This window comes from Pipra filicauda, unplaced genomic scaffold (genome assembly GCF_003945595.2).
Source record: "Pipra filicauda isolate LSUMZ 115617 unplaced genomic scaffold, ASM394559v2 scaffold26_size5592650_pilon, whole genome shotgun sequence".
NCBI classification, from domain to species: Eukaryota; Metazoa; Chordata; class Aves; order Passeriformes; family Pipridae; genus Pipra; species Pipra filicauda.
Window position 1 is genome coordinate 3,036,566 of NW_024104387.1, and position 61,332 is coordinate 3,097,897.

At 40.2% G+C, this 61,332-nt stretch overlaps 2 protein-coding genes across 2 annotated transcripts; both read left to right on the forward strand.

The window, feature by feature from the left end:
- Nucleotides 1–736: 736 nt before the first annotated feature.
- PSMA1 (proteasome 20S subunit alpha 1) lies at nucleotides 737–9,428 on the forward strand. Its single transcript, XM_027737773.2, has 10 exons — nucleotides 737–819; nucleotides 1,789–1,833; nucleotides 4,115–4,216; nucleotides 4,720–4,823; nucleotides 5,646–5,734; nucleotides 5,984–6,054; nucleotides 6,894–7,023; nucleotides 7,686–7,765; nucleotides 8,483–8,587; nucleotides 9,082–9,428. The coding sequence occupies exons 1-10, from the start codon at nucleotides 817–819 to the stop codon at nucleotides 9,136–9,138; spliced, it is 786 nt and encodes a 261-aa protein (XP_027593574.1). The 5' UTR covers nucleotides 737–816; the 3' UTR covers nucleotides 9,139–9,428.
- Nucleotides 9,429–11,412: 1,984 nt separating this feature from the next.
- COPB1 (COPI coat complex subunit beta 1) lies at nucleotides 11,413–32,117 on the forward strand. Its single transcript, XM_027737663.2, has 22 exons — nucleotides 11,413–11,483; nucleotides 14,601–14,752; nucleotides 15,462–15,691; nucleotides 16,397–16,566; nucleotides 17,216–17,330; nucleotides 18,062–18,154; nucleotides 18,659–18,796; nucleotides 19,771–19,890; nucleotides 20,345–20,452; nucleotides 20,544–20,690; nucleotides 21,113–21,258; nucleotides 22,254–22,350; nucleotides 22,920–23,080; nucleotides 23,755–23,875; nucleotides 24,243–24,470; nucleotides 24,648–24,827; nucleotides 25,888–26,032; nucleotides 27,512–27,631; nucleotides 28,067–28,212; nucleotides 29,487–29,576; nucleotides 30,338–30,493; nucleotides 31,782–32,117. Exons 2-22 carry the CDS (start codon nucleotides 14,662–14,664, stop codon nucleotides 31,839–31,841), a joined length of 2,862 nt encoding a protein of 953 aa, XP_027593464.1. The 5' UTR covers nucleotides 11,413–11,483; nucleotides 14,601–14,661; the 3' UTR covers nucleotides 31,842–32,117.
- The last annotated feature ends 29,215 nt before the right edge of the window (nucleotides 32,118–61,332 follow it).

Genomic DNA, 61,332 nt, shown 5'->3' on the forward strand with positions numbered 1-61,332 from the left:
AACACTGTAGCCCTTTCCAGGGAAAAGAAAGGAGAAAATTCTCCACTGACAGGAGAATTTTGCCTGCAGTAATCAAAAGGTTATATATACCAGTTATATATATATATATAGTGTATATATTGTATATGTGTATATATATGTGTATTACTAGTTATATATATGTAAATAGTATATAAATAGTATATAAATTAGTATATAGTTTTACATATATTTACTAGTTATACTAGTTATACACTATTTATATAGTGTATAACTATATACATACATTATATATATGTATATATATAAAACTACTACAGAACTAATTATATATACATGAAACTACTACAGAACTAGTTATATATATATACACATATAGTAGTTTTACCAATGATATGCCAGTTCGACTTTACTGTGACTTCACCAGCTGGACACTTGTTTTAAAGAAATAAAAACACACCAGTACAGTATTAAATTCATTCTCTTTTATCTTAATGCTTGGCTCTCTTGATCCCGCGGAGGGGTTCCCGTAGTGCTTTTTAACTCACTTTCCAGTTACAACTATCCAAAAACACTTCACATCGTCCAGAGCGAGAGCTAAAGTACACAACTAATTTTCGCCGAGCACTTGTAGCACTTCATCCTTTACGGCAAAACGACCCATTTAGAAATTTAATTAAGAAACACACGGCAGCACTTTCATAACTCACCGGTCGGGGCGCCACTGCGCATGCGCTCGCCATCGATGACTCGGAGGAGCGGCTGGCGCTGCCTGCGCGCTCCCGCCCCGCTGCCCCGTCGCTTCCAGGAGCCGCCGGTGCCGGGAGAAGCGGGAGGATGGTGAGGGACGGCGCGGTGGGGCGGGATAGCGGCATAGCGGGATAGCGGGGTGGGGAGAGGGGTAGGGACCCCCTCGGCCGGGCTGCGGGGCCGGCGCGGGGGAGGCGGGAGGGCGGGCGGGAGGAGCAGTGAGTAAGCAGTTCCCGGGCCACGCGGGGCCGCGGGCGCGGCCGGGCCTGGAAAGGAGTGTGGCTGGAGAGCGGGGCCTGCTGCGGTCCGGGGACAGCTGCAGCAAGGGCCCTGTGGGGATGCGTGCGGATATCTCTGCAGGGGGCTGGAGCACCTCTCCTACGAGGAGGGACTGCGGGAGCTGGGCCTGTGCAGTCTGGAGAAGGCTGAGAGGGGATGTCAGCAATACACACAAGTATCTCAAAGGCCGGTGCCAAGAGAATGGTGCCACACTCTTCAGTGGTACCCAGAGGCAGGGCGAGGAGCACTAACCGTAAACTAAAACACAAGAAGCTGCACGTCACCACAAGGAAGAACTTCTCTGCGCTGAGGGTGACAGAGCACTGGAATAGGCTGCCCAGGGAGGTCATGGAATCTCCCTCTCTGGAGACGTTCAGAATCCACCAGGACACGTTCCTGTATCACCTGCTCTAGGTGAGCCTGCCGTGGCAGGGGAGGCTGGTCTGGATGATCTCCAGAGGTCCCTTCCAACCCTAACAATTTGGCAAAAGGAATTGAACAGAAGGAAGAATTTTTTCGCCAGAAGGGTGATTAGATGTTGGAATGGGCTGCCCAGGGAGGTGGTGGAGTTACTGATCCTGGAGGTGCTTAAGGGAAGACTGGATGTGGTACTTTGTTGACACGGTGGTGTTTGGTCATAGATTTGACTGAATGATCTCAGAGGTCTTATCCAAACTAATTGGTGCTGTGATTCTGTGAAAACAACCAGGACTCCCCTCAGGAACGCTCCTCCTGCCCGCTCATTAGTGGCACTAATGAGTTTTGTTTTCTCCATTCCAGTTTCGCAACCAGTATGACAATGATGTCACCGTGTGGAGCCCGCAGGTAAAGCCTTTATGTGCTTTGTCACTGGGTTTTTAACTCGCTTCTTGGGTTTTCGCCACCTCACAGCAGCAGTATCACGGCTGTGTAGGTTGTTGTCAGCTGCCTGAAGTTCCTGCAGGCTGCTCCAGTCTCCCTTTGTAGGCTGTGGGTGTCTGGAAAGCCACTGGCACATCTCAGGACTTCTGGTGTATAAACCTGAGTGGTGCTGAAGTGGGCCCTTTCACCTCAAAGTGCTTAAGGCAGTTGCTTTCTGTGAGGTACAAAATAGATGCTGTCACCTTGGGAGTTGGACTAGATGATCCTTAAAGGTCCCTTCCAACCCAAACCATTCCATGGTTCTATGATCCATTTACAGATCTGTAATAAGAAGTTGGTAAGTGAGGTACCAAAAGCATGAAAGTAAGCTTAAATCTTCCCACTGTTAGGCCACTGCTAGGTCATTCTCTCTTTTGTCCATTGGATAATATTGGAAAGGAACTATTTAGTTTATAATTGGGAATAATTTTTTTTCCGTTAATCACTTCATTCAAATTGTTCAGGAAAAAAAAATCAAATTGTTAAGAGTTGGTATTTTGTGCTTGAGTGAGAATATACCACTTCTTCAAGTGGGATATAAAGCAGCTGTTTTTCTTTCTGTGCACAATTTTAACTGCCTTGTAAGCCCCTGTTTGAATGCCTGTGTCCACAGGGTAATCTGGAGCATGGAACCTGGGGTACTGACTTTTGTGGTACAAATTCACAGATCTTCGTTTTCTGTAGTGAAGTGGTCACAAACATTCACGTTGAATAAATTCCACGTGTAAAGCTTATAACCTTGAGAGCTAGAACTTGAAAGTGGCTAAATGCCATATCATTTTGTGCTGCAGTTTGTACTTCAATTCTGAAGTCTATGCAGATGTGTGTCCCTAGTTTCCCGTGTTGTGGACTATCAGGGAGGCTTCTTGCTGTCTCTGTAGTTAAGATTATATTGACTTTGCACTTGAATTTGACATTTTCTTACCTCTGAGTCAGTTCCCCACTGTGTATTGTTACTAGAAAGGTACACTCGGTGTTCTGAAACTTACATAGGTTGTGTTGACTTGAAAATAAACATTCTGGAATTCTAAAAGCAAGTGTCAGCTCAGGTGTTTAATGTTGCCTCTTCTCTCAGTATGGACATTTTAAGAAGGGATACTTGTGGAAAATCAGAGCCTTGGAAAATGACTCATTTCTGTATTTAGCAAAACTAGAGATTTTGAATCCAAATAACAGATTTTGTTCCTATAAAGCTAGTGTATCGTTAGTTTGTGGGTTTGTACTGCTACTGAAAATCTTCATCATGTACTACTTTTGTATTATTTTCCCTACATTGCAATGGAGAGTGTTCCATGTTTTCAATCCTATATGAGGACAATATTGAATATTTGCCTGTTTTTTTTAGTCAATAGCATGATAGGTGTAGATGCCTTTGAACTGTTTTCATCCTTAATGATTGTGTTTCTCTGGCAGGTTCTGTATCAGAAACTTTAGTTTTAATGTTTTTCATCTTATCTGTTACTTAAAAAATTACTTTTAAAACTATAGCATTCTCTTGAGACTTTTAATAGATGTGGCAAAATTATCCAGCTGTGGGCTGTGCTTGCAGGGCAGCTCTGCCCTGTCTGTCGTGGGCTGGAGGGCAGAAAATGAGACACTTTGCCCTCAGTGGTGCCATTAAATGGACATTGTCACATTTTCCTACAAAGCGTCTGGACACCTCTGCAGAACTGTGGGGACTTGATTTCCTTTGAGACCTCTACTCCTCTTTCAGACTTCACTGCAGTTGGCCAATAACTTGTTCAGAAGTTATTGGGGAATGGATGGTGAGACACAACAATTGCGTAAGACTCGTTTCTTCAGGAAACTCGATTAAAAGTTAAGTGTCCAACTTCAGCTGGAAGTTCTGTCTTTGAATCACATCGGGTCAAATACTGATTCCTCTAAAGACAGTGACAAAAGTCTCGTGATTCTTATGTCAAGATTAGTGTCAAGATTCTAGTGTCAAGGTTATTCACCCTTTCTTTTTAGTTTTCCCGTTCCTTTGTGTGCAGTAGTGAGTGACTTAGAGATGGCCCAGTTTCTGTGGGTTAGTGGTGAGGCGTTGCAGAAGATAATGGTGGAGATCTGTTGGCTGTAGGTTTAAACTGTGATGCAGAAAGTGCCCCTGTTGGGGTGGGGAATCAAAGGTCTGAGAGTCCAAACCCGTTGAAAGTTGATTCAGAGGATTAACTTGAGAATGATCACCTTTGATTTGTTTTTGTAGGGCCGAATTCATCAAATAGAATATGCCATGGAAGCCGTGAAACAAGGCTCAGCTACGGTGGGGCTGAAGTCCAAAACACACGCTGTTCTGGTAGCTCTCAAGGTAACTTCAAAACTGTGTTCTTGGGACAGTAATGTTCGTAGAAAAGTTTTGGGTTGGCAGATTAGCTTTGTGCAGTCGGAACTTCTATGTGTAATGTAAATACAATCCCAGTTTCCTTTTGCTTGAGTACCGGTATAGAACTGAAATATTTTCAATACTCATGCAAAGCAGATTTTCACAAGTTGGTGAAGGAAATGAATGGAAGATTTTTTTTCCCTTTAAAAGATGGTATCCTCTTTTTCTTTTCATTAGTTATTAAGTAGTAAATATATTCCTTTCTTTTCCCAAAGCTTGAGTGAGTGTCTGTTTTTTCTTCCATTCTGACAGGTTCCTACTGAAGTGAAATTAGGTTTTTCTTGTCTTTTGTTGCAAGTTTATAAATTTAATTTTTTTTTCATTGTTTTGTGATCATATTCAGTTCTTGCTATAAATGTTAGCAGATTTCTCCACAGTGCTTGACAGAGTGTTCAGTTTGCCACATAGCTTTCTCCTTTTATGCATAGAGAGCACAGTCTGAGCTGGCAGCTCATCAGAAAAAAATCCTGTACGTTGACAACCATATTGGTATCTCAATTGCGGGACTTACTGCCGATGCAAGACTCTTGTGGTGAGTATCCTGGTTGTTGACATAACACAGTTCTGCAATAACGAGTGAAAGTTCATTCAGACTATTGCAAATGAGATTTTCTGCTTGGCTAAGGATTAGTCTTGAGCTGCTGCTTTGTTGTACCATGCCAAAGACCTCACTGTGAAATTCTGGCAGATTTTTAACTGGTTGGCAGAAATCTCATTTGTTTGGCCCAAAATTTTGCTCCTTGGTTTTATTGCTAGTGAGACAGTCCTGTCTGGTTTCCTCAGCGTGATGGGGTTGCCAAGCAGTCTGAGAAAGTGCATCATTTCTTTCCCTCTGGCAGCTGCTTCTGTGTACACACACTTTAAAAAGTTACTGAACACACAGAGTGCTGTATGTGTGGGCTTCAGAGGGGCTTGCTTTTACCTGCTGGCCACAGAGTTTGATCAGGTGAGGTAAATGTACACGGAAGGAGGAGTGTTCCTCGGTTTGAAAGGACAAAGAAGGGGTAGGAAGACTTTCTAAAATAAATTTTAATTGCTGTAATGTTACAAAGCAATGTTACCATTTGACTGTGGCTCTTTTCCATCTGTTGTCTGCGTGAACTTCTACCTTCTTTGCATTTGTCTGGCTGAAATACTTTTATACTCTTTTCAAACCTGTGGTCAACTTTCTAAATAACAATTATAGGTCATGGTGAAATGAAATTATGTAAAGCCCTTGACCCTTTTTCTCAACAAGCAGAGCTGAAACAAAAATGTTTACCTTAACAGACAAGTATTAAGACAAAACTTCATTGTGTCTTTGATCTATGCATTGGTTTAATTTTTTTGTTTTTTTTTATTTTTTGCTTTCTAGCAATTTCATGCGTCAGGAGTGTTTGGATTCTAGGTTTGTGTTTGATAGACCTCTTCCAGTTTCTCGCCTAGTGTCACTAATTGGAAGCAGTATCCTTTTTTTTACACTTGCAATACTTTTGTAGCTTTTTACTTGTTCATGAAGTGATTTTCATATGTCACAGCTTAAAACTCAAGTTGGAAAATCTGATTGGAAAATTTTTCTTCATTCACACTGCTCATGTATTCATTCAGAGAATATCCCATAAGGAGGCACTTTGGTGCATCTCTGTTTGTCTTAGGAAAATGTTCTGGGTAATGAACGTGTAATTTTGAGACTGTTTCCTTAGCTTACTTCAGAAACCCAGATCCCGACGCAGCGTTACGGCAGGAGGCCGTATGGTGTGGGACTGCTCATCGCAGGCTACGATGTGAGTAAGCTGCTCTGGTCCCCAGTGAGCTGCAAGAAAATGTGATTAGTGAAACTTTGTACAACAAGTAGATGTTAAGAGGGAAAGACGGAAGAGGCAAACTCATGAAAATTCTCGGAATAAGGAAGTAATTTTCTGTATCTTAGCCTAAAACATAGCTTTTAGAAGTGTTAATTAATACCTACACTTATTAGGTATTTTAAGATGCAGTATGAGATACTGCAAAAATCAGGTTTTTTTTCTGTAAATGTTTTGCTGTTGATTTGGGATGTTTACAAACTATTATTCTGAACACTTTCTATTAAAAAATGGATGTGGAAATCATCACTGGCCTCTCTCTTACTTGTTCAGCAGCAAGAGTTTGCACACGCAGGATCTCTGCCCTCAAGATTCTTGAAATTTTGAATGGCATGGTTTAGTCTACAGTCAGTTTTTACTTTTGTGCAGATAAGACAGAATGTGTTTAAAAAACCTGCTGCAAGCCATGAAGTAGGGAGCTTATATACATAAGCACAGTATAGAAGAGAGAAAGAAATGTTTTTTGTGCCAGCCATCCTGTCCGCATAAAAGCTCCATCTTAATGAACGAAGTATGGAGAAAGAGTTGGTTTTGGTTTTTTTTATTTATTGGTGGGGGGTTTTTTAGAATAAGTTTTGAAGGAATTGTATAAGAACAGCGATATGATCAGCAATATAAAATATGTTTCTGTGCGTACATGCAGGCTGTGCGATATACCTGAAGCAAAACTCTTTCAGAAAATCTCATGTTCAAGCAGCAGACTTGGTATGAATTTATACATTTGTTTCACATTCTGTTGGGTTTTTTCTCTCTCTTTGTAGGATATGGGCCCTCACATCTTCCAGACTTGTCCCTCTGCAAACTATTTTGACTGCAAAGCAATGTCCATTGGTGCTCGTTCACAATCGGCACGGACTTACTTGGAGAGGCACATGACTGAGTTCACTGACTGTGAGTAGTGGAACCCTCTCTAGCTAATGGCTTCCATCAGCTCTGCAGTTTATTTTCTGCTACTGCTCCATTCTTTTGCATTTAGTGAGATGAAGATAAATTTTGGGAGACAAGTCCGGCATAACAGTAGATCTGCGTGAGAATGTTACAGATTTTCATGGTTAACACGTGGATGCTTTTATTGCATCTAGTGAAAAGAGAAGCTGTGCTCAGGAAGGCAGGGAAAAAAGTGAAAGGCCTCTGACCTGTTTAACTCAGGGGAAGTGTAATTCTTTCCATAGCAGTGTATGTCAGTGCAAGTATTTAGGTGGTGCATTTAAAGTGTTGAATTTATTTTTGTATGGAATGATGAGGAGGAGCCTATTGAGTAGCTTCTTGGGGGAAAAAAAATCAAAGCTGGAATATCAATGCAGTGGAGGCACTGGAGGCAAGGCAAGTGTCAAAACCAGATGCACTTGACCTCAAATATAGGGGAGGGATGGTTTCTCAAGGAATGCTATTATAACCACCTCTGTGCTCAGTACCACAAGGGAGAGGAGCTTTGGAAGACAAGTTAGCCCAGCTGATTTTGTAGTTCTCAAATAAGAATAGGAAGAAGGTGAAATGAATGTCCAGAGATAATACCATATAGTCCATAACTGTCTTTCTGATTCCATTTTAAGGCAATCTAAATGAGCTAGTTAAACATGGACTGCGTGCTCTGAGAGAGACTCTTCCTGCTGAACAGGATCTGACCACCAAGGTAAGTTCTAGGTTTTAGGTTTTCTTAAGGAATTTTACTGCCATTGTTACTAGAAATTACTGTGACAAAATTCTTGTGAAGTTTGTCTGACAAAGCACTGAAACTTGAAAGCTGAATAGTGGTAGATAAACTAGTGACATTAAATGGAGATTATATTATCTACCGTTTCTTAATTATCTCAGATTTAAGTTTCTTAACAAAAATGATGCTTTCACTAAATAAGACATTATTTCTCTGGATGCTTCATTCTATTTTAAGCTTTGATCAGTGTTAATAAACATTGCATGCAACTAGAATCACAGCCCTGCTTTGTGAACACAGTCAGTCATTCACTGGGAGGTGAGGAAAGGTAGTGCACCAACAGTCGATTGAGTATCCAGCATCAGAAAGGTGTACAAATTTCTGACAGTGAATTGAGGAACTGTTGAACGAGACAATTCTAAGGATATCCATTAGTTGGTGTTCTGCTTGTGGCCCTTTTCCATCACCTTGTTTTTTAGAACTCTTAAACTATTGAAAATGCAAAATGAGATTAAAATAAGGGGTTTTGAGAAATTGTGTGTATTCAAAGGAAAACTAAATGAAAGAAGTTGAAACCCTTGAATGATTTTTTACTTGCACGATTTTGAAACATGATAGCTTTTGTAAATGAAAGCTTACAAAAAAGGTTAATTGCAGAAAAACACTTCTCCCTGCTTTCAAAACTTTGTTTGACAGAATGTTTCCATTGGAATTGTGGGCAAAGACATGGAGTTTACCATCTATGACGATGACGACGTAGCGCCATTCCTGGAAGGTCTTGAGGAGAGACCACAGAGAAAGGTGTGTGCCTTGGATATAAATGAATAGGCTTTGTTGAAGGATGACGTTTAGATATGATCTATTATATTTAAAATAAATTTAACTCTACTACTCTAGTGGAGTTTTAGAAAGGCAGTTTTTAAAATTTGAAGTTACCATATGAACACTGTATAATCTCAGCTGGAAACTTGGAGGCTTTTTAAATCAGTTTATGCTGAATTTATGCCAGGCTGTTCCAATGTCATCTTCTTTCCTCAACTTTGATGAAGTACAAGTTTTCCCTGTTTTGCAACAGAAGTGGCTGCTTATGTTTCTCATGCCTTTCACATGATGCCTCCATAGTCTCCTAATTACCAACTCTGTCCTGCTCATGCTTAATTTGGGTAACACTGCTTTTTAAGCTGTTTGCTGACATGAGCAGCATTTGGCACTTGTGATGCTCAAATCAGGATAAAGCTGGTTTGTCAAGTGTTGTCTTCTGCCTTCCTAAAATATTTGTTTTTTCTCTCTTTTAGCCGGTTCCGCCTGTAGAAGAAACTGTGGAAAAGGCTGAGGAGCCAATGGAGCACTAGTTGGTGGATGAGTTCCTCTGTGTTAATGTATAACAATACAGGAACATTTATCCATTTGCTGGTAACTTTATCCTCACCTGTATACATTTTCTGAAGCTACATTCTGAAGATTGCTCTTAAAGACACCAACCCACCCATCCTTAAAAGGTAGACAGGAGGTCATACTTGGGTGTAACTGCTTGGACAAGAAAGGTGTAATCATTTTCTAAATAGTACATGATACTGTTTTTTAAAGAAAAGATACTGTCTTTAACTCATAAGGACAAGTGGAAATAAATCACTTTCTTGGACTCTGCTGTGGGTTTGTTTTTATTTTAATCTGAACAAACAGCAATTAAAATACTTGTGTCATATCAAGATGCCATCAGGTGTCTGACCACTTATCAGAGTGAGTGTTTACTTGCTGTACAGAGATGTGGTGCTCTTGGAAACTGTTGAAGTGAGAGGACCTTAAAATGCCTAAAAAACTGTAAAATAGTTGTGGAACAAACAGGAGATGGCGTGTTTCCCTGTGTCAGCTTGTCTCAAACTGAACATGAAAAGACATTTGTGATTGTGAATGTTAACCAGGAACGTTGCAGGCTGAAGAAGTGTGAAGCTGCCAACCAGGTTTTGTTTGGTTTTTTCTGGGGGGGGGGCTGACTTAGTCAACCCCAGCTCATTTGGAACTGTTCCTTTAGATCCATCAGCCAGCCAAGGGCAGCAAAGGGCTTTTAGCTCACTAAGGGCTGAAGCTGAAGTAACAAGAAAGCACAAGAAATTCCCATTTCAGGTCCCCCGAGCTGTGGAATCTCTGCATTCCTGCTGAATGAACAGGTTCTCTGGGGTTTTGTCCCTTCACCTTGTTCTGCACCTGGTGCTGTTTGGATTTAAGCTGAGTGCCACAAAATTTGGGTCTAACAGTGTCTTCCTCAGAGAATCCCAGAGAGTTGGTGCTTCCTAGGTACAAAATAGGTACAATGCCATATTTTAAGCAAAATGAGCTCAGTGTTATTTTTTTCATTTTCCATGTCAGAAATATAATTATTCTCACTAATGATTGCACTGAAAATTACAAGAAACGTCTTTTTGGGGTGGACCCACATAGGGACCTTATAGCCTGCTCACTGTGTTTTAAAAAAAAAAGTTGCATCTTGTTTAATTAATAAATATAAATTAATAAAAATTAATAAAGCATGGTGCTGTTTTGAAGAGGCTTTAAATACTGTCTTGAATCCATGTAAATAGTTCAGTCACGAAAACAGCTAAATAACAATATCGGGGCTGTGTGTTTGGTTTTTAAGCACTGGATAAAACTGCTTTTATTTTTTCTAAATTTATTTTTATTCTAGTTTTCCCCTATTATTCTTCTATTTTTGTCCATTATTTTTCTATTTATTTCTCCCTTTATTAATTTTTCTCCTCCTTACTCATTTTTTTCCCCTCCCTTATTCATTTTTTCCTTCCCTTATTCATTTCCCCCCCTTAATTACTTTTTTCACCATTATTTATTTTTTCCCCTTAATATTTACTTTTTTTCCCCTTGGTTTTTTTTTCCACTTGGGTGTTTTTTTCCCCTATTTCCCCCCCCCTTATTTATTTCCCCTATCTGTTTTTCCAATTACTTAGTTACTTTCCCTAATTTTTTACTTTCCTCAGTTATTTGTTTTCCTAATTATTTATTTCCCCTATATATTTCCCCAATTATTTATTTATTTCCCCTATCTATTTCCCCAATTCTTTATATTCCCCGATTATTTATTTTCCTCAATTATCTATTTTCCTCGATTATTTGTTTTCCCATTTATTTCCCCTATATCTTTTCCCAAATTATTGATTTTGCCCAATTCTCTATTTTCCCCGTTATTTATTTCCCCTATATATTCCCCAATTATTTATTTTCCCCGATTATTTGTTTTCCCCGATTGTTTCCCGCAATTATTTATTTTCCCAATCACTTACTTAGTTTCCACCTTGTTTATTTTTTCACCTTACTATTTCCCACTCCCCTTTTTTTTTTTCCCCCTCTTATTATTTAATCGCTTTCCCCTTATTTATATAACTATTTCCCCCTTATTTGTTTATCCGCGCGGGGTTTTTAACCTCAATTTTAGCTGCTGTTTTCGGGTGTCCCGGCAGACCCTCGCGCCGCGCGGGGGGAAATCCCGCGGCCGTGACGTCACGGGGGAAGCCCCTCCTCGCGCGGGCAGGGCGGCACCGCCCCTTTCGCGCGTGGGCGCGGGGCGTGTCCCTGCGCGGCCGCCGTAGGCTCGATGTGGCGGGGCGGGCGCGGCTCCACGTCACCATCGGCGGAGCGGCCGCGCCGGGCTCAGCTCCGCTCCGGCTCCGCTCCGGCGCCGCGCTCGGTACGGGCCGCAGGACCCGCCGCAAAGGCCGGCCCGGGGACCGAGGGAGCGCCGGGCGCCGCGGGTGCGGTGCGCCCCGCAGGCCCCGAGGCCTCAGGGACCCGCCGGCAGGGCCGCGGGGCGGGTTTGGGGTGGTCCGTGGCGCGGGGGGCTCGCGGTTTGCTCGGGGGAAGGGCGGGCGGTGGCATCGAAGGTTTTTTGCCTCATAGGTAAAAGCCCCCCGGGTTTGAGCTGGGAGTGGGTGCCTGGGACACGGAGGGAGAAATATCCCCAGGGCGGCTGTGGATCTGTCGGGATTTTTTAGTAAACGTTTTTTTTGCGCTGTGCATTACGGATGTGCATCAGTAAAGCGATGCGTCCGCAGGGATTTGTTTCACGGGGTGCCCCTGTTCCCGAGGCTCCGCAGGGATGTAGGTGGCGAGCAGGCGTGGCTATTTCCTTCGCTTGATAAAGTGTAACTTTCGATTTCCGCTGTAAATTTCGATTTCCTCTCCTTGCCCAGAGAAGCTGTGGATGCCCCATCCCTGGAAGTGTTCATGGCCAGCTTGAATGGGGCTCTGAGCAACCTGGTCTAGTGGGAGGTGTCCCTGCTTGTGGCAGGGGGGTTGGAGTGAGTTTAGGGTATGATCTTTAGGGTACCCCCCCAAACCAAACCATTCTGTGACTCAGTACAGGTGGTCAGAAATTTTGTTGCTGGAGCAGTAGAGCAGCACCTACATCTGTGTCCGTGGGGCCTCTCTCTAAGATCAAGCTGATTTCAGGTCAAGGAGGAAAACTGGGTGCTGGTTCTCCCTGCCACGTCTCCCAGCTCTGCGTTTTAGCAGAGTTGTTTTCACTGCTGCTTCTCAGAGCCTAAAGTACACTCACTTATCATGCTTCAGAGACATGTTTGACTGCAATTTTTGAAACTTCTGCAGTTGAGGTCTTGGTATGAGTAAAGATACCTGGTCTGCTTTCGCAAGGCTGTGCTTTGTGGTTTGTATGAGTCGTTCTTGTAGGTGAAGGTGCTGCAGGGCTTTGAGGCAGGAGTTCTGGCTAACAGCATGGAAAAGTAAGCAAAAAAGCTGCTGCTGAGACAAGAAAACAGTTGTATTTCTACAAACAAGCAGTAGTCACAGAGTCAATAAGGTTGGAAAAGACCGTCAAGATCGAGTCCAACCTTTGACTGATCACCACCTTGCCACACCATGGCACTAAGTGCCATTACACCATGGCACTAAGTGCCACATCTAGTTTTCTCTTGAATGAGTCGTTTATGTAGATATTTTTAAACAATAGCCTTGAAGGATCTAATTCTTAAAATAAAGAATTAATAACAGAAAGAGGCGGGATTCTTTGAAAAATTTGTATTGCAGTTGTTTTCCGGGATAGTTGCTGTGGTACTGTTTTAGTTTCTTGTTTTGTTGCGTAGAAAGAGACAGCAGCCCAAGTTAGTGCAATTTCCTGCTCACTGTTCAGTTTGAGGTTCTCTAGGTGCCCATTTGATGAGAAAAGAGACTTTGGACCTGGCACCAGCTTGTGTACTGCCTCAAGTGCTCATTCAGGCACTGCAGCTCCATGTCCCAACTTCCCTCTCTCCTCAGAGCTATTTGTAGGGAGGTACTTTTAGCCATACTAGGGATGGGTGTTTGTTGATCTGCTGGATTTTGTTTGTTCCTGCTTCAGTAATAACATAGGAGTGGAGAGTTTACAAGGTTTGCACCTCAGAAGTTGTCTGCACAGATAAAAGAGGTGATGTGGGGTGTGAGCTGGTGTCCCCAGACAACAGGCTTCCTAAACTGGCCTGTTATTGAAAGCTTTATGTCATGGAGGTTTGGCCCTGCCATCGTGGAACCTTGAGGAAGAGCAATCTGCAGGGAAAGCACAGCCTTGAGTTGGAGAGTTGGGTGTTTCCATCCTTATGTAAATCACAGCCTTTGGTGGGGATCATTTGGTTCAGTTCCGTTGGCGCTGTTATTAGTAATAAAAATTGTATAAAACAAATATGCCTTTACACATTATTTGACTAATGTGTGGTATCATAATTTAGAATAAAAAGGCATCTTCCTTGTTTTAATCATTTGTTGAACTCAGTCGGAGACTTCCAGAAAATTAATAAAAGCTTATTTATTTTGACACAATTTCTGTAGAAAGTACAAAATTGCTTATGTAATAAAAAGTAACAGTTTTCTCTGCTGTGCCTGTCAGTGTGGTATCATAGCATTAAACAAACAAGCTGAAACTTGAGCGTTTTTTAGGTTGATTTGATCCTAGATGTCTATTATATAAGGAATAAACAAACATGAGAATGAGAATTGATAGAAGAAAAAGGTTGATTTGATCCTAGGTACCTGTTATATATGGAAAAAACAAAACATGAGGCTGAGGATAAGCTTAATTGGTAATTTTATTACCTGAACTGTCAGCCACACATCAGCTCTGATAGATCTGTAACCTTCTCATACTTCTTCACCATAAAAATACATACTTTCCTCATTAATGTCTAGCAGAGGCAGTAGAGTTGAGATGCTCTGATGATCCTTGGCAGGCAAAATGCAATCCTGCTTCCCTCTCCACCATGCTTTCTTTTCACCCATCCTTGGTTTCTGCTCTGTTGGATCTTGTGCTCATCTTCAGAGCTTCCTCCATAGGCTGATTCAACTTGCTAATCAAGTCAAGAGAACTGTATGACTGTATCTTTTTTTTTTTTTTAATGTTTTAAAATCTTTTAGCTCATGACAGTTCACCTGGAGGGGCACAGGACTGCAGTGAAGGTAATGGGGATATGTAGCCAGGATCAGGGAGTGAGTATATGAGGGAGAAACTGCTGCATCCGTTGGGCTACAGTCAGGTGTCTGTTCACTTCTGTTAGCCCTGGCTGTATTGGGAAGTAGCCTGAAGCATTGGGAAGATTTCTTTCTTTTACTTTTTTTATTGTCTTTGGAAAATCTCGTGCTCTTCATCTTTGTGGTGCTAACAGGAATATTTTAGTGTAACAGAAAAGTGAGAGGGCTTTTGAATGTGGCTTCTCAAGAAACCCAGCAGTTCATTCAAACCATTAAGTCAGTTGTGATAATGTTTTCGTGTTTGTTAATAAAATCTGTTAACTCTGGGATGGCTTTGTTTGCTTGTTTTTAGGTCGTCTGATATTTGTGTCAAAATAATTCTTCCCTTGAGAAAACTCCTGTAACCAAGAACCATGACTGCTGCAGAGAACGTGTGTTACACGTTAATCAATGTTCCCATGGATTCAGAACCACCGTCTGAAATCAGCTTAAAAAATGACCTAGGCAAGTATGGACAATGATTGAAGGATACTCCATCTCACCTGAATTGTGATATTCTCTCATTGTGCCTTTCTGAGAATATTGTTTACATTTTTAAACTCAAACAAGTCAATTCGATGTTTATTTTCTGTTGCTTTTTGAAAGGTGTACGTTCCTCTGTTTGCTGTGGTTTGAGAAACTTCATGATATTATCTTATGTATTTTAATTTTGTTGTGTGTGTGTCCCCGTCTGTGCAAAATTTGAAATTTTTTTTTAATTTTTTTATTTTAAGTTTTAAGTAATACCAGTTTGGGCAAGGGCAGATTTAAGCACTGTAATAAGCAATAGGTTGTGTTGTCTCTTGTTCAGTGCACTGCAGAATGTGCTGGCAGAAACAGCAGTGATAGTGTCTAGTATATATATGTATGACAACAGAGCACATTGTAGTGTCCTGCTATAAAAGGCTGTTTAAATTTAAGTATTAAAACAGCCTTGGAATTCGTACTCCTCCAATTCCAATATATTGATCCTAGAACTAAGTCTGAACTTCATGCTTATTTTTAAATGTCTCTTACTTCCTCTTTATCCTATAATAAGAGGGCATGAATTTTATTAGTATGCTCTGCTGCACTCCTTCAGAGGGGTTTGTGTCTTCTGTCGCTGAAGATTGGTATTCTTGTTAAACTAACTGTGACATGTCAGCCTTCCTGACTTCATTTCCTCCTCCTCTAGAAAAAGGAGATGTCAAGTTGAAGACTGAGGCCTTGAAGAAAGTAATCATTATGATTCTGAATGGTGAAAAACTGCCTGGGCTTCTGATGACCATCATACGTTTTGTGCTGCCTCTCCAAGATCATACCATCAAAAAACTGCTGCTTGTCTTTTGGGAGATCGTGCCAAAGACCACTCCAGATGGCAGGCTCTTGCAGGAAATGATCCTCGTGTGTGATGCATACAGAAAGGTAGCTTCATTACTTGTCTGGATCTTTACAGCAAGGGGATCACTTTGTGTTATTTTATCAATATAAAAGTGGTTTATACTCAGCATTTCCTTCCTAGAAGTGATGTCTCAGTGCTTCAGGGCTGGATAACTCTAGAGAAGCAGCATGGCTACTGACAAGGAAATTTTGTGTTCTTTTACTGTTATAACTTAACAAAAATGTAGTTTCTCTGTCAGTGAATGTCAGAGGTGAGGGTAATATAATTACTGTCTTTATGGTATCTTGTGACAAGCTATGGCTCATAAAGGACACTGTTTTTGGAATGTGGTATATTTGGGACACTTCTAGTAAAGGCCTTCAACTTTGGGAATGGGTTGGAAGCAGATGAGCTAATGCACACTAAAGGTTAGTATCCAGTGTGTGGAAATGCCCACAGGCTGAGCTTTCGCACCCATGGTAATTGGGGAAAACACATACAATGCAAAAAAAATACTACAGGCTTTGTAAGTGTTACTGCACAGAAACACCTGTTTTTAAATATTGGTACATATTTAAAACACTGAGGCAACAGTGTTTTAAGAACGTATTTAGTGAGAAGACTGAGGTGTCACCGTGGGTGTTGGGAACTTGTACCTTCGGAAGGCTGTGTGGGAGAAGGCTAGCAAGCTAGCGAGTGCATTTATCTGGAGAGTCTGGCATTTTAAATGTGTTTCCTGTTGGGTTTAGGATCTTCAGCACCCAAATGAGTTTATCCGAGGCTCTACCCTCCGCTTTCTCTGCAAGCTGAAGGAAGCAGAGCTGCTGGAGCCTCTGATGCCGGCCATCCGCGCCTGCCTGGAGCATCGGCACAGCTACGTGCGCAGGAACGCAGTCCTGGCCATTTACACCATCTACAGGTAAAGGCCAGAAACAGTTGGAAACTGTGGGTGCAGAAGACCAAGGCCAGCTATAGTGATCTGCATAGTTTTTAAGATCTGAAACATTTATTTATCAATCACTGCTGTGGGTTTTGGGCTTTTTTCAGTTTGTTTGCTTTTTCTCCTCTACCTAATGGACTTCTTTGGAGAAGCGAAAGGTACTGCTGCTGCTTTCTCAAGTACGATAGAGGTCCTTATATTGCAGGTTAATTTGCATGGGCAAATGCCTTTCTTGATGATCTAAATGTTATTATTTGTACCCATTGTCCACAACCATGAATATGGAAGAATCCTTGTAGGAATATGCATATATAAATTTATTTGAGCAGGACGTTTTCGATGTGCTGCAGTTACATACTAAACATTATTGCAGTTTTTACCTGAACCGTGTGGCTGAGTGTTGCTATCAGTTGTAATCATTGATGAGGTAATGTCTTAGCTGTCATGACAACAAACAATTTTTTAAAGCTCCTTGAGTCTGTTTGCTGTTTAAATAGCTGCACAAAAGCTCTGTATCACTCTTTGACTCTTGAGTTTCTGTAAATGTTTGTATTCAGGGTATGCACTTAAGCCTTGGGTTCTATTCCTTACCAGTAGCTCTTTTAATTAGGATTTTTTTTTTTTTAAGAAACTTTGAACATCTTATACCTGATGCACCTGAATTGATCCATGATTTCTTGGTGAATGAGAAAGATGCAAGCTGCAAAAGAAATGCATTTATGATGCTGATTCACGCAGATCAGGTAAGAACACTTGCCCACAGACTCATTTGGTTTAATGACTTGGAAATGTGCTGGGTAACTAGCCAGGAGTTTGTTGGTAGTGTGAACTATTTGTATTCATAAAAAACCCCACGTTTGACAATGTTAATACTTTTTTGGGATATTTGGTACTGAAAAAGTTAAAGTAGGTCTTCAGTGCTGTCTTCATTTTAAAGGAGAATTACTGTGTTTGGTGAAGGCATATGCTGGTGCCGAAATCTGTAATTAGTTTTGGCAAGGGAGCATAACCAGACTGAGAAATGCTCTCTTATCTACTGTTTTATAGCTTTTGTAGCTGCATGAGAAGGAAATTGCAGTTTCTGTTTAGTGTTTTGGATTATTTGCTCTACAGGCAATTGCCTCTTGTGCCTGATTACCATTAGTTTTGTCTCTCTTTTGCAATCTACAGACAGAACAGATTAATTTGCTCTTTGGGTTTACAGTGTTTTCCTAAATTGTTTTAATTTCAAGTTGAAGGGTCACATAAATGCTGTTTTGTAGTTTGATTTTAGAATGTGTTTTGATTTAAAATTCAACTGAGTGAGCAAACTCAGTCTAATTTAAAATAATTTATCTTTTATTTCTGTAGGATCGAGCTTTGGATTATTTGAGTACCTGTATTGACCAAGTCCAGACATTTGGTGACATCCTGCAGTTGGTTATTGTTGAACTAATCAGTCTAATTTAAAATAATTTATCTTTTATTTCTGTAGGATCGAGCTTTGGATTATTTGAGTACCTGTATTGACCAAGTCCAGACATTTGGTGACATCCTGCAGTTGGTTATTGTTGAACTAATTTACAAGGTAAAATGGAAATGTTGTGGCACGTTAGATTATATCAGACTGCTTTTTAGAATGGATAGAATGCTGCTGGAAAAGGTTTTATAGTCCATGTCAGGAATATGTCATTGTTTAATACAGTTGAATAAGATTTGTCTCTTGAAATGATAAAAGCTCAAGTATGCACAGCGTAGAGCAATATGTCTCACCTGGTTTGCTGTGATGGAGACTGTGTATTATCAGTCCGGTTTCATGGGCATTAGCAGGGCATCTCTTACAGAAGCTGGTAGAGACTGTGCCCTTCCTTTTGATCTGAGATTTTTAGACCTGGTGGCATTGCACTGAGTTGTCAAGAACAGCTTTTGAATAGCTTTTGTAATTAGATTTTACAGCTGTGAATGCCCCAGAAAAGGTTGTCATCTTTTGCTCAATTCTCTCCTTGTTGTAAGATAATGGAGCAGGTAAACTGTAGGATTACAGTTTCCTTTTTTCTTTATGTGCCAACTGTGCATCCTTCTTCTTGTTGAGGTCTGTCATGCGAATCCATCGGAGAGAGCTCGGTTTATTCGCTGCATCTACAACTTGCTGCAGTCATCGAGCCCTGCAGTGAAGTATGAAGCTGCAGGTACTCTAGTTACACTCTCCAGTGCACCAACAGCAATCAAGGTATGGAAATGATGTTTTCAGATGTTCAACTAGCTTTTAGTGCACTGAAATGGGTGCTGTGTGCTGCATGTAGCTTGAAAAAGCAAAGGCTTTAGTAACACTTCACACGTGAAGGTCTCTCTTAAAATATCTCTTAGAATTGGTCACAGAAAAAGACTGAGACTGCTTTGCAGACTTAGAGCTAGGGGACTTCATGTCACTTTGGTAGGGGACAAGCATGATTACTGTGCAGACTTGTACAAGGGTTGGTACCAACCTGCAATCCTCTTGGCATAGTTAGCAAAGCAGACTAAAGCTGAAGATTTTCAGAGATTGAATTACTTTCTTTAGTCTTTATTCCTGTTTTCAGACCAAGGGGGAAGCATAAATCAGTGAAGATTGGTGTTGATTTCTAATTGACCTGGGGTTCCTAGATTCATATTTGTACAGCTGATTATTTAAGAGCACTCAGAAGTTTTGAACTTGTATGGAAATTTCAAAAATAAAATATGCAAGTCTAGACTCAGAGTAAAAGCATTGTAAATAGTAGTTTCAAAAGGTCAGGGGGAGTATGAATTCCAACATTCTTGCTTTGGTATATCATTTTTGTTGAGTAGTCATTAAAGCGATATCTAGCTAGGTTAATTGCCAACTGTTTTAGGTTAGTTTTCATGCCCTGTTGTGTACTTCACAGCTGACCCAAAGTATGTCAGGTAATCTATCTTGTTATGTCTTTCTTTGAATTCGAAATCCAGTCTGTGTGTTGTAAGCTGATGCAGTTGTGAACCTTCCAGTGTGATTTTTGTAATGTAGTGGAATCCATTTATAATGGACCAGAAAATTTTAAAGTCTGTTCTCAGGTTAATTTCTGTGCCAAATCAGAGTAGCTGCTTTAAAAGTAATATAAAAGGACTATTTTCCAGAATTTCTCTCAGAAATTTGCTGTTTTGTCCTCTTCATTAATTAAAAAATTATTTTGATCCTTTTAATTTTAGGCAGCTGCCCAGTGCTACATAGATTTGATTATTAAAGAAAGTGATAATAATGTGAAACTGATTGTCTTGGATCGGTTGATTGAATTAAAGGAGCATCCCTCCCATGAACGAGTATTACAGGTATGTGAGCTGTATCTTTTCCTGCAAGCTTTAGGAAAGAAAAGCCTTCAATAACAAAGCTTTCAGGTTTTGTGATGTATGGAGAAATGTACTTCTGAAGTTTACATTTTCTGTTGGAATGTTTTTGGTAGAAACATATTGGATGGACTTGTATGTTTATGATTTCCTGCTTTTATTGTCTGTATAAGAATTATCAATAGCAAATGCTGTCTTGATCTTAAGGTTTAATGATGTAGACTTCTCTGCATGGTAGACTTCTATGAAAATGTAGCATGTATTAAATGAACACTGTGAAGGTCCTAATGCCTGGGATATGTTGCTTGCTTGTCAGCAGATTACATATTATGTATCCAGAAAGGCTTTGAAAATCATTGAGGAGTGAAATTAGAATTGCATGAAAAGGAAGTAAGTAAGTTAAAACAGCAAATTACTTACAATTTTGTTATTGTTTCAGGATCTAGTTATGGACATCCTCAGAGTGCTGAGTACCCCAGATCTAGAAGTGCGCAAAAAAACCCTCCAACTGGCTCTGGATCTTGTGTCTTCGAGAAATGTGGAGGAGGTAAAATATATGTATTTTTGATTCTTTAAGCTTTTTTTTTTCTTCTGAAAAGTATGTCACTTTTTTGAGTTTTATTTGATCTTTTCTGCAGCTTGTGATTGTTCTGAAGAAGGAAGTGATTAAAACTAATAATGTGACGGAGCACGAAGATACAGACAAGTACAGACAGCTGCTTGTTCGGACACTGCATTCCTGTAGCGTTCGCTTTCCAGACATGGCTGCAAATGTTATCCCAGTGGTATGCAAATGTTTAATTATATTGTCATTAAATAGGTTCTAGCTATACCCAAAACCTAGAGAATAGCTGAAGTGCTCCTCACAGTGGCGTCACAGGAAGCAATATTATTTTTAATCCCTAAAGAAATACAGGACTTTTGATGCTGTTATTATTTGTCTTCTGAGACTTTACTTTTAATGCTTTTGCAAAACATGAGCTGAAGAGGCCCTTTACTTAAAATGCAATAATTTGTATCATTAGAAAACTAATTTGGGATTATGATAATTGGTAATTGTTTGGAATGTATTTAAGGCTGTTTGACTTCAGTTTTGTTTAATGGAAGATACATATGCAGTTTTATTTTTCTGAATGTACAAGGCAAATATTATTGTACAAACTTATCTGTGCTGCTGTTTGTGCTCATGTTCACTCTTCTGTGCTAGCTGATGGAGTTCCTCAGTGATAATAATGAAGCAGCAGCTGCTGATGTCTTGGAGTTTGTGCGGGAAGCAATCCAGAGATTTGATAACCTCAGACCTCTTATTGTTGAGAAGATGCTTGAAGTCTTTCACTCAATTAAATCTGTCAAGTGAGTCCAAAATACAGTATCAAACCAACACTGGAGCACCTTGTGGCTCACTCTCATTGAATGTATATTGCCTTTAAATATGTACCAAAATTCTTGCAAACCCCACACAAAGAGTAACTGAAGTTGAGATATTTTGGGAGTAGATGATTTCTAGGTACAACCTACTTGTACAAAAGAAATTAAGTGCTTTTTGCATTGAATGAAGAAAACAAATTCAAATTTCATTTCTATATGCAACTGGTAATTGTATTTCCACTTGCTAGGAGATAGTGTTGTTGATGAAGGCCAACCATAAAGTGATATATTTGTTAAAACAGAGTTAGTAAGGCGTTTGCTCTTGTAGGCAACTGGAAACACTTAGGCTAGATTTATTAGAAAACCCAGTCTAACATAGACCAGGCTTTGCAACCTCCAAAGCTTCTTTAACACCTTTCAGGGCTCTAAAAACTTTCTTTTCTGGTGGATCTGTAATGCTTAAGTCATATGAGAACTTCTCTGTATGAAGACAGCACTCTGTCATTCTTGTAATACACAGAAAACTCTGAATCTTATCTCCATCATCATCTCATTAAGTGTGAAAAAAAAATCTCTGAAGCTTTGGTATTCTTTTCCTAATCTTCATTCATCTTCTTCTTTTTCATTTTCTCCTCTAAAATGGAGAATTTAGTTTGTCTTAGTTAAGTGGAGAATTTACAGCTTACTTTATTCACATACAGTAGAGTTATTTCACCATGATCACAATGAAATTTAATTTTGTTTATGTCAGGATTAGCATAGATGGAAATAAATTTGTACCAGAGAATATATCTATTTTGATGTACCTGTTCATGAGCTTTACTGAAGCTGAAATTGTTTTTGATCAAACCTGCTTTTTGTCACTTGTGTCTTTTTGGATTTGTCAAGACTGACCTTTACCACCGAACATAAATCACTTCTCTTGATGCTAGTTTGAATTTATGATGAAAACATGACTTAAGTTACTGTTCTTGTCTTAGGATTTATCGAGGAGCGTTATGGATCCTTGGAGAATATTGCAGCACAAAGGAAGACATACAAAGTGTGATGACAGAAGTGCGCAGATCACTTGGAGAGGTGTGTGTGTGCTTTGGGTTTTTTTGTGTTTACTAGCTCTTTGTGGTTTTTCTTGACGTTATGCAGTGGGTTTTCTAGGAAAAAGATATTTTTAACAGTGTTTTGGGGACTTGAGATGTGTTAATGGCACTGCACAGGAAATCTTAAGTAAAAAGAAGTTAGGGTTTTGCGTTCATGATCAATTTTCATTTCAAGTCTCATACTTGAGTTGAGAATAAGGGATATCTTTTAAGAGGGGAGATGAGAAATTCCTTATTTTAGGAAATTAAGGCTGCTTTAAGGTATAATTTAATTATATTCAGTGGCAAAGAAAGAGTGCTGTAAGTGGGTTGTTCTGAGAGGGATTTAAGACAATCTGTGCAATTTGAGCTTTATTGCATGAGTAGGAAGCTTCTGTATGTATTTCAACATCTGCTTATCTCCTCAAATTGTCACAAAACTGTTGCATTTTAGCTGACTTTTTGATTATAAGAACTTCAATAATGCAGATAATCTTTATTAAAACCTTCTGCAGAACAAAAATACATCTTTTATTTTAATTGTAACAATTATTTCCTGCTCATTTCTAGATCCCAATAGTAGAATCTGAAATCAAGAAAGAAGCTGGGGAGCTAAAACCTGAAGAAGAGGTGTCTGTGGGTCCAGCCCAAAAGTTGGTTACAGAGATGGGCACTTATGCAACACAGAGTGCTCTCAGTAGTTCACGACCTGCCAAAAAGGAAGAAGACAGGTATTTAAGACTTCATACTAGGCCAGGAATGACTTGGTTGATTTTGTGGGTTTTTTTTTCTATTTGAGTTGTATTTTCTCTCAGACAGAGTTCAGTGGTTGAGGGAATTTCCTGTTTTAAGGTATTATCCCAGGTAGATGGTAGCTAATAGGATGTTGCCCAATTGCTTAGGATTTGTAGTCAAAGCTTACTGTATCAAAAAGGACTTTATTAATTATGATATCCTAAATTCTATTTGGTTTTTTATGTGTAAAGTTCTTTCACAATTTTAATTGGACACAGAGATGTTGCCTTTAGATTAAAACATTTTCTTCTCTTGATATCACCTTGCAGTACTTAATACTTGCTATAGTTTATTTTGTTGGTAGGTAGAACAATTGTTATATTTCCTTAGTTACTGCAGGTGGGCTACTTTATCTTGACTAGTCATTATCATCTCAGTGCTACAATAAAATTATTATACATTACACCTCTCACTCCTTAGTCAGTGTGGAAATGACTCTGTGACTTGTGAATGTATCTGGAAAAAAATACTTTGAGAGGGGAAAAAACCCAACCTTCTGGGATGTTTCAAGCTTGTTTTGCTTGCACAGAGTAAATGTTAAGGTATCAAGAGAAGTAGGCTGAAGGGTGTCATCCAAAACTAGTTTTCTGATGATGATTTGTCTTTGCAGACCTCCATTAAGAGGATTCCTGCTCGATGGTGATTTCTTTGTTGCAGCTTCCCTTGCTACAACTTTAACCAAGATCGCTTTACGATATGTGTCACTAGTTCAGGAAAAGAAGAAACAAAATGTAAGTCATCTCTTGTGTTTTCACTGTACATGCAAGGAAGAGCTGGTTGTTGCCTCTTTTGATTTTAACAGATGCAAAATGGGTTAAGTCCAAAGTGAAGTGCCAGTTATGTGATTGGATGATAATGATAATTTAGGTCGCAAACAGGACATACTGTTCTCCAGTCACTCTATCTAGATAGTCTCTAAATCATGCTGCTTGGTTTCTAGATAACAAGTACTAAAAAAAATAAGTAATTCTGCTCAGACTTTTTATGATTTGATTAATGTGCACCTTTTTATATATAAGTCAGAAATAAACATTTCTGTAAAGCTATGGAAAATGTGATAACCTTCTTCCATTCTCTTTACTTTGTCCTTCTTCTCAGTCCTTTAATGCTGAAGCTATGCTGCTGATGGCCACTATTCTCCATTTGGGAAAGTCTTCTCTTCCCAAGAAGCCAATTACAGATGATGATGTGGATCGTATTTCCTTGTGTCTGAAAGTTTTGTCAGAATGTTCTCCTCTCATGAATGACATTTTCAACAAAGAATGCAGGCAGTCCCTCTCTCATATGCTGTCAGCCAAGCTAGAAGAGGAGAAACTTTCCCAGAAGGTGAGCTATTATAAGTGTGTAACCAGAAACACTTGTAGTTTTTGATGGATGTTCACATCCAAACTGGTCCAAGAAATGTCACCATTTGACTCTGTGTAAGTCAGCCATTATTCAGCTGTGTTTCTGTGCTAAGGGGTGGAATTCAGTGTGAATTCTTGAATTGTTCTCTTCCTGCAGAAAGAATCGGAGAAGAGGAATGTGACGGTTCAGCCAGATGATCCCATTTCCTTCATGCAGCTCACTGCTAAAAATGAAATGAGCTCAAAAGAAGACCAGTTTCAGCTCAGCCTTCTTGCAGCAATGGGAAACACACAGAGGAAAGAGGCTGCTGATCCTCTTGCTTCCAAACTTAATAAGGTAATGGGAAATTAGTGTTTTAATTATATACACATTGCGCTGCTTATGCACAGGATCAGCTTTGGGAATCTTAGACTTGAACTAAAGAACAGACAGCACTGGCTGATTGAAAAGACACAGGTATTTCCTGGTTGGGATCAAGACACAGAGTAAAGCCCTTGTGCTTGTAGTTGTTACCTTCTTCACGTGGGGAGGGGAGGAATAAGGAGGAAACTTGGAGAGTGCTGAGCTGGTGGAATGTGGAGAAGAAATCGAAATAGTTTGCTGGTTTGAAGAGCCCAGTAAGGTTCACAGGGAAGAGAGTAAGGACATCAGTAGAGATTAAGAACCCCTTTCTTTCTTTGGCTGCTATATCCTATTGCCAAGTGCAGTGCATCCTTATCTTTGTACTTTTTTTTGCTCCTGATTACTAGGACCTGCACAGAAGGTCCAAAGAGAAGAAATCTCTTCATTCATTTATCAGTTAAAAAAACAAGCTTTTAAAGACTGGTTGAATTGGTTTTATATTTAAAGCTACCTTTTAATTTTAAGTCAGCGTTTCTTTGTCCTGCTGATCTTCTTAAGAATAAATGGCCTTACAGTTCATATTTTAGCAACCTAGCAATTCAGAATACATTTCATCTAGAAAGGTTTTACAGTTGTAATCTGTATACAAAAGGATATGTGAAGGAAGGATGCAGTTAGTGTTCATTTTTATTAAAAATATGGACAATCACTGTGTATTTATCTGTAAATTAATGAAATCTATTTGTTTTGGAAGACTTATGCAGGAACTCTAGATTTCCTAAACATCACAACTTCTTTAAATACTGCTTTCTAGGTAAAATTTGTGGTGATTTTTTGAGGTGTTTTTCCCATTTTTCTTTTGCTTTCTGGTTTTTCTTACTACTAAGTAAATTCTGTAAAATTAAAAGCTCTTTGCACACTTGCTTGTTTTGAAGGCTCATATTAAAGAATAATGGATTTAACCGTACTTTGTTCTTATTTTTTGGTGATTGTTTGACATGATTCTATGTTTAAAACTGATCCATGACACTAAACACCCTAACCTCTGTCACAGGTTACTCAGCTGACAGGTTTCTCAGACCCTGTGTATGCAGAAGCGTATGTCCACGTCAACCAGTATGACATTGTGCTGGATGTGCTTGTTGTCAACCAGACCAGTGACACTCTGCAGAACTGCACCCTGGAGCTGGCCACGCTGGGTAAGGAGAACTGGTGGAAACAAAGCAACCGTGAGGTGCTGGGCGTTGGCACCCAGTTGTGAGGAGTTTCTGAGACACTTTGAAATACCTATGAGTTTATACCAGTTTCCATTTTGGAAGGATGTTTTTGAATGCCTTTCAAATGTATTTTTTTATATTTTTGGTGGAAGATTTTTATGTGCTGGCACTGACAGTACCATCTGATGAGACAAACTGCAGTCAGATTTTGTATCTTTTCATGGCTTTTTCACTAAGGAAATAGCATTACATTTTCCCTTCTCCTTTTTCCCTGAAATATGGACAGGTTTTTTGATATACTTATTCCCCATTGTGCTGTTCTTAAGACATCAAAAATAAATTTCCAAAAAAGGACAAAATCTCAAGTTGTATGGGGCACGTGTCAGGCAGAGAAAGCCATCTGCCCTGGGGGGTTTTTACACTCAGACTCAGGTAACACTGCATTAAATACTGCATTTACTCAGCTGAAACCATTCCCTGCACCAGCAGCTGTACCAGAGTCTTGCTTTAACAATACTGAAGCTTCATTAACTTCTTTTAGAGGAGCGACTGGAGCAGATAATCTAAGAACAGTGACCCTTTTCTTATTAGTTGTCCTCTACTTTGGCAGTCAGGAGTTGAAATATGTTTACAATACACCAGGAGAACACGTTACATACTTTTAATTATTGTAAATACGACTGGAGGGGCGTAACCTTTCTCCTGAACTTCTAAATCATTTCATCAGACTAATGATGGAAATGAATAAAATGAATATATTACTTAATATTTTTCTATTTGTCAGCTCAGTTAAGTGGAATTCATTTCCCAGGTCATGTCTTCAGATGTGGTGCCAGAACTGACTCGATGCATCACTCCTGTGTGTAGAGCTCATGCTGTTCATGCTGCGTTCTCAAGTGGCAGTTTCGTGGAACTAAGGAGTCTTTCACAATTGCTTGCTAAAGGATTAGTAAAAATGCAACCCTTAGTGCTTCCTTGGAGCACTTATATTCAGAGTCAAGGTGATACTTTGACCTGTTTATAAATAGCTTAGTGCATGTAATACTGGACGTTGAACTTTGGTTTTGAGGCACTTGACTATAGGATTAGGTCTTATGATGTTGTCAGTGATTAAAACACAAGGTAGAATTAACCATTTCCTTGTTAAAAAAATAATACTATACTCAATCCAAAGCCCACTTAAGCCAGTATTTGCATTTGTTTTCAGTGGGGTTTGGGTGAACACAGTAGTATTGTAACCAAAATTTTGTATGTAATGTAAATTACTTTGTCTTACAGTTAGCAAACTGTAAAAAACCCCACATCAATTCCAAATCAACTAATATCTTTATGGTGGTGGTTAGTGCAGCTCTGTTGATACAAAAATTGATTGACAAGAAAATAAAGTGTTTTCTCAAAAATCTAAACTCGTTGTGTACTGCTAATGTTCCCTGATGCCCATCTCCCAATTTCTTTACACAGGTGACTTGAAACTTGTGGAAAAACCATCTCCTCTGACACTGGCTCCACATGATTTTGCCAACATTAAGGCTAATGTCAAAGTCGCTTCAACAGAAAATGGAATCATTTTTGGTAATGTTGGTAAGTAAAAGTTCAGTATGCAAAATTAACATTAATATGAAACATTTCTTAACTACTTTATGAGCCCAAAAATAATTACAGCTCTATATGCTGGGAAAAGAAATGAAATGGTCTACCATGCATGAATATTTTGTGGTGATTTAAAAAAAAATCCATATTGCTTTTACTTAAAATCATGGTAGAACATGCTACCTTTAGAATGGTTGTCAGTGTGATACTTGAACCCAAGCCTCTGAGTTTCGAACAAGCTGGGCAGCCCTGCCTGAAACACACTTAACTCAGAGTTCTGTGGCAACTGGGTAAAGCTCTTGAAGAGGACAGAGGTCAGCCACGAGACTGAGCAAGGGTTGAGTGCTGTTAACTGGCAGGTGGTAGCCTTATTAAGTGCAAATTCACTTTTTTAAACATTAAGGTGGTTTGTGTTTTATATTGCAGTGTATGATGTCTCTGGAGCAGCCAGCGACAGAAACTGTGTGGTTCTCAGTGATATCCACATTGACATCATGGATTACATCCAGCCTGCTTCTTGCACGGATGCAGAGTTCAGACAGATGTGGGCAGAGTTTGAGTGGGAAAACAAAGTTAGTTTTATTTTTTGTATGTTATTCGGGGTTTGTTTGTTGATGTGGTATAATTCTGTTTCTTGTTTCACACCAACTCATTAAATCAGCATTATCTTTTGTCATATAAACCTTATTCAACATCCACATTGGATGTTTGCCTCAAGTAGCTCTTTCTCTTACTGTTATCTTATCAGTTTCACAAGCTCAGCAATGCAATAACTAGGGTTTTTTTCTTGCAAAAGTGGTATTTGCATTGAGCTTTATCTCCTGTATGGAAGGTGTCCAAACTGATTGGTGACAGTTGTGTATTTTGGCTCAAAGATGAGATGGCAGCAGGTATAAGTTTATGCTGAGGCTGCAGAATGACTCATACTGCTCAGCCTCTCCAGTTCTGAACTGCATTGTGTTTTGGGTCACAGGGGACCTTTTAAAGGTCATTTAGTGCAGCCCCCCTGCCATGGACAGGGGCATCTATCTTCCTTTCACTCTGTTACTTTGCAGTACAGCTGTAGCATAGAGTTATGGATGCTGTGCAAGACAAACAAGGCGGTGGGTACACTTTATATTAACTGAGGGTGCCCAAACAGACCTGTTAAAAAAGGGTTTGAGGGACATAATCTCATACAACAGAGCAATATAATTTAAGAATAGAGTAGAAACATTAAAACAGAATGGAAGATATTTTACATGAACTGTACTTTGTTTGGTACGTATATTTACGTGTGTTTGCTTCAGACTAGATTTAAATGTCTCAGGGGAAACTCGTGCACAATAAATTTTAAGACATGGTATGTGAAGCCTTAGAAATTTATAAAGTTGTGTTAAAAAGATTAGACCAGACCAGACCAACAATAATCAATATGAGGAAGCCAAGGCAGCTTTGTGGCTAGGAGGGAAAGATAAAAGTAGTTTTTATCATTAGTTAAAAGCAATCTTTGGACTAGATACCTCTTTTTTTGTGTTTTGGCAATGTGCACACTGTATTCAGACAAGAAGTCCACTATTTGCTCTGGAGAGTCTACATGTTTGGCACAATATCATATTCACCCAATACATTTTGGAAACCATGGTAATAGCATGAAATTCTCCATCTCTAACAACTGGATGGCAGGAGGGGAAGACTTCTTATGATACCACCACATAACGGGGAGTGCAGCCAGCTTACTGAGTGTGCAATTCCTCAAGGGGAAATGCAGTGGTAATCTCCTTTATAAAGCCCCAAAGGAGAGATGGTTTCAGAAATGCCTGAGGTGCTAATTAAAGTAATAGCCTTTTTTTTTTTCTTCTTGAAGGTAACAGTGAATACAAATATCGTTGATCTAAATGAGTACTTACAGCACATACTGAAGTCAACTAATATGAAATGCCTGACTCCAGAGAAGGTGAGCTATTTCTTGGAGACTTTTAGATACCCTTTTTAGTTTGTGTGCTTTACCATTTAATTTGTTCAGCATTTGCTATTAATATTATTAGAAATGCTTGCTTACAAAATGAAATGGAACATATACTTCAAAGTTTTTAAATGAGTGGTCTGAAATTACTAAAAGCAAATTAAGTTACCAGAATTCTGTGTTGCTTAATCAGCTGTTTCTTCCCCAGTTAGAAAGTCAGAATGTCCGTTTTAATTCGTGGTAGCCAAGCTGTAGTATAGACTTAATGGCACCGTCTGTTTCTATAAAGGTTTTTTTTCAGTAGCTCCAAGTTTCTTCCTTCTCTGCCAAAATTTACCTTTCTTTTGCAAGTTTAGCCTTTTTGTTGTAAAGCAAAATAAATATATACAGTATTTGCTATTAAGGTGTAACATGTATAATAGCTATTAGCTAATACATGTATAGCAGCCAGACAAGATCTATTGTTACTATTTAGCTTCTTTACCACTTTGCTGTTGGTTAAATCCGACCATAAAATGCCATCTTACCTTCTTTTGAGGAATACTGTAGGTTGCATGTTTTCCAATATTAATTCTAGAAAAAGGCCACCACTCTTTCCCAGTGCACGATTCCCACATTTTACGAAGTGTTGCGCAGGAAAAAAGAAATGTAAGCGTTCCATACCGACGTGTTAGCCTAGCTAACCTAGGGCGAACCAAAACGTGTTTAAAGGATTTTGGTCTTTCTGAAGAGTTCAAATGTGGTTTCCACAGGCACTCTCTGGTTACTGTGGCTTTATGGCGGCCAATCTTTACGCCCGTTCCATCTTTGGAGAAGATGCCCTTGCGAACGTCAGCATTGAGAAGCCGATTCATCTCGGGCCAGAGGCGCCTGTCACTGGTCACATACGAATCCGGGCAAAGAGTCAGGTAACATGGCTTGTATTGTCTCCTTGTCACTTCTGTTGAAAATGTACCAAGCACTCTTAAAAAACCTGCAGATTGTCGTACGTTAGTTTCTAGTGCTAGATAAATGGGATTTTTTGGGGGGAAAGGTGAATATAGCAACTTTATACTTCGTTTTAAAACTCTTTTTTACAGATTTTGTGAGGAAGGAAAATCTTTGTAATTGGGTGTGATCATACCCTAAAACTATGTTGTAGATCTTTTCTCCTAGTGTGTTACCATAAAATAGGCCTTTGGGCCAAGATTTCCTTATTTTATCTATAGCACTGCGAATAGGATGTTATATTTTATTTGGTTTTAAATAAAGAGCAAATATGCCTCAGGGTTCCATGACCTTTTTCCTACTAAATTGTACATTTTAGTATCACACAACAAGGAAATTTTGTGCATATAATTGCTGTTTGCTGGAGTTTTTTTTAAAAAACAGCAAAACAAAACCTGGAGTCTTTTAGTAGGAGTATTTTCTGTAGGTATATCTATGAGTCTGCTTTGGATTTTAGAACTTCTGCCTCCTTACTAAAGATAAAGTATGGGGTTTGGAATAAATACAGTAAAAAAACAGTGTAAAGTAGACGTATTTTAAACAGGGTGCAATAAAAGATTACCAGTGAGTTTTCACATTTAGAGAAATCATTTACTTTGTGTGATGTCACTGTAAAGATTTTGAACTGGTTTAAATTCATGTTTCTGATATGCTTACAGTGCCATTTTTACATAAGACTGCATTCAGTTACATATACCAGCATGGTTTCACCTGGAATTCATTCTGCTATTGAATATGTGGATTTATTCATGCAGTTTCTTATGAGATTTCTTCAGTTGCTATGCAATATTAATGTGGTTCTGTGATTAAATTATTTCTCATAGCTTTAGTGCATGGAGTGCTAGTACCAGCTCTGAGACTTTCAACAGCTGAATTTCAGGAACTGGACTGGCAGTTGTAATTTCTCCCCTGGCAGTCTACTTTCAACTGGTGGGAGGTCAAAAGGCTTAAATTTTTAATTCTTCTGATAACACATGTAACATTTGCCAACTCATTTAGGTTTCGTTGTTTCAATAATACATGTAGATCTAACCTTTACCTACTGTTAAGGAAATGTGCAGTATGATGTGTACAAATAAGTGAACAGCTAGAAATTTCCATGACTTCACAGATTTCTATATGTGGAACTTCCATTTTAATATAGATAAGATAAAGTCATTTCGAAGTGAAGTATCTGTGCCATGATTGTCTTCTTTCTTTTCCTTACAGGGAATGGCCCTGAGTCTTGGAGATAAGATCAATCTGTCTCAGAAGAAAACAAGTTTATAAATTTTACCTAACACCTTTTCAGGTCTTTTACAATTTAACCTTAGGTATGTGGCTTTTGGGATCCAGAACATCTTGTATTCTTCAGTGTTCTGTAATTGTAGAAGCCAAGCTTTTGAGCTAAAAGCATTCCAGCAGATAATTTATAGGTTCTCCATGATTGATATTGAGCAAAACTTTAAATCTCCAGGTTTTTTTTTCTTTGTCCTGGAAGTCATGTTTTCTTTGTCTCTAATATATACTGATGCTCACAGTACAATAAACAAATTATACCAGTTACTGTTTTGTCTGTAAATTATAAACTCTATATTATCTCATCAGTACTGAATATTTGGCTAGGACTATTTTGCTAAGAAAGTGGGAGTCTGTAATAGCTTAGGTGTTTACAATAATGACTAGGCCTAAATTGTGTGAATGTGTGATCATGGCTCTTAAAATACTCTGGTATACCTAGGAGAATATATATTTGCCATTTAAGTCAAAGGCTGTGTGTTCTAGAAGGTTGGTTTAGTAATGTAATAGCTTGGCACAGACAAGTTTGTAGTATCAGAAAGGAGGTTGTCAAAATTTGGCTCTTTCCAGCAAGTTGTAGAACCTTAAAGTTTCTGAACTGCTTTTCTAACAGTGTTATGACAAGTAACATAACATTGCTGGTGGTGTTCTTGTTTTTCAGTCAATATGGAAAAGACAGCCAAGTGCAGTGTTAAAGCTGTTGCAGCATAAGCAGTATTTCAGTGAATGCAGCCATTAACCACATATGTGAGCTCAGGAAGGAAGGATTCAGACTGATTATGGTCTTGCAGTGAATTGAACTAAATTGAAAAATTGCAGACAAGGAGGAATGTAAGTGAAGGTCAGGTCAGGATGTGGAAGTCAGTTAACACCATTTGGTTCTAAATATTATGCAAATTAACAGTAGATTAAAACATATAACCATTAGATTGAAAACAGTGTTAGCTGAATCTCTTAAGCATCAATTCTGAATTTGTTAAATTGCTGGAAGCAATTACTTCTACAGAGGAATCTCCAGAGCCAGCAGTACTCTTCCAGTTGGCACAAAGTCTGCTGCTGAAGTTCAGCAGCTGTGACCTGCTCCATTAGGACAGAAGAGAATTGAATTAGTATCCTAAAACATTTAAGGCCTTGGTGATGAAAATACCTATTTTTCACTCTGAATAAGCACAGGAAGGAGCACACATGTTAATTCTGAAATGAAAGAATCTGGGCTGCTTATTTTATGTGGCTAAAGGATGGCCCTAGAAGTGCAATGCAAAACCTGAGACATTCATGTAAAAATTTAATTACTTGTTCTTCCCATGGCTACTTTTTGCTGAATACCTTAGGTCTGCTTTTATAAGCATTAGGTTCACTTTTCATTTCAATTCTGTTTTTAAGCTTAGGTGTTAGAAAAAAGTAGTTTGCCCACAGTAAAAAATGGGGCTGATCTGTCAACAACTAAAACTTTGTACTGATGCAACTGTACAAAGCTGAATATTTAGTACATAAAAATCATAAAAGCAACAAAAGTCTGCTGGCAGTAGTTATTTTTTAAGCCATTTACCATCAAAGCCATGCTGTATCTAATAGTACTGAAGTCTGTGTTACTGTAGTCCAGTGTGCACCCCTCTGTTACAGACAAGCCTGTACACCTGCTAAGGCCATGTTGTTTGTTAGATATTCTAGGTTTGAAATCTGTGACTTCCAAAGTGTGTTTATTTCGCTATTTTCTCTTAGGCGTACACCTCACACTTACTTCATACAATAAGAAAAAAGAAAGGGTCTGTGAGAAGCAAGGCTCTTGCCGTGAGTTTCTGTGAGCAGAGAAAATAATTGAAAGTAGCTTCTGAAGGCTCTGATTACCTATTGCACTTCTGAGAGCATCGAATGTGGCAATGAAATGCACAGGTTGCAGTAACACTTGTTTTGTTTATAAACAATAGATACTGTTAACACTAAGTATCATGACAGTGCAATTTTAAAAGCCTTCACCTGCTATTGTGGGGGTATCCAGCTCTTGTATTCCAGCAGATGTTAGAGACAGTAAATCAGTAAGATAGTGCACTGTGGTTTTGCTGAATGACCTGTTTGTTTTGCATGTTTTGAAATCCCTTCTTGGCTCTGCCGTTATTTTGCTTTTTAATGAAAGCTCCAGCTCATTGACAACATGATACCAGCAAGAGCTGAAGCTCTGGATAGGCAGATCTGCCTCGGTAACGTAGTTATGTGTCTGCATGATCCCACAGCAGTTGTATTCTGTTCTGGGAAGTTATGCTAGATTCACAAGGATGTACTAGACATAATCAGATTGTGATCTTAACTGCTTTCTACCTCATAATTTGGGGGTGGAGGGTGGTGATGGGAGAAAATCACTAGAGGTGTGTTGTGTGTGAGCTCCTGTGAAATTCCATGGATATTGGTATGCTGCTTGGGGGGGTGCATGTGAGGGACCTCATTCTGCAATCACTTAAAGCCAAACCAAGAGAAGAGAAAATCCTGTAAAAACTCCAGTGAGTGGTTTCATCTCTCCGTGAAGATGCTGTGAGTAGTAAGACTAATAGAGACTGAGTCATAACTGTGTGTGTACTGACTGGTTTGAATGAGATGGACTTGCTGACCACAGCCGAGGAAAGGACATTTTTGGAGAAGGAGAATGACTTACAGTATTTGTTATCGAAGCCTTGTTTCAGTCACAATCTGCTGTCCGCATTGGAGAGTAGAAAAACATCCTGACATGTGCAGACATCCGAATTTCAAGCGACTCTTAGTCAGCTGGGAGGGGCACATAATTTTGTTTAGGATATCTTTTGCTATCTGGATTTTAGGGAAGGACATGAAAACACCTGTTTGGCAGAAGCTACCGTGACTTTAGGATTCATTTTCCACCTGCCATGTGTTTCAGTAGCTCTCCTGCAGAATTGGTTTTATACAGACATTTTCATTGAGGGTGTACATTTTTTCAGTAGCCTGAACACTAAAAATAATTAGATATGTGTTTCATGTCTTTACTTCAGAGGTGAAATTCCCTTCTTTTTTATATCTTTCCTATTATATTTTGTCTAAGCTTTTGCTCAGTAGCAAACTGATTCTGGTTCTGTGCATACAAAGGAACATCTTACACAGAATATCCTACTTGAGGATCCATTTGCAGCTTTTTCATTGCAGTAAAAGCTCTTGTACAGCTGTGGATCTGCTGAATTGTGCAGAACTTTGTACGAGGAGGTTACTATAACCTGTATTATGCACACCAGTGTGTATTGCATACACAGTGCTTGGGTTAAGGTAGTGTTATTCCACAGCTCTGATTTCAGAAACTTTGTTAAGAACGGGAATAAATTACCAGGAGGAGTAAATTGAGCAAGAAAGCTTGCTGGTTTTCCATTAAAAGTTTTATGAAGTCATTGTAGGATGCAGTGCTGGCATAGCAGGAGGCCAGTTCTCTCCTATGCCCCTCCTGATGTCCCTGCTGCTGTGAGTCAGGACCAGGTTTCTTTATTCAGGACCTCATGAGAATTTATATTTGTCTTATTTAGTGATAACATGAAAAGCAGGAATGTCCATCTGGTAACAGGTGTGATATAGGCAACTCTCAATTATCTGGAAGAGGAAGGACTCTTCCTAAGAAAGCATGACTAGGAAGACTGGATTCATAGAAATTTTTTAGGTAATGTAAAAAAAAAAAAGTCAGGCCACAGAGAAACTTAATTTGCACACTGATGTTCAGAAAAATTTGTCAGTGGTTCTGTAGAGGCAGCTTTATGCACCTCTGAGAAATGTGAAGCCTTGTGTGAGGAGTGTTTGCTCTGTATCGTGCACTTTTCAGCACAGAACTGCAGCTGGAGTGTCGAGGAAAGACCCAGTCAGTTAATCCTACTAGTTAGCTGCACTCCATCACAAAGTTAAGGTGTTTTACAAATTCATTCAGGTTTTCACGTGTTGCTACACCAGGGGGTGCTATCTCGCAACGGATAAATTTTGGTAGGGTGTTTTTTCGGTTTGGGTTTTTTTAACTGTTAAGGAAGAAAGTAAAGGATCTGCTACAGGGATCTGCTGCAATTTTCATCATATAAGCAACACAGAGTAATTTTGGCCCGCTCTTGGGGTCACTGTCAGTTGTTTTTTGTGTATTTTTAGGTTGCCTAGCTAAGTGTAAGCAGTGCACAGCGATTCACAGCTCAGATTACTAATACAGTACATCTGTTCGAACACTGCCTTCTCTCTGGAGATTCTGCTGTTCTGAAGCACAGTGAGAGAGATTTGGCTGTAAACAGCTGGCCTAGGGAGGATCTCCTGCTTGAAAGACGTGATAACAAGTTCATTAAGAAAGGGATATAGGTGTAATATAAGAAATTCTAGCTGTAACTTTGCCTGTACATTTGTAATACTAATCTAGGCCATTTTCTGTTTGAGCAAAGCCGTAAATATCCCTTGTATTTCACTAGATATTTCTCCTGGATTTTTTTTTGTGTGTATTCTATGGCTTGTGATTTTTAACCTTTTCTAAACTCTACCATTTTTTATTTCATCAGTGCAGTATATTTCATCAGAGGAATTCACAATTGTCAAGAATAGAATGGAGTTTCTGCCAAAATGTGACTTTTTTGTTTTGAAAGGTTGACGTAATTCTTATAGCTATAGATTGCAGACATTTCATAATTTGGTTATAAAATATAAATATTTTATATATATATATATAAAAAATATAGACATTTTATAATTGAGTTATTGGGGGCAGTAAAAACCAGTTACTTTGGATAGATGTAAAATCTACAGTTTCTGTAGCTTGCAAGTGCCTATTTTGCTCTCTCTTTCACTGGAATTTCATTTAGGGGAAGCAGAACATACTAAGCCTATTGTTATCCTGGCCCCAACACAAAAGTAGTATTAGTGGGTCTCACTGTTCCTACATCTTATTCACAGTGTTTTTCAGGTTTGATGTTTCATGTTTTTTCTCTAAAACCTGATCAAAGGTCTAGTCTTCTACAAGAGGTGTTCACACGAGCATCTTTTCATTTAAAATGTGGTCTCTTCTTTTTCTAAGGTTTTACTGTACCAGAAAGAGTTGTAAGAATTTTATCATGCTTCTAATTTCAGTTACTTTCAAAGTTTGGAGATGACAACTAACATACGTATTTGAAAAGGTTAGAAAACCATTTTCTTTTACAGAAATGACCATTTGAATTTCAAAGTGCAGTAACGAGTTTTTAACCTGATCTTTCTGAATAATTTCTGTCGCTCATATTCAGATACAAGAATAAAGAATTACTTCCACGGGGTTGTTCTTAAACTATATGTAAATATTTTACTACTTTGTAGAAATTTCACTTAGATGTGATTTCCCATGTACTTTCATTTTTTCCTTCCTTGATTTTAAATACTTGTCACTGACAATGGTAGATCTCTACATGACCTGTCCAGAACTACCATGATGTGTTGCATAGGTGTCCCTGCTTTTAATTGTTTTTCAAATGAAATTCTGTAATTTTTCCAGTCTCCACTGAATTCATTGGTGCAAATGGGCCAGTTTCCTCTTTGAGCTATGACTGAAACACATGAGAGGGTCGTTTATGTGCAGAAGCATACACCACTTAGCAGAAATTCTTTTTTGGGGCCAGGAATGATGGATGAATGGTATAAGACTGCATAAGCCCCTTCAAACTCTGGAGAGTAGCATTGTCACTTCAGAGGTGTCCCAGCTTGTTGCAGGGTTCTCCCTTTTTTACCTGTAAAACTAAAGGATGTGGGACCTGTGGGCACTGTGAAAAACCCTGGGTTCACTTGTTTCAGTGCATGGGTTTAGGTGTGAATCTAATTTGTACCTATAATAGTCTTGTGGTATGCACTTGACCTTAATGCAGTTTTCTCCTGGTGGGACTGGGCTGAAACTGTGAACCAGGGCACTGTCTTGGTGCCTCACTTGCAACGTGGCTGCCAGGACCTCCAGCAGTTAGGTCTGTATGTGTGATGTGCACGTGGGACCAGGACCTGGCGACAGCTTCATTCCTAGGTAAGACTGAGCCTGGACAAATGGTACCAGAAAGGCAACAGGTCAGACCCAATCAAAGCTATCTCCAAGTTGGTGTCTTCTTGAGCTTCACTTCAAGCATTAACTAATCTCTGTCTTTCCTACCTCAATCGGTGGCTGCTGGTGGAGAAGTAGCTGGCATTATCCCATGCACGGACATCACTCAGGCTGTTCCTGTGCCAGTCAGTAAGATGCTACTCAGTGTCATGAGGCATCTTGTCAAGAGACCAAAGGTACAGTTCCTTGTACCAGATGGGAGTTATGCTCTGGGCTTCGGTCTGTTAGGGCTCTTAGCAACATCTCTGCTTGTTTACAATATTATAATATCTGAAAACTGCAGCTTGAAATGGCCCACTTAATTATGTGATCTGATACCACAGATCTGATACCAATGTGTAAGGCAAGTGTCCCAGTTTATTTGGTTAGTACAGCTGAGGTTGTACTACATCATGTAGAAAGTGATGGTGTTCACTGGCTCCTTACAATTAGATCCATATGTATTATTTTCCTAAGGAGAAAGAGTGAATTCTTATTCTGCAGTAGCTATGGTTCTTTGAAATGTTGTCATCCTCAAGGATCCTGTATCCCTTCATCCATGACTGAGCTTGAGGGAGAAGAAGAGAAGGCAGCTTGAATCTATAACTTGTGGCACATGCAGCAAAGCAGATATTACTGTCTGCAGGGTCCTACACCTGTACCCAGGGAGAGTCCTGCTGACTGCACCCACTCCTAAACCCCCTATTTCTATAAATCCAGTCTTCCCCAGTTTACTAGGCTGCATTCAGGCAAGTGTTTACCTGCTCAGATAGCACCAACCTGCCAGTAAAAACCCCACTGCAGGAACATTCTGCTTTTCTGGTTCATCCAGCATGGACTCGGTAGAGGTTGTCTCAGAAGAGCAATTTCATCCTAAACATGGTAGCTGGCTCCCTGTGCCATCCTGTACTGCCCAATGAAACAAATGTCTGTCTCTTGCCTAAATTTCTGGCATGTAGAAACCAACAAGGTGATTGACAAAGGTGACGTTTTCTTTCTTGTGGTTTACTTACATAATGTAAATGTTTCCTTCATGGAAAAGGGATTCCCCTTTCACTCAGATTATGAGGAACTGCCTTGGATTCCTATATGAGATATTTTTTTTAATGCCATATAAAACTTTCTTTTACAAAGGTGCAAGAAAATAACCTATTAAGACCTTAAGGTATTTGACCTGTCCATACTCTAGTGCTTGTATTTTAAAGCAGGTAAGACTATGTTAGTGCATCCTTAACATGAGATACAATTATTCCAGGGTTTGTGTGCCTACTCCATAAGTAAGAACAGGTGTTTTTTCCTACGCCTGTTCTCACTTACACTTTCAGACACGCAAGTTCAGCAGTGCTACTGTATGCAGCCTTAATAAATGCGAACGTTGCCGTAGAAACAGTGTCACTTCGGGAGAGGTATGGAATGCCAGGGAAACCTGTTCTTGCAGCATGCAGATGCTAAAAGCAGATGAAGACATTTATCAGTTAATCAGTCAAGCTTAATATTTGTGGAAAATACGGATCATGTGAGGCTATGGAATGCATTTGTTAATTAAGTGAAAAGCCAGGAATTGTGTGCGTTCCAACCAATTCCTCATGTGTTACTGTACAGCATGAAGATACAAGCCCTAACAAATACATACTTTCATTTCTGGAAGCAAAGTAGCCCCTAACTTCCCAAGTTATATATATTAAAGCACATAAATAACAAAGATGCAAATCTTGTTCAACCTTTGCTCTTTTTTTTACCGACTTATTTTTGCATTACCAGTTTTCTTGGAAATTAGTGGAATTTGTAATTGAGGCAACAATGTTTTCTAAAGCTTGTAACTAATTTTTGTAGCAGTATTTAATGGAAGCTATATGGGAGTAGGTCTTGAATGAAACAGAGTTCTGCAATTTTTTTTTAATATAGCCAGGAAATCACCTTAGGGCCTCAATTTCACAGCTGAGGAGATATGTTGCCTCTGTTGTGATGAGTTCTGAGATCTGTTGGTGAAAAGTTCTGTATGAAACCTCAGTTGCTGTTGTGCTTCTGCAACAGTATCCACTTTCTTCCTCATCAATAAATGGGAAGTGGGTGAGCGTAAGCAGGTTTCAGAGAAAGCTCTGGGTGGGTGCAACAAGACAGAACTGGGAACTGGATGGCTGGGAACACATCTTGCAATGCTGTTCTGGTAAGCAGCTGGCTGTCAGAAGAACAGAGACTCTGCCAGCTCTGTGCTGTGATTACATTTTGCTGTAGTTTAATATGAAGACAGTAAGCTCTCAGCACAGCAAGACTAGTTTTTGACACATGAAAAAGCTACAAGACAGTTGGGTGTGTGAAGGTGTTGTTTAGCAGTAGCAGGACCAATTTGCAGGAGTGTCAGCCTAGTGTGTTTCTGGTGACCTTTCCCATGAGGTAAGGAAAGGAAATGGATAGATAATTGAAAGCTGGGCTTGACAAGTTTGTCCTGCTGCTCTCATGCCGCCTGAAGCAAAAAGACTTGTGCAACACCTTGTTTGTTACAGTGAAAGTGTATTTTCTAGCTCTGTTTTCCAATTTCTGTCTTGAACAGAAACAGGCACAACCACTTTTGGAGGGCAGATGCAATAGTCCTGTTGACATCTGTAGGCAGTAGTTTGGAAGATCCTTCTCTTTTAATACTTATCATGTTAAATTATGTTCACATCCCTGGATACAGAGGGCCAAATGCACTTTTAAAGGGCTGTACCAAGTCTCTATTTCAATGCCTTTGAGGGGATCCCTGACCCTCCTGCAACACCCTTACCATCATCTTGTCCAGGGGAACACAGGCACAGGATGAGGAAGGGGCTGGAGCCCAGGCACAAGAAGGGGCAGCGGAAGGGCACAGGAGAGCAATCTTCAGGAACGGAGCCCTCACCTCCCTAACTCTTCCCCTTCTTTCAGGCCACAGTCCCCAAACAGCCATATTTCATGACATACATCCCCGTAACAGTGGTCTCCTGATGTCACAAGCCATCTTACTGCCGTTTGTTCTGGGCCTTAAAAGTACAGGGAGCGAGGCAGTTGGCTGAGTTTAGGCCCGCAGGTTCCAAGGATGCCTGAAACCAAGAGGTCCAAGACCAAAACGTGTGGCTGCCCATCTTTGTGTGGCTGCAGGAACCACAGAGGAAGAGGGAGAGGTTTCAGATGGGGTGCAATCAGCCCCATGTACCGTTTGGCTCATAGTGTGGAGCCCACAGAGGTGGGTCCATCCACACATGGATCAAGAACAGATGGAAGTGGGTCCACCTCCAACACAGCTCTCCTGACACTACTGACCATGCCAGGATTCCCTTCCATATCACCATGGCACTCACAGGAGCACCAGTCCCAGCCTCTGCACCTGCCATCAGCTGGGAGTCCCATGCTCCCCTCCTGGCCATCCTGCCAGCTCACCCATTCCATCTCCCGGCAGCAGCAATCATTTGTGTTCACTGCCAGGGGTAGTGTGAGCCATGCGTTGGACTCGATGACTTTTAAAGGTTCCTTCCAACCCCAACAGTTCCATGATTCTATGCTTCAGTTTACTGCATCAGTCTTTGGTTCCTTCAGGTTGCAAAAAACCAAGCTGATCAAGGGAAGCCTCGAGGACCAGATCTTGCTGTTGTAAGGAGAGTCTGCAAATTGATGTATACTTCACCCAAGGAAAGGCAGAAGGGCTCTATTCATTGAAAATGGGAAGAGCAGGGAGTGGGTCTTCCTCCAAAGAACACTTAAATGCCCCTTGAAAGGTTTAACTGACCCTTCTTGATTAGGCTTTTGGGAGGAGTTAATTTGTTCAGCTTTCTGTGATACTATCCAGTAATTACCTTTGTGAAAAAGGTTAGTGTCCCTGAACTGTTCAGTTTTGAACTTTACAATATATTTTTAAAGTAAGCTAAAATTGCATTTAATTAATTAGGAGCTTGGAAATGCAATGACATCTAAAGAAATGATGCTGTCTGTTAAGCTTCTGACAATGCTCATTCACAAAGGTTTCTGCCCTAAAGCATTACTACATGGAAAGTGTGAATGACAGTGGGAACAGAGTTATGTTGTGGTGCGGGTCTGCATCATGTGATCAGAGTTTTCCTGGGTGATGTAAGTGATGCAGGTATTACAATCACTTGCCTCTTCATGTTTTTTGATGGCAGCCTTAATTGTGATATAGCTCTAACATTATAGGTTATCACATAAAATCCTTTCATCTGAGAAGTATGTTGAATTGGTGCCAGTCACGTAGAGGGCTTTCATGTAACCATTTCAAAATCCATCTGAATGGTGTAGATTTCCCAATGGCAATCCAATGCATTTTTGTTTGACTGCTTGTATATATGTTATGTCCCTGTGTCCGAAATTAATTCTTGTGCTTATGACTGAGCAAAAGATACCCGTCTCTCTGAAGCTCCACTAGGTCTCAGCTTTCATAACTTAAGCAGCTACTTGGAGAAATGGGTCTTGTCTTAGTTCTTTCCATGCAGAATTCGAGTTATGTAATGAAAGCAGGATCTAAGCTTGAGGATAACCGATGATCATCTCTGTCCTGCAGTTTGGATCCAAGAAAATATCACCTCATGCACAGCTACACTGCAATGTCAGCAGTGCAATAACCGAGTGTTAATTCAAGTTTCCTCAGTGCTAGGTTTGGGACTAGTACATCAGATCAGACAAGGAAGGTTGTCATTCCCTAGAGGGTGGTCCTGAACTGGTGAGGAAGCTTCCTGGTGTCCCAGTTGGAGCCAGAGTAGAGCTTCTTGGAAGTATAAGCAAGATGGAATCTTGAAACCTGGAAGACAAGAGGTTTGGAGCTGGCTAAGGCTGGACTGTTGCTCCCTGAGGGAAAAGGACAAGGAGGAATGGATCCGAGGGCCATGGGAGGATTGTATTCATTACATTATCTGCAGGTCAGGTGCTACCCATGGTTGGAGTAGCAGTTATTACTGGCTGTCTTGTTGTCAAGGCCCCAACTGATATCCTTAGCATGTACCCCTTGTATCACTTGCAAATTTGCCGAGGAGGGCTAATGCAAGGTTGAATTTTAAAAAAATACATTTGATTTGTTTTAGTAGTGTGTTTCAGGAGGGTGTAGTGGTTACTTTGTTCTGGAAAGCCTGTTTCAACATAAAAGCTTTGCAGCTCTCATCTAAAAGGGATTAGGGGTCTCTGCCGAGGACTGTGTTGTATTTTGAAACCCAGTACTGTATGTTTCCTTCCACAAATGTTCACTACTGTATATAATGTAGCAGCATATAAGTGACAGAAGGGTGTTCTGTGGTTCTCCTACATCAGTAAAACCTACAGGGATGAGCACTTCCCCATCCACACACAGGCCCATACACTCTCAGAGCATCTGAAGCTTTTTAAAAGGATCTATAAATCTAAATTTTTTAAAACTTCCTGAAAATTAAAAATCAATCAATTTTCTTGATCTCTGTCAAGCCAGTAATCCTACAAAAGTACTTTCTGTGCCCAAAGAGAAGGACTCTGACAGGAGACAAATGCAGTCATTTACCCTGGCAGACTCATTCTCTGCCTGACCTCACCCCAATGGCATTTTGAAAGTGTGGGCACGTTATTTTGTTCAGGTGAATCATTCAAAATTACCGTTTGTCCAAAAGAGTTTATCAAAAACTAATGGGATTTTGCAGAATAAATGGCTTCACAATTCTTCATCTAGCAGGTTGGTGCGAGATGAAATGAGTCTCTGAGATATTTATTAACTTCTGTTGTTAGCTCTGAGTATAAGAAAGGTATGGGCTAGAAACTTTTGTACGGGAAGTCTTACACTCTTTACTTATCAGTGAGGAGTTTTTAATGCACAATCAAAATGCCAATCATCTAGTTGTTTGCTGCCTATTATACTGTTTGTAATGCCAAAAAACTAAATGAAGAATTCAAATTTTCTAAGAATAATTTTCTAAAGATTATAATTTTTAGGAAATTCTTTAGAATATTACTTTCTGAACAATTCATCTTTTCTACCAGCTCAAAACACTAGTAGATGCCTAGTTCCTGAGGGGCAGGAGAAGTGTTTCTCATGGAAGAAAATGGCAGCTATGATGCTCACCCTTCTCTGAAATTTTATGAAGCAGTTCAAATACAGTGTCAGGTTTTGATACCAGATGTAATTATACACTACAGGCAAGCGTATATTTAATCCTGTAAGGTAGGAGTGTTAAGTAGGCAGGATAGAGTTTGCATGTATGGACTGTTGCGTTCTTTAATGATACTGGAGCAGGCTAAAGCTTATTCTCTACTTTCATATCTGCATGTCAAAGCATGAACACAAATCAAACTCTTCGTTGGTACAGTGCAAATGTGCAACCACAACTTAAGTGGTGCGAACTACATCAGCGAAGGGGAACTCGCCTTTCCCGAAAGGGACCCCTCACACTGGACTTTAGCCAGAGCACTGTGTTAACTAGACAAACTCTTCCCACTGTAAAACTGTGATTTGAACCCTATGTAGATTGTCAGATAAGCTTTATGGAGACAGGGACGGAGTGTTTGTAAACATGCTAGACATGTTTGGACCATGATGTGCATGGCTTAAGACTGTGTTATCTGAGCAAGACCTTAACACAGGCTTTGAAGGATTTTTGCCTTCTCTTTACCTACTGATATGTACATTCTCATTCTCCAAGGAGCAAAGAATTGGGAGAAAGAAACAAGGGAAGAGTGTACGTAGGACAGGAAATTCCTTCTAACATTCTGTAATTTTCCATAATCCCTGTGTTAGTGGTTTGCTTATACTTTTTTTTTTTTAAAAGCACTTAAGAGGCCCAGAATAATAACATACAAAAAGTGGAGAACACAGTATCACTGAGAGATTGTTTTAATTTTGATGGTCAACAGAAAGACCGCTCAGTGGTGCAAGGGAAAACAGATGGAAGCAGTCACTCTAAAATCAGATGAGGCCAAGATTAGTATTTAGCAGAATGGTTCATTTTTAATAGACCATTGCTGGAATACGACTGTTGACTCCTTCTGCCTGCAGCTTCTACATCAAAATCCTATATACATTCATTAAGTCTAGCTTCCTCCTTTCTTAGTGGCCTTATTCATTAGTGAATGCTGTGGGTTCCTTTATTGCATCTTCTTCATCCTGGATCATTATAGGGTCGCTAAATGTAATTTTTCCCTGTGGGTATATATTAGCTGTTCCTGCTCATTTCACAACACTGTAATTATGGAGAAACCAGAGGTTTCAAATTATGAGAACAATTTAGTTTAATTTAGATTCAGTGTCAGCTGTAGGGGAAAATCCTTTTATGCGCCCACCTTGTTAGTTGTATTTTTTCTGCTTTGTTTTTAATAGAAAGGGACCTGGTTTTACTGATCCAGTGCCTCATACAAGGCAGGAATCCTGTAACAGCATTCCTTTTTCATAGGCAGTTGGCTGTGAGATATTAGTACATTTTAAATTAAATTGTTCTCCTTTCACCAGGCAAACGCACCTGAGGCCCTGAGCAGCAACCAGTGAGCGTGGTGGTCGGTTCCCTGGAGGACAGTGCTGTGTGTGATGGTGCTGGCTGTGTGCATGAAAGAAGTGGGGAATGTGGCTGCTCGAGGCCTCTCACTCTGCTTGGGATTTTCCTTTCCTCCTTTGAGCAGAGCCGGGTCACGGCGTAGGGAGGGTGCTGCTAAAAGGACTTGTGTTTCTCTCTTGTGCTGTGTGTGCACTTGGTAGGAACAGCAGCTTCAGAAAGATGACAACTGATTCCTCTGTTTTTTGGAACAACTACTTCTTTTTTGATGATGCTGGCATAGAATCGATTTCCCATCAATGACAGCTGAGAGTGGACTGCCCATGTTTTGCTTTTCTAAGTTTTCAAGGTGAGAGGCAGCACACCTTACTTTGCATACACACTCTCCATTACAGCACATGTCCTCATGCTGCTTGTATTCCTCTGGATGTCCCAAGGAATATATAGTTGTGCCCTTGGTAGGGAGGGTTGCCAGCAGATGTTATCTGATTCTGAGAGAGATAAGAAGGGGAAATATGCATCTTTCACTGGTCAGCGGCAGAAATGACCCACTCCAGGTTTAGTATTACTCTGATTGCACTCGTGTGGTTGGCATTTAAACCCAAAGATGACAGGTACTTCATGGTACTTTTGACAACAAACAAAGCAGGTACTGAGTGTGGTTTTCCACACAGTGCTGCTGTTGAACCTCAGTTGTTTCTGCCTACAGCACCTCCATTACTTCAGTCCTTAGACTCTGTTCATCAGGAAATGGCTACTTCGCGAGTGCTGCAGTTGGAACAAATCCCTGAAGTGTCTGAGGGCTGAAGCCCATTTCACCTCTACCCATGCATCAAATATGAACTCATGTCTCCAGCGACTTAACTTTCTGCACCACTGGTCTCCAGCCCTCTCTGTAATGCTCTTATTTCTGGATGGGTCACAGGGGATCCTCTCAGGCTTTTAATCTGGAGCTTATTGTTTAAAGATTTATTTGTTTTGCAAGACTACTGCCACTGCTGGTCACAAGCCAGCATCCATGGAAGGAAACTGGACAATTGGAACAATGTCTACTTTTTCTCCAAGAAAGAGCAACCTTACCTGTGAAGAGACTGCTTTGAAGGATTCAAGTCATTTCCAAATGTCATCTTGAAACTGCAGATGCTTAATTGTTTACAGTGGAAATGTGTAAGAGAAAATGAGGTGTGACCAGCAAGTCCCTTAATGATGCAGAAAAGCCTTTTTTTTTTTTTTCTTGGTAGGAGTGCCTTGTTTACATGGCTACCCTTTGCTAAGATTCCTGCTGTTGGGATCAACTTTAATTCTGCAAGTACCAAAGGATGCCCAACTGTGGATGGTTTGGTCTCAGACAGGGTGTGAGGGACAGATTTTTCCCTGCACGTATTACCAGCACCTATATTTCTGGGCTCTGCTAATCCCTCGTCCTTCTCCCTCATTTTAAAGAAAGCAATATCACATTTCTTTCTGTGCCTTCTCCCTCCAGCAGACTTCCCCACTTCAGGGACACACTGCCACAACAGGCAAATTAATGAAGCCTAGAAACCATAAAAAAAACACCAGTCTTTTTCCCTGCTGCCAATTCAAGACAGTATAGCCAAGGGAACATTGGAATTTTTGCCCTCTGTTCACTCAGTGTTCAGCCTGTATCCTTCTAAAAAACTCCAAACAGTCAGAAAACCCAAACCCCAACCAAAACAAAACAACCCCTGTCTCTTGGAACTGCGCCTAATTTCAAGTCAAGATATGAATGTTGATGTTTCTGTCTCGCATTTTTCCCATGATTTTTTTCCTTTTCCAGATTCTCCCTTCCCGATGCAGACAGCAACAAGTTGATGCAATGTACTGGTAAATTTTGGTTGTTAGTGTAGCTGTATTGAAATGCCATGATCTCAGGAGTGTTGGGTTGTAGATGAAGTACTAGTTTTCTACTTATTCAGAGATACATCTGTAGTAATAGGAAAAAGTTTCTGAAAGGCTAATGGTGGTTTGATAACAGTAGTAACTTCTAAAAGTTTGCTTGGGTGTTTCCATGAGTTTTTAAGTGTGTCACACATTGATCATTTGATCCCCTCTCTCTCATCTGTATTGAAATTGCATGTTCTTGTCAATGATGTGTGTCCAGAAGCAGCAGACTTCAAACCTATTCATGGGTATTTCTAATTTCTCGTTATCTTTCTCCCTTTGGAACTGATTGAATATAGCTGGGGCTGGGGCTTTCTCTCTTGTCACAAAAAGGAGCAAAGCTGCTTGCAGCCTTTCCTCCTACTTATCTATTTCTGTAGCCATGAGGTACAAGAGAAATCGCAGCTTCTATTTTCTTCAATTTTCCGCTAAATTTCCTTTGAAGGTTATCTTCCCTGGAGGCTTCAACTGATCCATTTTCTTTTCATTTCCTTCTCTTTTTCTCTTTTCTTTTTTTTTTCTTTTTTTTTTTCTTTTGGCACTGCGTAATGTGTTCGTGTAAAGAAGAAAGGACAGGAAAAGAAAGTGTACCTTTCTGTTGGCATAAAAACTCTTTGGTTCTTACTCTGCTTCTGGGCTTTCTGCTTATAGAGCCATGTATCTCTTCTGTGCTATAAAAGGGAATGCAGCTGTGAAGGATGCTGTTTGAAGTAATTTTCCTTATGGACTTTGAAACAGGCCCTCTTGTAGCAGGCCTGTTGTCCATATAGGTTCATGTAATCATAGCTCTTTGCTTAATTGATTTAAAGTCATTTTTAATTAGCCCTTATTTTTCTAGTTCATCTGGAGTCAATGCAGCTAAACCACATTTATCCCATTTCGTAGAAGGTATGAGGTTAGGAAGGTTGCTCCTGCTCCATAAAAGATGCCCCTGTCTGCTCCTTTGCTCGAGGATGGGAGATCCTGACACTCCTGCAAAAGGTCTCTGCCAGAACCAAGCAGCTGAGTGGAGAGCAGAGCTGTGCTGGTGGTGAGAGTCATGCACGTGTGTGTGTGTGTGTGTGTGTGTGTGTGGCTGCATCGTGTGTGCCCTTATTGTGGCTGCCTGCTCCCGAAATGGGGTGTGCCTGTTTGTGGTGCTCCTGGCCTGAGATACCTTTCCCTATATCCCTGCAAGGGAGTAAAGATTGGTTGTATTTGCCCTGTTCTCTCTCCAGATGGGGCTCATCGAGAAAAGTTTAGAAGTCTTTGTCATTTACAGAATTAATTGATGGCATCTTTTCCTGAGCACACTCTGCCCTCAGCTTTTACTTATGCCTTCAAGACTCAGTGAAGCATTTTCTTTTCAAGCAAATTCATCTTTTGATCCCACTTTTTCAGCAACCTTTCTGGACTTTTTAATATTTTCCTACTGTTTCTGAGTGTATCTGTGAGCTGTCTGAGAGTCTGATTAGTATTTAAAAAGCATTTATCTACACATTTCATAGCATCAACATATAAATAACCAAACCGATGGGTAAGTCCCAGTCTGTACCTCAGACCTAATATGGAGAGATTATTGCATCTCTTCAATTCAGAACCTCTCTTATCCAAAAATCCACCTTAAGCATACTTAGAGTTGTTTGTGTTAAAGGAAGAGTGGATGCAATGCATTTCAGATCAGCCTTGCTCCTGTCACATTCTATTTGAGGGGGGCTGTAGGATGACTGGCGCCACACAAAGTCTCCTCAGATGCAGGCACTCTATGCTAGAACCTCTGTCTCATTTAAAACTGCACTTTATTTTGCCACCAAATTTCCTTAGCAGGACGAAGGATTTGGCCTGTTTGTTTCTCAGTTGAAAAGCACAACCATAAAATCCTTGAGAAAAGCAAGTCTTCTGTTCACAGCAGAGCTAATGTAGTTTTCCTATATCTCCATCACATGCTCATATCCACACTGCTTTTCCTTCTGCTTTTGTAAGACTTTCTAGTTCCCTTCCTGTATTTCTCTGGAGAAGCAGCAGCATTTTAGCTAATGCAGAGTTGTGGAGGAGCTGACTGGTAGGTCAGTATTGTTAGTCTAACTGCTCCTTCATAATATCCATTTTTCCTCTCTATGTGACTACTTGCTTGGGTTTCTGTCCTCCATCCAGCTGATTTGCATGAAGAAAAGAAATAATCTCAAGTGGTATGTCAAATTTGGCTGAAATTGGTATTAACAGGAGTATCAGTTTGCTGCTTACACTGAAAAACTTCAGTGTGCTCCTTTTTGGCCCCAAGTCATCTTATGTTTTATTGAAATATTTGCCCACGAGCCTTAAAGGATACCAATAATTGAGCTTTCATCCTCATTTTTTTTTTTCTGAGGAATTTTATTTATTCATGGGGGAGCAATCTGATAGCTTATATAGCATATAGACCATTGGTTATATGACTTTAGTAGAAGGTCATTGTGCAGAAGATTAATAAAGGTATTTGACTGTGTTGCATTTCCTCTTTATTCATTGTATGAACAGTGTTGACGTGTGCAGTACACTGATACAGATTGTACTCTTTCATCCAAGTACACACAGTCCTATTCTCCCTATTTTTTGCCTTTAAAGTGAAGCACTTGTAGTTGTGAATGATGTGATTTATTTTATTAATGGTATCTTTGCTGCAGGCTGTAGCATTGAGTCTTTTTGTCCCCATGAAGTCTTTTTTTATGACAATGATAATATATGACTTAGTGTTTGTTTCAGGAACAAGGAGACAACTGTATTTTGCTAGTACTTATTTTTTCAGTCTCAAATTCTTTGGCTATTCCCAAAATAGACAAAATGGGCCGAAGCATATGCAAAGACCCTTATTTCAAACTTAAAATTATCTATCGGCACACTATTTTAAAGTGGAGACAACAGCTCAAGAAAACCAATGCATTCCTTAAGCATATCCTTAGGTTTTGTTGAAATCAATCTGAGATTCCAGGCCAAGTTCAGCAGCCTCAGCCTGTTAAATTTCTAAAGTTAGATAGAACTGTGGATTATCATGTTTGTGGACTGCACATAAAGAGAGCGCCCAGGACCCTAAACGAGGTTTGCTAGCGGGGTGAATCCTTTTCTCCAGCTGCAGCAAGGAGTTAGGATGCAATTGTATAGGCTGGGTTTTGTCCAGGGTATCAGGAAAGCCTGCTCAAAGAGAAAATGCTGTTATTGACCATGCATTACCAGGGCTGCCCTTTACAGCCCTGTGTAAGAAGTGGCAACACTACCAGAGTAATTCCTTCCAAACCTCATCCTGCGGTTCTGGCTCAGCACTGGGTCAAGCCCAGCTCTCATCAACATCATTTCCTGCCCACGTTGGTGCCACCTGGAGACTTTCCACTGCAAATATTGATCCAGCTTACACTGCTTTTGCTTATGAGACCTGAGGAGATGACAGCGTTTGGCCTTCTGGCTGCAGGCTATTACAAATGATTACAACATGAATCAGATCCTCCGCCTACCTGCAAGGTACCGAATTTGGAATTCTTTTCCATCCCCTGCCCACACAGTCTTTGCCCCAAAGACTTCTACCTCTGTAGAGAAACATGTCACTGGAGGGATCAGGCTGGCACTCTGCCTTCTGGTTTGTGTTTCTGTCTCAAACACATTATCTTTCTCTGTTCATAAGGCCTTGGGTGAGTGGCGATGTTTGGAGATCTTTTGGCTCCAGCTGTGTCACTGCTTGTTCAGCTCAGTGTAATGATTCACAGGTCTGTATTCTTTGCACTGAATCAGACATTAAAGATGCAAAAGGTCTGTTAGGTCATCTAGCACGCCCTTTGGTGACTCTTCCTTTCAGGATGTAAGTGCAGTTTTTGTTCTGCTAGGAGAAAAAAAGGAAGCACTATTACACAGTGTCTCTGCAGGTCTGGATTGCTGTGTGAACCTGGGGCTCTTTGGTCCTTTGCGCTCGTGGGGAACTTTTGGGGCTTATAGATTCAAAAAATCGGTGTTGTTTCTTTTTGCCTAATCACGTGTGAGTTGATGCAGCAAGAGCAGGATAAAAGGCACAGTGCATTGGATCAAGGGAGAAAAGCTTTCTAAATAGTGGGGTTTGGGGATTTGTGCCACCTGTTTTTTTCCATCACTCAGGGACAAACAGAAAATGTGTATCTTCCCTGGCTTATTTGTCCTGACATTTCTTTTTCTGCTACACTAAAAAGCATTGTTAGAAGTGATACTTCTTTGATGTGCATATCCAGGGTTTTGTTGATTGTCTCACTTAAAAGAAAAACTGGTGAAAGAGAGAGGTACTACTAGGAACAGATCTTGTTTATTTGAGAAGCCAGTAGTCCTTCCTTCAGCACCAGAGAACCACTGGAGATGAGAATGTGATTCCATGCTCTTAAAGCAAACATCTTCCTTTGCTCCCCAAGGTGTTTTTCATGATTACGCTGCTGTGCTTGATCAGGGTTACCTTCCTTCTCTCCTGGCTCTCTGCCCCTCTTTGTCACTGTGTGTGTGCCTGCCCAAGAAACAAGGCAGGACTCAGACAAATAACCTCCTGCCACATTCAGGTTTCTATCTAAGCTTGCATTTTTACTTGAGTTTGTGTGCTATATTTTGGAGATTATTATTTCAAGTATCAGCTCTCACAGAGGAATTTACTGACTTTAAACAAAGGCCAGTGTTGAAATCACATTGTTTTAGTGAGGTATATATATCCCCAGCTACAATCAAACTGGATGATTGCTTGTGTTTCAGTAAGACCTGGATGGAAGTTTATCTTACATGGTGGGAATCAAATAATATGTGGAAGAATTCACTGTTTGAGGAGACACTACAACAAAGGCTGAACAGAAGCAGTGAATGTGGCAGCTTCAAAGCAGGAGGAAAATCAAGCTGATAGCCTGACTTAGAAACCCATCTTTCTCAGGTGTGCCTAAGGCCTAAATACTCCATCCCAGTTCTTCCCAGGTACCCTGTTGTATAATCTAAAGAACATTGAAAACAGTGAAAAGAGCCGATGGCTTTAAGTCCATAATGCAGGATTCTCATTTCACTTCGTTTCATACTAACGAGACTTACTGAATGAGAGGTGAAGTTACCAAATCTAACACAGGAGCCTTTCTTCTCAGTGGAAAAGGGAGTTGCTGCCAGCTTGTTTGGATAGCAGCAGCTATCCAAGCCTGTGTTTCAGAGTGTGCTTTAACCCTCAGCAACTGCAAGATCCCCAGATGGATTGCAACAGGCACAACAGGAGTGCAGGTTTGCAAGAGCTTCGCATCTGACCTTCTCACTGGCCGTGGTGTGGTGGCAACCTGGACTTTCTTTTCCTCAGTGAGAAGTACATCAAAGAAACAGGTGTACATTGGAAGTTACAGGTTAGCTCTAATTTGTGTTTCATTTGTTGGATAGCAAGACAAAAAGGAGAACAGTGAGGACCCTTCCTCATTTTCCTAAACAGGTTTTATAAATCCTCTGAAAGTGTTCTACCTGCTCAGAAGAGGCAACTGAGATTTCAAACAGTCTCTGACCTCTCCCAAACCCAAAAATAGCCTAATGATGCTCTGAGGCAGAGGAGTGCTTGTACCTCTCCCTAGCACAGGCTGGTCTGAGCTGGAGTTGCTCTCTCTGCTGCTGCTGGCAGTGTGGTGGCACTGGCTGAGCGTAGGCACCAGCAGCCCTGCAGGCTGTGAGGCACTGGGAGGTCAGGGCAGAGCCCACTGGCCCAGTTTGGGCTCACAGTTGAGGGCAGAAATGGAGAAGGGAAACTGCGCACATGGTCTGCTCAGAGCAGGACACGGGAAGGAGGGAGGACTCATGTACCCCCTGGCTGATGTGGCCAAGGGAAGGGCTTTGGGAGAGCCAGGAGGCCTTGATGGAACCCCAGGACCTTCAAGGACCCAGCTGCCAGGCCAGGCAGGATTTCATTAGGCTTTGGCTCAAGACAGTTGGAGAGTTTGAAGTGGTGAGGGCAGCTGGAAACCAGGGTAGTGCATTCCTGCTCCCCAGCCCATTTGTGCACGGCTGGGCGAAGTCTCCCTTGTCTGCCTGCAACCAGCTTGTGGGGCCCCTCCTCTCCTCCTCCTGCTTGGCTGACTTCACTTAGTTTCCTCTATCATCTAAAATTCTGAATTTCTCTCACCTAAAACATGGCAGTTTACCTTTTACAGCTCTGTGTTTCACATCTTCCTCACCTTCATCCTCACCATCTGCTGATCGAGCCTCTTGGGCAGTTGGGTTTTTAACTTGCAGCAACAGGTGTGCACTTGGGAGCGCTTCTGGACTCCAGCATTTTTTTCAGGGCTATGTTGGTGAAGACATCTGGTGCAGGTAGCTCAGTTTGCAAGCTGCGGAGTGAGATGAGATTGAAATGCAGATTGTGCTTTATTTCAAATCAGAAAGAGAAATGGAAGATTTTTCTCTCTTTTTGCCCATCTTATCTATGCCGATTTGATGGGAAGACATCTCTCCATTTGTGCAGGTGTTAAACCTAAGAAAGCCAGTCTGTAATACCAACTGAAGGTTTAAATGCAAATAAAGCATGTTCAGTAATTATAACCAGCAAGAAAAGCCAAGCTCACACCGTATCTGCATTTCAAACCGTCTTTCAAAACAAAGACTCAGGCTACACTATCCCTTTTCCTACCATGGGGATGTGGCTACCAGCATGGAGGATAACAAAATAGTGACTTTTGTCCCCTTTCTGTTGTACCTCTGCATCCCCCTTCCCGTAGTGCAAGGGCACTTTAACCCCACCCTGTTTCTCTGAGTAAGTGATGTGTGAAAAATGAAGGAGGGGTTGGTTTTGGTTTTAGTCAACAGCAGAGTTTTGTTTTTTATTTATGTTTGAGGGAGTAAAAATTCACACCCAATTTCTTGGGTGATCTTGGTGGGAGATCTTGCCAAAATTCTTCTGGTCATGCCTCAAGGCTACTTGGAAATTCAGTTATTGGAATTCATGCTAAAGGCTGAAGACCTGTATCTGAGTAATGCTTTTTATGGTTTTCATAAGTCTATGAATCTATCCTAAATGTTTTAGGGTTTTGTTTAAAACAATTTTTTAAACAGCGAAATCTTTCCCCAGATGTTGATGACCTGAGTTTGTAGTTAAGGGACCCAACAATCACCAGAGGAGGAGACACTTCCCAGAGAGGTCCAGTGGGGACATTTCTAAAGGCTGCATTTATTTTGCTGTAGGATCTATTCAAATGAGAAATTATTAAGTTTCTCAGCTCAGATGTTTTTGTTTTGTTTTGTTTTGTTTTGTTTTACTTGCCTTTTCTTTACTAGTGCCTGTGAAGTAGTCCTGAGGTATTGTGAGAAGTCATAAAATGTTCCTTTCTTCTCTGAGGCTAAGCAGGGCCCATCCTGGGATACATCTTACCTGGCTTATTTAAGCATATCTTTCACAGAAAATGCAGCTCAAACCCCCATGTTTTTGCTGCCTCTGCTTGATTATACCTAAAATAAGTAAAATAATATGAACCTAAAAATAGATAAAATTATTTTTACTGGAAAATGTTTGGCTTGAAGTTCTTAGTCTTTTCATTGCTGTCTGCCTCCAAAAGGGCAGATGAACCTTGCATTTCCAAGAAGACTATAAATATAGAGCAGTGCAATCTCATTTACTAATACTATGAAGCTAATTTAGCTGTAAATTCAATCTTGCATCTATCTAAACCATCAAGAAAAAAGTCACCATGCTGGGAGACTGACTTCCCAGCAAACATCTAAACAGGAGCACAAGTCTCCATGATTCTCTTCTGTCAAATTACAAAAGTGGTGTCCTTGTGAAGCTTTGAAATTAGAAAATCTTTGTAGATTCAGGACCTACTGTTGTCTGAAGGCACCTTCACATACATCCTTTTAATTTCTCTATGGCTTGTGATCTCTGTGTGCTTAAGGATTATGGAATTTTCCTGCAGTTAAAAGCAGTGTCTCCTCAGTTATTAATTAAAAAAAATAAAATGAAAAGAAAAAAAGAGAATCATTTGATAATCTACCTGGTACTTTTCCAATAAGTGAGTGATAATATACTATTCTAGATATCTCAAGCAACTCATTAAGCCTTTCAGCACTGAGCAGGGCACTAATGGATGCAGAATAAGTCCCTACTAAAACACAATAATCTTTACTGGAAATGGTAAGCCTGTGACAGTATACTCTAGTGTAGGGTGGCAGGAATCTACCTGAGGTGGAATTTGGTGAGACACACAATTTATTGTCACTGGCTTACAAAATGTTCCAGGAATTTCTTCTGATTCTTTGAGCTTTCCCTCACATCACCTGACTTTGACTCAGAGCCCAGACTGCAAAATGTAGTTTGGTTTATGAGATAAAGTTTTCAATTTCAACCTTAACAGAATTAGGTATCGACTTGACATTTATACAGATTCTGACTCGTGGGATGAGTTGACTGATTAAAATGAGGAGAATCAATCTAGCAGAGTGTGAAAAAACAATGAATAATGAAGAAGTAATGGTTGATAGTAATTATGGAAGATTATCTCATGTCTGTAGCTCTATAAAACCTCATACTGAATGATCTGCAAAAGTCAGTTAGAAGATCCTTCAATGGAAAAGCAGAAAATTCTGGTGAACTTCTTAAAAGTGGTTGACTTGAGATTGTATTTAGTTCAGGTCTTATTACATCAGGTGAGTATTTATCAGAGGTATACAATATGAGTTCCCATCTTTCTCCTCCAGTGAAGAGGTAAGGGCAAAGCTCACTTGCAAATCTGTTTATAATTTAAACTCCACTGTGCTTTTTTCATATTCTTTAATATTACTTTCCATTATATAACTTTTGAGTGACTCTTGAACAAAACAAAACAGAAATGATGAATAGGCCCTGTGGCAAATTGTGCTGTGGGGGCTACTGTCTCAGCTTTTAGAGGATAGAGTGATTGCAAATAAGGAGCTGCATCCTCAAAGTCTTGGCTTCCTGTTAGATTTCATTGTCTTTTTTGTTGCCCGTTTTCTTGCCTATCCCCTGTCACTCTTTTCTCTTTAGTGTCTCCTCTGTGTCAGAACCAACTTCTGGACTGTGAGCTTCTCCAGTAAAACTGTCTGACTGGGCACAGGATTTGGCTAGCATTTTTTAATTCTCATTAGAAGTAGTGTAATTTATGTTATTTATCTCTATATTGTGTTCAGAAATAGAGTCTTAATTTCTGCCTGATATTCCCAGGCAGTCCCTTAACTAAAACAGTAATCTGGCAGTCATGTGAAACCTGAAAATTAAATTTCTAGAACCAAATTTTTCAGCTTTTGTTCCTCTCTGTAAAACACATGATGATCTATCCTTAGCCCCAATCTACACCAAATTATTCACTGGAACCATGGGGAGGCAGCATGAGGAAACACTCATGAGTAAAATCTCTCCAATAGCAGCAGATGGGGGGAGAAAACTGCTTTGCTCCCAAAGGCAAAATATCTGGGCACAGAGACAAGTATCATTTATAGCAAGAGATTATAATATTTTTTTTTTATTAACTAGCTTCCCTAGGGGAAATGCTACTTGCTTGTAATGATCTATTTTAGTGAAACTGGGAAAACTGTGAAGCGGCTCAATATTAAAATGGACACTTCTCCTAGACATCCTTCTCTCCTTTACACTCTTCCATTTATTTTACTTCAATGTCTTTGCTTTATTCCCACTGATGGGAAGGATCATATATTATATATTGGAGTATTTTGGTGTTCAGAGTTATTTCAACTCTGGTTTTATTCACTTTCACTTCCCACTCTCTGTTGTTAGCTTAAAAACTCTCTGGTTTTAAACTTAAAGTTATTTTAACCTTTGATACTATTTCCCACTTTCCATTCCCTTCCTCCATTGCTCTCCTCCTTAATTTGGCATTTAACCATGTCCTTAGTGACATACTGAACTTTTAAATCTTCTTTCTCTCTCTGTTTGCAATGCCTAAGGATAGACTCTAGGGGACAGATTATGTGTGAATAACAGTGTCCGAGGAGAAGCCTCAGAACACTTTCATACTTTTCTGACTCACAATACTTTTTTCTTCTCTTTACTTACGGAAAACGAGCCACTGCAATCCTCAAATGATGTTCCCAGCACACCTACTATCTATTCACCTTAACTGGTGGGATAATGGGTTTTCGTTTTGTCCTCTTGGTGGTGATGAGCATCAGGAGAGCTCACTGCAAAATCTTATTGTGAGGGGCAAGTAGCTGATTCTAGAAGAGGAGTCTAGCCTTGATTACTTTCATCTCCATCTTCTATCCCTGGCATGTGCTACAGCTCTTAGAAATTCTCAGCAATTACTCCTTTCCTTAGTGTTCCTGCTACTTCTGGTTTTACAAGTGCATCAAATATAGCTTGAGGACATGTTTAATGGACACCGTATTAGAATGATACATGACCTCTCATCTCAGACATTCACGATCTCAAAAAACCTTACATGAACTGTAATTCTGTCCCCAATGTGCCTGAACAAAATCTCATTTTTAGCATGCTGCAGCTGAAGAAAGGAGATGATGGCAAAGATGCAGCATTTCAGCGAGAAGAGATGCTCAGGAAAGCTTTAAGGAAAGACAGGGGGGAATGGAACGATGATGGAAGTGAGATTGTATCCATCACTGAAGCTGGAAAACATGAACACAAAGGCAAGAGACCAGCAGAGGAATTCCTTGAAAAAAGTGGACTCCAAGACAGTGTGAAGGGAAAGATGATTTGCTATTGAAGCTCTACTGTGATCAGTTTAGGGTGAAGTAAGGAATTACTGTGAGGGGTTTGGGAGGCCATGGAGGGAGTTCAGCAATAGTCCTATTGAATGGGGATCAAGTTTTCATAGTGAGGGATGTCTCTGGGAGATTTTAATTAAGAAAGCGCTAGTGAAGTGAGGCATCAGATGCTGTGACTCTTGACTGCGGAGACAATAATGGGTAGCAGGAAAGGCAGAAAGAAGTAGGTGGAGAGATAAATAGAATCTATTTGCCAGAGATTTGTGACAGGGTGGACATGAGCTGCTTTTTATTGAATAAATAACTGTCAGTGCAAATACTGTGTAAGTAAATCTACTCTTTATCCCCAACGTGTATATTAGTTAAGTCATGGCTGTCCGTTCCAGGATTTTGAGTGGAGGTGAAGGGCTATTGCAAACCAGACTGCAGTTCTGCTGTCAAATGTCTTCAGTGTCATCATGTGTGCTGTGGATTTATTTGCTCTTCTCCTTCCACTAATTCTGTTTCAGCTACTGAAGGGAATGAGGGAGGTAGTATTCTTTGTGTTGTTGGTATTTGTTATATGTGTTTTTTAACTGGTTTTTTTACCAGTTCACTAGTAACTAGTGCAAACTGCCTTCTGGGCAGGTGCTGTCTGGAGATGAAAACCTCAGGAGGCTTTGGTCTGTAAGGATGTATGGATTGAATTGCAGCCCTTGTGCTTCACCTCTCCTAGGCTTAATCTTTAAAATATTAAGTAAATACAAATATTAGTGGCTGGATCATAGAATACCTCCTGTCTTGAGTACCTATATTTATAAATATTTTTTTTTATTAGTGAATTAAATCCAAACATTTCATCACAGCAGTAAAATCTGAAGAACATTTCTAAAAGCTGGAACACAACCACTATGGCAATATTTAAGGAAGGTCCTGGGGACTCTGTAACAGTGCACACTCCATTGTTCATGACTAAGATAAGGTAAGTGACCATGTTGCCTTGAAGAAATCTACCTCTTCGTGTGACTTGTGGCTTGCCCTCCTGCAGTGCAGAGCAAGGCTGTCTCCGTGTAAAGGTGAAAGGGAATTGCCTCTGTTTATCAGTCACAAAGAAATAATGTGCTTCGTGTGAACTTGCAGATTCTTTTCAGATAAAGACTAGGACACTTAAAAAATAGATTTATTTCCTGTTTCTTCTTTTATCCTCTTTAGGGGCTGCAGGAGCCTTTTTTTCTGTCGTATTTGATAGCTCACAATTCTTATTAACTCTGCACTAAAAACCTCACCAATTTAAACCAGTGTTGCATTAATCCCTTAACAAGGCATAGTTAAGATGGCACTCTTGGGGTGAATTGCTGAGTACTTTGCTTACCTTGCTGTGGTTTCCAATTTCCCCGTTCATTGTGCTTGCCATGGTTACTTTGAGCTCAGTAACCCAGTATTGAGATCAAATCAAATTCATCTTAATCTCAATGTAGTGGATCAGTAAGTGGTGGAATTACATGTTTATAATTCAGTATGGAAAAATCTGGGAAACTGTAGCCCATTACTCTGATTTGTTTCTACAGTTGACTTTGTATTGCTGTGTATTTTTCTTTTAATATGGTAATTGAATGATTAGAAAACCCAAGAACTTGCTGGTAGTCACACTCCTGCACTCATGTATTTCTGTAAAAAGCATTTCAGTGCCTTCTGTGTGTATCCAGTGTTTTAATTGTCTAACTAGGGATTAATTGTCATCATTTTTACTTCTGAGAAAGCCAAACTGACATGCTGAATACCTTGAGATTTTACAAAGGCCTTATGAACTTACTACAACACTATTTTAAAATACTACATCCCTAATATGTAACTGCTGAACTGAAACTACTAACACAAGTAGCCACATCTGACATTTCTAGGGGGAAAAATGCCATTTACTGAAGAAATTACTAAATTCACAGAATCACAGAGCAGGTCAGGTTGGAAGGGACCACAGTGGGTCATCTAGTTCAACCTCCCTGCTCAAACAGGGTCATCCCAGAGCACATTGCACAGGATTGTGTCCTGACAGTTCTTGAATATCTCCAGTGAGGGAGACTCCACAACCTCTCTGGGCAACCTATTCCAGTGTGCAGTCGCTCACACAGTGAAGAAGTTCTTCCTTATATTCTGGTGGAACTTCCCATGCATCATTTTCTCCCCTTTGCCTCTTGTCTTATTGCTCAGCACCACTGAGCAGAGCCTGGCTTCATCTTCCTGGCACCCTCCCTTCGGATACTTATAGTATTGATGAGGTCCCCTCTCAGTCGTCTCTTCTCGAGGGTGAACAGGCCCAGCTCTCTCAGCCTTTCCTCATAAGAGAGATGCTCCTGTTCCTGAATCATTTTGGCAGCCCTGTGCTGGACCCACTCCAGAAGCTCCATGTCTCTCTTGTACTGAGGAGCCCAGGACCGGACACAGTCCTGCAGATACGGCCTCGTGAGGGTTTAACTAAGTATGTATAAGCATCTATAACTAAGTTATACATGTGAGTAAGGTGTGTGGCAGGCACACAAGGCTTCTTCTCAATGCTGTGTGTAGTACTTATGAGACTCTGAGGGCATAAGAACATCCTTATGGCTGATAAGTAAAAAGGGAAAAGGTTCATCTGATTCAAATTCCTGGTGGTAGGATCATCCTATTTGTCTTGGACTTTCTCCCTCAAAGTCCAGCCTTCTAAGGGGTCTTGCTAGCAGCTTTCTTACTACTTGCTTCAGACCATGGCTGTCCTGTGGTGAATACATGCTGAAGGACACGGGAGGGCATGGCTGTGACTGGCAATGTGTGGTGTTGGCATAGCTGCCTGGGGAATGTGCAGTCTGCTGTACTTTCCACAGCACCAGGGGTCTTGTTAGTTACTCAGAAAAAGTAAACTGCATTCAGTGAAGTTCACCCTGGTATTTTAAGGATGAGAGTTCAAATCAAACTCGGTCTTACAGAAAAAATGAATGATCTGTTGATACAATTAAACTACGAAATGCCACGTTGTGCTATTTTGGCAGTGATCTGAATCATGACACACCTTCCCCCATTTGTGTGGGAGAGATCTCAAGTGGAATGCAAGATTAATTATTCGGTGGTGGTTGGGTTTTTTTCCACCAGAGATTACCTCTTTGCATAACTATGAGCTGCTCTTGGTAGCTCCTGTCCATATCCCCAGTAAAAGTATGACCCTATGTTACAGAACCGAGTCAGACACAACTATCAGGTAAAGCTTCACCTGGTGCAGTAAATGGGGCTTGTTTCTATATATTTTGCAGTTCTAAACTATTCTTATTTAGCAGTTCCCACATGACCTGCTGTATTTGCTCAGAGACCAATTTGATTTCAGAAAGGTTCTGTGCAGTCACTGCAGCCTGTGTTGATGTTATCAGCTGAGAAATGAGAGTCATAGATCTTAATTCTCACTATT

Bases quoted from the DNA above. Each gene is read 5' to 3' on its own strand.
- COPB1 (XM_027737663.2), top strand. From the start codon at position 14,662: ATGACTGCTGCAGAGAACGTGTGTTACACGTTAATCAATGTTCCCATG. The intron at 19,891-20,344 runs GTATGTGAGCTG...TTATTGTTTCAG, and splicing joins CCCATGAACGAGTATTACAG to GATCTAGTTATGGACATCCT. The intron at 24,828-25,887 runs GTAATGGGAAAT...CCTCTGTCACAG, and splicing joins TTGCTTCCAAACTTAATAAG to GTTACTCAGCTGACAGGTTT.
- PSMA1 (XM_027737773.2), top strand. The intron at 1,834-4,114 runs GTAAAGCCTTTA...TTGTTTTTGTAG, and splicing joins TCACCGTGTGGAGCCCGCAG to GGCCGAATTCATCAAATAGA. The intron at 5,735-5,983 runs GTATCCTTTTTT...AGCTTACTTCAG, and splicing joins AGTGTCACTAATTGGAAGCA to AAACCCAGATCCCGACGCAG.